This window comes from Pinus tabuliformis, chromosome 4_2, assembly GCF_031772625.1.
Source record: "Pinus tabuliformis cultivar Carrire ecotype Pingquan chromosome 4_2, CPIR1, whole genome shotgun sequence".
NCBI lineage: Eukaryota > Viridiplantae > Streptophyta > Pinopsida > Pinales > Pinaceae > Pinus > Pinus tabuliformis.
Genome location: NC_142304.1, coordinates 583598439 through 583670527, shown reverse-complemented (window position 1 = coordinate 583670527; position 72089 = coordinate 583598439). Strand labels below are relative to the sequence as shown.

Here is a 72089-nt window from a genome sequence, read left to right as displayed (position 1 = left end):
CATTTGAGTTTGCTGGGAGGGAAAAGGCTCTTTAAGTACAGCAGGAGTTCTCGAAGTCCCCTTAAGCAAATGACTAACCTCAGACCGTCTAGGATAGTCTTTAGTGTAGTGATCCTTGTCATAGATAAGACAAGGATACTTAGGTTTGCGTTTAGAACCATCATCGACAAGGGTCTTAGGGGGATCTTGCTTTGGTGGATCGACCTTATTTTTACCTTTCCCCTTCTTTGTTATGAAACCAGCTCACAAAAAGATAGAAAAGAGAGATCCACGCCTTAGAATTCAGCATCTTCGAGGGGGCAACCTCCTTTACATTACATAAATGAACAATTCTTGGATGATACAAATGACAAAACCTCCTTTCTATATATAGGAGTCTAAGGAGTCACAATATAATCCAGCCGACCTAACAATAATAATATAAAGCCACAAAAATAACAATAGAGGGATTCTATGGGGCACAGAAATAACAATATGGGGGTAATAAGGGCACAACAATATAAATAAGGGGTATAACTACAATAGTAATGGGGTAATCACTAGTATTATAGGGACCCAACATGCCCCTCTCCTTCAAAAAAGTGTTGTCCTCAACGCTTGAGTAGTTATGGATACTTCTGCATAAAATTCTCATCCTCCCATGTGGAATCTTCAGCGGATAAGTTCTTCCACTTGATAAGATACTCTGAAATTGACCGATTTCGTAGTTGTCGAGTTCTTGTTTCTGTGACTGCTTCTGGTTCCAATATAATTTTTCCTTCCTCATCAAGTTCTGGCAATATTGTCTGAATTGGGAGCTTGTCACCTATAACCTTCTTTAAACATGAAACATGGAAGACTGGGTGCAATCGAGAAGCTGCAGGAAGCTCCAATTTGTATGCCATAGTACCAATCTTTTGCAACACCTTGTACGGACCATAATACTTTGGTGATAATTTATTATCCTTCTTAGCTTGCTTTAGGGACATTTGCTTATATGGTTGTAGCCATAGGAATACCCAATCACCTACATCAAAACTTCTTTCATTGCGATGTCGATCTACCTATTGTTTCATTCTATTTTGTGCCAACACGAGGTTATCCTTTAAGAGTTGGAGGACTTGTTATTGATGTTCGATGTGATGTTCCACTGCCTGAACCTTAGAATTTTCTCTTAAATATGATGTGATGGATGGTGGTTGATACCCATAAAGTGACATAAATGGGGTCATTTTTGTTGCTGTATGGAAGGAAGTGTTATACCACCATTCAGCCGGAGGCAACCATTTGACCCATTGTGTCTGTTTATCAGATACAAAGCGACGAAGATATCCTTCCAAACATTTGTTTACTATCTCAGTTTGCCCATCAGATTGAGGATGATAAGATGAGCTATGAGCTAACTGAGTACCAAGACAAGAAAATAATTCTGTCCAAAAATTTCCAGTGAAAATGGGATCTCTGTCACTTACAATAATCTTTGGGTTTCCATGTAGCTTTTGAATTGTTTCCATAAATGCAGTAGAAACTGTACTGGCTTTAAATGGATGTGATAATGCACAAAAGTGTGCATACTTGGTAAGTCTGTCAACTACCACCATGATGACACTCTTTCCCTCAGACTTGGGTAAACCTGTGATAAAATCAATTGAAACCTCCTCCCAACGTTGGCTTGGAATGGATAAAGGTTGTAATAGACCCAGTGTCTTAATTGTTTCAACTTTATTTTGCTGGCAAACCAAACATTCCGCCACAAACTTTTGAATATCTGATTTAAGGCCATCCCAAAAAAATTCCTTCTTAACCCTGTGGTAAGTTTTTAAAAATCCTAAGTGCCCTCCTAAGGGAGAAGTGTGCAATTCCATAAGAATCTTTTGTTTTAGCTGGGAATTCTTACAGAGGTATAAGTGATCTTTGTACCATAACGAATCAGTTTGCCAGCTAAATGTATCAGAAGTACTGGAATCTAGTTGTAGCTTTCGAATAAGTGCCCACACTTCTTCATCATTCTTCCATTCCTCCCTTGCTTCGTTTATCCAATCTGGTTGGATAATAGAAATGGCACACAACAATGCTTCCACATCCTCATCCTTTTTTGAGAGTGCATCTGCCACAACATTTTGCTTCCCTTTTTTGTAGATGATTTCAAAGTCATAACCCAACATCTTTGTGACCCACTTTTGTTGCTCTTCAGAGGATAATCTTTGTTCTAAAAAGTATTTAAGGCTATCATGATCCGTTTTTACCTTGAAGTGTCTTCCCATTAGGTAGGGTCGCCATTTCTTAAGTGCATGGAGTATTGCCAACATTTCCTTCTCATAAATAGCTTTGCTTAAAAACTTTCCCTTGATTGGACGACTTTCAAAAGCAATGGGTCTTTCATCTTGCATTAGAACAGCACCAATTCCATTTCCTGAAGCATCACATTCCATAATAAAGGTTTTTGTGAAGTCCGGTGTAGCTAAGACCGGTGCTTGGCACATTGCCTCTTTAAGATGTTCAAAGGCCTTTGTTGCTTCCGGAGTCCATGAAAATGAATCTTTCTTCAATAATGTTGTTAGAGGTGCTGCTATTCTCCCATAATTCTTAACAAACTTGCGATAATACCCTGTCAACCCAAGAAATCCTCGCAAATGCTTTATGGATGTGGGGATTTTCCATTCCTTAATGGCTTTAATTTTGCTAGGGTCTACCTTAACTCCTTCATGAGATACAATATGACCCAAATATTCCACCTCCTGGACTCCAAAGAAACATTTGGATCTTTTTGCATATAATTGTTTTTCCTCCAATAGTTGTAGCACCTTGTCAACATGTTCAACATGATCCTTCCAAGACTTGATGTAGATTAGTATATCATCAAAAAATACTAACACAAATTTTCTAAGGAATGGCTTGAAAATTGAATTCATCAAACCTTGAAATGTTGAAGGTGCATTGGTAAGGCCAAAAGGCATGACCAAAAATTCATAATGACCCTCATGAGTTCTAAATGCCGTTTTTGGAATGTCTTCGATCTTCATTCTGATTTGATGATATCCCGAACGAAGATCCAACTTGGTGAAGTAAATTGATCCATGAGAGCTAATTATCTTTCTTGGTTTCCCTACAATACCCCTTAATTCAACTTCCTTTCCTTCCGAAGAAAATTTTATGAAAAGTTCTTGAAAATTAAAAGCTATTGTACCCAAGGATTGTAGCCATTGGACTCCTAGTACAACATCCGCACCTCCCATTGGAATGGAAAGCATTGGGCTAGTCAATACATATTCTCCCATGGATAGCTTGATATTATGGCACTTTCCAGAGCAATTTATTGTTCCTCCATTTGCAAGATTCATCACTTGACACTCTGGTGCTGGATATAGGAAGCAATTCAATTCTTTTGCTACCCTACAATTAATAAAATTGTGGGTGCTTCCTGAATCAATCAACACTATTACCTTTTTCTTCTTGATTTGTCCTTCTATCTTGATGGTTTGAGGAGTGGTAATTCCTGCCAATGCATTACAAGATATGGTCGGATTTATTTGTTCTTCATCTAGGCTTTGTTCCTGGAGTATATCTTCTTCTTTTGACCTTTCTTGCTCCTTTTCTTCTTCCTCTTCACAATCTATGTAGAATAATTTCTTCTCAGCACACTTATGACCTTTAGTGTATTTGCTATCACAATTGTAACAAAGCCCTTTTTCTCTTTTTTCTTCCAATTGTTGTGGTGTCAACCTTATAGGTTGTGGAAGACTAGGGGCAACAACACTTCCGTCTTTATAGTTGTGAGTGGTATGCTTCCTGGTTGCCATAATTTTGCTTTCCATTTTTCTTGCTAACCTGAATGCCTTCTCTAATGAATCCGGTTCCCAAAGGCGAACATCATGTTGGATATTATCCTTTAAAGACCCTATGAACACATCAATCCTATGCTCCTCTGGAATATCTTTTACCCTTATGTTCAATTTTTGGAACTCCTCAATGTGCTCCATTACTGAACCCTTTTGTTTGAGACTTATCAATTGGCTAAAAAAAGTGTTGCTTTTTGTATCTTCATAATGTGCTATCGATTCTTCCGTAAAAATTGCCCAAGTGATAAATTGTTTACGAGAGAAAAGCCATTGATACCATACAAACTGATTTGGTTCCAAATATACAGTTGCCATACGTACCTTTTGTGCATTTTACACATTATTAAGATCGAAGAATTGCTCCATCTGTAATATCCATGTAGCGGGATCCTTGCCATCAAACTTCCTCATATCAATTTTTGGAATATGGTGATTCTTCAATCCAACATTAGCGTCTATGGTATCATGATTAACATTTCTTTTGTTCTCATCATGAGTTTCCTTTACTACCTTTTCACCATTAGTGACCCTTTCTTGTAGCAACTTCTTCAATTCTTCCATATCTGTCTTCAAATCTGCCATGTCTCTCTTCAAATCTGTCTTCGAATCATCCATCTTAGCTTCCATGCCCTTTATCTTAGATTCCACGCCACTTATCTTAGCGTCTGTTAGCTTTTGTGAGCGTGACATTTGTTGCACTTGTTCTTGTAATTTTGATATATCATGTAGCATTTCTTCTTCTTCTTCATGAGTCATGCTAGAGCTTTCAGGTTCCTTACTAGGTGTTTGCATTTTCTTTCCTCGGGGCATCAGTTACTGATAATAATGATTTACTATGCCCTTTGAATTCCGTTAAACCAAGCTTACACAAAAATTTAAAAAAAAACTACACACCTTTTTTTCACTTTATAGAAGCCTGATATTGAATCTGATGTATCTCTGTAATTTCGGATCATCCAGTTCTGAAATTGCTACCTGTAGTAGCCTTCTATGTCCTCTTTCCAATGCCACAAGTCTGAGCCAAATTGGATTCTCCAAGGAAGAATTATGTGAAATCTCCCACAGTGACTTGCTTTTAGACTGGTTCAGTAGAGCGAACTTGTACGATGTGCCACGAGTCATTATTTCAACCTTTGAATCTGAAACAAACACACAAGAAACTACAGTCTGTCCTCTTTCTGTAACTTTTTACGAAATTTCAATCCGATCCTCAGAGAGAGAGTTATGACGATTTCCCCAGGTCACCTGTTTTGAATGCAATTCAGGAATCTGCAAAAAGGCCAACTTCCTCAGATCATATATCCGAAAATATCGCGCTAAAAGCTCTGAAATTCGGACCCAAGGTTCACCGCCAATTCTTCTCAAATGGGTTTTTTTTGCGACTTCTGAAACGTCACAGAAAAAAAAAATTATAGCGAAAATGCCACGATGACCTATTTGGAGCAGCGAAACCCTAGAATCCAAAGCTCTGATACCAAATGTTATGAAACCAACTCACAAAAAGATAGAAAAGAGAGATCCACGCCTTAGAATTCAGCCTCTTTGAGGGGGCAACCTCCTTTACATTACATAAATGAACAATTCTTGGATGATACAAATGACAAAACCTCCTTTCTATATATAGGAGTCTAAGGAGTCACAATATAATCCAGCCGACCTAACAATAATAATATAAAGCCACAAAAATAACAATAGAGGGATTTTATGGGGCACAGAAATAACAATATGGGGGTAATAAGGGCACAACAATATAAATAAGGGGTATAACTACAATAGTAATGGGGTAATCACTAGTATTATAGGGACCCAACATTCTTCTTACCTTTCGAAGTTTTCTCTGTTGCAGTGGACTGAACAGCATTGACTTTGGAGGTTTTTCCAGTATTAGATGTGTACTAAGATGTTGAAAAGTGTGCAACAAGAAATGCTTGTTGAGAATGCAACAAGATGGTGGAGCTTAGTGAAAAGAGTCGCCTTCACTAAGTGGACCCGGAGGCAAATTATGGCGCAAGTTCTATTTTTGGTCACAGTGTGAATGATCACAGTGTGGATGATCACAGTGTGGGTGACCACAGTGTGGATGATCACAGTGTGAGTGATCAAAGTCTATTTTTAGACTAGCAGTCAAAAATAGAAAAGTCAAATATTATTGTCTCATAATAATATTTGGACTATAAACTTGATCTTATTCTCTTGGAGCACTTCAGAATGAGCTACGGATGTGGTACATGCAGATCCCAGAAGGAAATACATGGTTACCTATGGGATGACTAATATTTGCATGCAGAACTTCAGTTAGAACTCAAGTGAATTGAGTTTAGTGGACTAGAGGTGCAGTTGACGGATTTGTGTTCAGTTTAGCCTTGTTAAACTAGTTGTATTTAGTCTAACTAATCAATAGACTAGAGATGAGTTGGGTGAATTAGTTATTAATTAATTCACAAGTTATTAAATCATAATGCAACTATAGAATACATCAGTTAACTCAGTTTCATGTCAGTGCATGTTCAGTTCAGCAGGGACAGGTGTTAGAGGATCAGATTGCTATCAGTTGTGACTATAGCTGTGCATGATATTTTGCACAATCAGAGGGATTGAGTATGCCAATGAATTGGCCAATATCAAGAATTGTATCCTGTGCTCACGTCCAACAGAGTGTGAGTGATTATTTGCAGGTCAAATACAAGTTTGGTAAGCCATTCTCATTAGTTCTTGAGTAGGTATTGAGCTGTGGAGGCAGGCAAGCAGTGGAATAGATTTGGAGATCAAATATGAGCTGTATTGTGTGTAATAGGTGGAGCTGGTACTGGATTGCTTGTGATAAGCATTGTACTTTGTAATGTTACATGATTCAATCAATATAATATACAGATAGTGTGGAGTTTTTAGCGAGATGCTTTCCCCGGGATACATACTGTGTTAATGAGTTTGATTGATGCTTCTATGTGTGCCTGTGAATGTTTCTGCTTCTGTAAATTGATGATCAACGTAGAGGAGATTATGTATTATACATATTCCGCTTATAATTGTATGATCAGGATAATCTCTGTGAATATGTGTTAAATTATTCAAACTTTCTACATGGTATCGAAGCTGCTTGATTTGTAGAAGATATTTTTACAGGATATCAAGCGAGGATTGATCATCGGATCTATTATTCAGAAAGTGTTTACATTTTATTTCTTCAGGCAGAATCTGTAATCGGGCCAGGTAGCCTCTGGATTCATCCTTCTTTTGGAAGGTGAGATATCCGGTGAATGCCCATACAGTCGATCTCTGTACAAGAAATACTTTGTTCTCACGAATTCTAGATCGGAAGTGGTTGAGTTTTTGAGCTGGTGGAATTCAAATTTATTCCAAAGCAAGAGCGAAACTCAGAAACATTTAGTGTGAGAATGGAGACAGTATTCCCCAGTATCTCACGAAGTTCAGCCAATGCCGGGATGAGCTGGGAAGTGTGGGGGTGACTGTCGGATGAGGATGGTGAGTCTAGCATTCCTTGGCCTTCCTAAGAGTTGGCATAGCTACCAGGACTCGGTGAATGGAAGGGAGAAACTGCCAGGATGGGAGAGACTTTGGTGGGATCTTGTGTGGGAGGAGATTAGACAGAGCACCAGAGATAGTTCTTCATCTATGCATGATGAGGAGAACTGTGCCTTAGCGAGTAAGGCGAAGAAGGGGAAGGGCAAGGTTTCTCTTTCTGAATCTAGTACTTCCAGTGATGGGAAGAAGGTTGACAAGTCGAAGGTGAGATGCTTTCGTTGTCATGAGATTGGTTCACGGGTCAGGAACCTGTATGCTCTTGAGGTTCAAGATGCATGCAAAGCCTTGAGTAGCGAGGCAACTGATGGAGACTTGGTGGTTGAGAGGGAGCGTATATTACCTATCAACATGCAGAGCCAGAAGAAGTCTCAGACGATTGTGGAGGAGCCACGATTGGTGCGGCAGCTTCAGGAGGTTGTGGAGCAGCCACAACAAGGTAAGCTGAGAGGAGATCGAGTAGAGACATCTACTCATCCAGAGACCTCTAGTAGGGAGAAACTCTGAGCCAAGTTGGTTGAGGGATCGCATGCAGCCATACCTCCAGGTAGGAGGTGGGGTGATGTGGATTGATCGTCCCAAGGAGGAGGGGCAGGATCCTTGGGGTACCCAACCTCTTGGATGAGACCTTGCTACGGGAGCCCCAAATGTGTAGTAGCAGGAACTGATTGATTGGGTAGAGACAGATGCGGATGGAGCGGCAGAGAGAGCGACAGTGCAGGGAATTCAAGGACAGCGCATAGCTAGCAGGCTGCAGCAATGCGAGAGGCACAAGTGTTTTGCACAGTGCTAGGTGGCACAGAGAGGTGTGCAATGGTGCGAGATGCATGGAGATGTTGCAGTAGCGCAGATGTCAGAGAGGGAGCACTTGTCAGCAGCAGGTAGAGCTTCAGCATCAGAGGGTGTTTCTAGCCAACAGGGAGGTCAGTTGGGAGGTGCAATGCGGATGCAATGCTGGGAGATAGAACCAGCAGCAGCACGGATGCAGTCAGAGATCAAAGTGACAGAGGCTAGAGCAGTCAGATACTGAAGAGCACAGAGATGCAGAGTTTCAGTCGACAGAGGCAATAGCAGTCAGAGACTTTGATGACAGAACAAGTGGACCAGCCAGATGTGTTGCATGGAGAACATTCCAGAGTTACAGGATCGGGTTTGAGAGGAAGCCTTTCTTGTTGAGAGGGAGTGTTGAAAAGTGTGCAACAAGAAATGCTTGTTGAGAATGCAACAAGATGATGGAGCTTAGTGAAGAGAGTCGCCTTCATTAAGTGGGCCCGCAGGCAAATTATGGCGCAAGTTCTATTTTTGATCACAGTGTGGATGATCATAGTGTGGATGATCACAGTGTGGGTGACCACAGTGTGAGTGATCACAGTGTGAGTGGTCAAAGTCTATTTTAGACTGGCTGTCAAAAATAGAAAAGTCAAATATTATTGTCTCATAATAATATTTGGACTATAAACTTGATCTTATTCTCTTGGAGCACTTCAGGATGAGCTACGGATGTGGTACATGCAGATCCCAGAAGGAAATACGTGGTTACCTATGGGATGACTAATATTTGCATGCAGGACTTCAGTCAGAACTCAAGTGAGTTGAGTTTAGTGGACTGGAGGTGCAGTTGATGGAGTTGTGTTCAGTTTAGCCTTGTTAAAATAGTTGTATTTAGTCTAACTGATCAATAGACTAGAGATGAGTTGGGTGAATTAGTTATTAATAAATTCACAAGTTATTAACTCATAATGCAACTATAGAATACATTAGTTAACTCAGTTGCATGTCAGTGCATGTTCAGTTTAGCATGGACAGGTGTTAGAGGATCAGATTGCTATCAGTTGTGACTATAGTTGTGCATGATGATTTGCACAATAAGAGGGATTGAGTATGCCAATGAATTGGCCAATATCAAGAATTGTAGCCTGTGCTCACGTCCAACAGAGTATGAGTGATTATTTGCAAGTCAAATACGAGTTTGGTAAGCCATTCTCATCAGTTCTTGAGCAGGTATTGAGTTGTGGAGGCAGGCAAGCAGTGGAATAGATTTGGAGATCAAATCTGAGCTATATTGTGTGTAACAGGTGGAACTGGTACTGGATTGCTTGTGATAAGCATTGTACTTTGTAATGTTACATGATTCAATCAATATAATATACAGATGGTGTGGGGTTTTTAGCGAGATGCTTTCCCCCGGATACATACTGTGTTAATGAGTTTGATTGATGCTTCTATGTGTGCCTGTGAATGTTTCTGCTTCTGTAAATTGATGATCAACGTAGAGGAGATTATGTATTATACATGTTCCGCTTATAATTGTATGATCAGGATAATCTCTGTGAATATGTGTTAAATTATTCAAAATTTCTACATAAGAAGCATTTTCACTAGGAGCAGTAGGTTTTTGCTTCGCAGGAGTCGTGGAAGAATTTTGGGAAGATTGAGCAACAGAACCAATAACACCATTGACGGAAGGCGTTGACGAGGCTTTAGAAGTTTTAGGTTGCGGAGCATCAAGTAAGACATCATAAAGCGTGCCAGATTGGGAATAAACCAAGTCAAGATACTGAGCACGCGCGATAGCTTTCTCTTCAATAACACATGCCCCCATAGCAATATCTTGGGCTATCAGACCGACAAAAGAGTTAGTAAACCAGTCAGTCAAAAGCTGATCAGGGATCCAAAACTTAATCAAACAGCGCCACCTTCTTCATTCATGAATATGATCGGAGATTTGAGTAGCAATGTCCTGTTTCAAAGAAGTAAGGAGATGTGTTCCTGTTTCATAACAAATCGGTAACTGAAAATGGGTAATAAATGCCATCATAAGCGAAATAAAGTCTTGAAAAGTTCCACGAGTGAGTTCAATATACCATTTCATAGCAGAACCAATAAGAGTCCTTTGGAAAAGACGGAGACGCATAGAATCATCAAGCCATGAGTTAGATGAGCACCAAAGGTGATAAGTCATAACGTGCGCTTGGGGATCCTCTCCAAACTTACTGTAGAATTTAAGACAATCACTGGGAATCTTGGTCGGAACTGGTGGCCAATATGGATTATGAAGGATAGGGTCGTTTGTTAGCTTGGATACATCAGGCAGTTCCAAAGTTGCAAGAAAAGGTAATTGACAGTTAAAGGACATCATAGGCCTTTGATAAGGGCCAACATTAGGGTTCCAACTAGAGCCTTGTTGCCCCCATGGATTTTTCCCATAAGGGTTGTAGTTGGGAGGATTAACCTCATAACCTGGTTGTTGACTCGGATTTTGACCGCTAGCAAACCATTAGTTACCAGCTTGACCAATAGGGACAACATATGGCTGCTGAAAATTCTGATAAGGACTAACTTGAGGTTGCTGATAATTCTGATACGGAGCACCCTGAGGTTGCCCTTGGGGTTGTCGAGGTACTTGGAGACCGTATTGTGGCTAAGGTCCAAACTGTGCCTGGGGCCCAGGTTGCATTTGATAAACATTTTGGGCTTGGAATCCAACTTGAGTTTGGGGACCGGGTTGACTTGGAGTCCAGCCTGAGTCTGGAATCCGGGTGGAGCTTGGGAATCAGCTGGCGTCTGAGTGCACGGTTGACCAAGAGTTGGATTGATTTGACTAGACTGATGTCTTGTTGTGTGTGGATCATGATTGTTCATAGGTCTTTGTGTTCAATCGGTTTTATACCCCAAGAAGTTTGTACACCCCTCCATGCAGGGGGGTGCGGGGGGGGACTTGTCCCCCCCGCGGGGTCCAGGGGCCAGCGGTCCCCCGGTGGGGGCTCGAGGGCAACGCCCACGAAGCTAAAAATAGATGTAAAATTGCCTTGTAAAAGTATAGTAATTTCTAGTCAATCTGGGTCGTTCATTAGGCGGATGATCTGACAGTAGAACTTATGTTTAGTTTAGGGTTTTTTACCCTAGAAGGCAACCCCTCTCTTTGTATGAGGGTATTGTATTTGAGGCTGTGTAATAGAAGTGTGTTCTCTGAGCGAGAAACAGAGAGGTGAGACTGTGAGAGAAAATAGAGGATATTACAATGGATATGTTGTAGGTTGTGTCTCTTCATTTTGCTGGATAATAGAAAGGAAGGGCTGGCTATTCGAGGTGGACGTAGCCCAAACTGGGTGAACCACGTATATCTATGTCTCTCTTGTTTTATGCATTTTCTGTGTTTATATTTCTGAAATATTTTATGTGTTCCATTGCTCAATAATATATAATTCTCTAACAACTGGTATCAGAGCTGAAGGTCTATTTGGCTGATAAACTCGCAGGAAAGAATGGTTCCTCGTTCGAGTGGGAGCAATGGTGGAAGATGGTAAGTTTAGGGTCGAGAAATTTAATGGCCAAAACTTCTCACTGTGGAAGATGGAGATAGGAGATTATCTGTATCAAAAATATCTATACCTACCATTGGGGGGAAAAACAAAGATGTCGACTGGCATGACGGATGAAGAATGGAATCTTCTTGATAGAAAGGCACTCGGAACAATACGATTGTGCCTCGCAGTGTCGGTCACCTTCAACATTTCGAAGGAAACAATGATAGAGGGCTTGATTAAGGCGTTGGAGAAACTCTTCAAGAGCTTGTATGGCTTAAAACAGGCTCCAAGGCAGTGGTATCTAAAATTTGACAAGTTTATGTCTGAACAAGGTTATACTAGATGTCACTTTGATCATTATCTTTATATGAAAAAGCAAAATGATGGCAGCTATATTATATTGTTATTGTATGTGTATTACATGCTTGTTGCAGGGTCTAACATGCAGGAAATAAATGTGCTCAAAAGAAAATTGGCAAATTCATTTGCAATGAAGAATTTGGGAGCTGCAAAACAAATCCTTGGTATGAGAATCACTAGAGACAGGAAAAATCGCAAATTAACATTGTCTCAGAATGAGTACATACAAAAGGTGTTGAAAAGATTTAATATGCACAATGCAAAACCAGTTAGTACACCTTTTGCTAGCCATTTCAAACTTAGTAAGGAAATGTGCCCAAAGACCCAAGAAGGCATGGACTATATGTCTAAAGTTCCATATGCATCAGCAGTTGGAAGCTTAATGTATGCAATGGTCTGCACAAGGCCTGATAATTCACATGTAGTAGGAGTTGTAAGCAGGTACATGAACAATCTAGGATAGGAACATTGGATGGCAGTGAAATGGATTCTCAGATATTTGAAAGGTACCACAAATCAAGCATTATGCTTTGGTGGTTCAAACATTTCTCTACAGAGATATGTTGATGCAGATATGGCAGGGGATAGAAATAACAGAAGGAGCACTACAGGATATGTATTTACTGTAGGTGGAACAGCTGTCAGTTGGGTTTCAAAAATCCAAAGTTTTGTTGCGCTTTCAACAACAGAAGCAGAGTATGTTGCTGCTACAGAGGCTAGTAAAGAAATGATTTGGTTACAAAGGTTTATGGGTGAATTGGGTAATGAGCATGATATGGGCACGTTATACAGTGATAGCCAAAGTACCATTCATCTTGCAAAGAACTCGGCATTTCATTCCAGGACTAAACACATACAGCTCAAGTACCATTTCATACGATCAGTGTTGGAAGATGGAGAGTTGAAGCTGGAAAAGATACACACTAGCCAGAATCTTGCAGATATGCTAACAAAAGTTGTAACCAGGGAGAAACTGAGAACATGCTCAGTTTCAATTGGTCTTCAAGGATGACGATGAAGATGAGAAATAGCCAAATCCAAAGAGGAGTCATTGTCCAGCAAATGAAGCAGCGATGGAGTTGCTACAATCATTCTCCAAGTGAGAGATTGTTGTGTGTGGAGCATGATTGTTCAGAGGTCTTTGTTTCAGCCGGTTGTATACCCTAGGAATTTTTTACACCCCTCCACGCGGGGGGGTGTGAGGGGGACTTCCCCCCCCTCCCCCCCCACAGGGGTCCGGTGGCCAGCGGTCCCCCGGCAGGGGCTCGCGGGCAGCGCCCCCAAAGCTAAAAACAAATGTAAAATTACCTTGTAAAAGTATAGTAATTTCTAGTCAATCTGTGCCGTTCATTAGTTGGATGATCTGACCGTAGAACTTATGTTTAGTTTAGGGTTTTTGCCCTAGAAGGCAACCCCTCTCTTTGTATGAGGTTATTGTATTTGAGGCTATGTAATAGAAGTGTATTCTCTGAGCGAGAAACAGAGAGGCGAGACTGTGAGAGAAAATAGAGGATATTACAGTGGATCTGTTGTAGGTTGTGTCTCTTCATTTTGTTGGATAATAGAAAGGAAGGACTAGTTGTTCGGGGTGGACGTAGCCCAAACTGGGTGAACCACATATATCTGTGTCTCTCTTGTTTTATGCATTTTCTGTGTTTATATTTCTACAATATTTTATGTGTTCCATTTCTCTATAATATATAATTTTCTAACATGTTCTTGTTGGAACTTGGGCTGACCCAACTGGCTAGAAGGTTGGCCTTGTTTGAACTGAGGTTGACCTATTTGTCCAGAAGGTTTACCTTGTTGGATGATAGGTTGACCTTGCTGAAACTGAGTTTGTCCCACTTGACTAGAGGGTTTTCCTTGCTGGGCAATAGGTTGGCCTTGTTGAAACTGAGGTTGACCTCGCTGACCTGAAGGTTGACCTTACTGGGCAACAGGTTGGCCTAGCTGGAATTGAGGCTGACCTGGATGACTAGAAGGTTTCCCTAAATAAACAAAAGAGGAACCTATGGAGGCCGAAGGTTGTCCTTGAAAGGGTTGTCCTTGAAAAAGTTTCCCTTGTAAACCCGAAGGTTGCCCTTGTAAAGGTTGTCCTTGTGGGCCATGATAGGTAGTATGATTCCAGGCAACTAAAAGCGGAACGTAATTCTCAACTGGGACCCCCGAAGGAAGAGACCCAGTGTAATAAATATGAGCTCCACGGTGATCATAGTAGTGCAGAGGGTTATGCAGAACGGACAGCGGTTGAGAACCTAAAGGGTTATGAGTCAGATTTTGGAGAGAAAACAGGTATTGCTCATATGACAATCCCACCGGAATGGAATTCGAAGAGATTGGTACACTACCCGTAGGTTGACCGACTCCAAAAACCAAAGGTGAAGGACTGCCGCCAACAGGTCTAGATGATATCCCAGTAACAGTAGTAATTACCGAAGATGCGGTAACCACACTAACAGAAGGAGCTGTGGATGCCACACACATAGTGGGCATTGATGGAACGGACGTAACTGACGTAACCTGCGTCTGAGGTATGGAAGTTAGGGCCGACTGAGTAGACATGAAAGGTCTGGAAGATGGAATGGTAGTACGAGACCACATAGAGCTCTGATGCAGAGAGGTAGAACCAAGTATGTTGGCCAGAGCGCGATAGTGAAGTGGCAACGACACATTTGGAGCAGTGTGGAAAGGAAAACCTTCCAGGGGAAACTGAGGTTCCCCGGTCGACCCAAGGCTCTCTTGACTACTAATAGGACTTGACTCATCCATGTCAGAAGTGGCCATCGGAATCGAAGCACCAGGAGGAGTAGACGGGAGTTCCGCATCTAAAAATTCCCAAACATTGGGAGGAGTCCAATCAAAATGGTCCTCACCCGGAGCTTGAGAATCAAGAGGCTAAACACTTGGGACAATAGGAGGAGTACCAATAACAGATGATACCTCAGAAGAGATAGGAGGAAGGGGCTCTCCGTCACCTGGTAGGGACGATGGATTTGATGAGTCCGCCAGGATGGCCTAACTCAAAAGTCTGGGAGAAAATATATAATCAATAGGATTGCAAAAAATCTTCCAAGACGAGATCATAATGCAACCAAGATTAATAGGTAAAATGTTATCACGGACAAATAAATTTTAGGACAAAGTGAACGAAACACTGCCTTTTTATGTTTAAACAGTAGAGAAAAAGGACAAAATATGACTCTAGTCACCTTTGACGTTTAATGAGCCTGAAAGGACAAGTGCTCAGATGATCCTTTTACTTTTAAAGAGTCGAAAAGGAATGAAAGTGACTGCTCTGGAATTCTAGGCAAGAGGTTTACCAGACAAATCGTAAAACTGCATATACACCTTGGTAATAAAATGAAAGAGAAATGACCAAGGACTTCCCGTACAGCAGTCAATCTTCCCGAATGTTGTGTTCGGTGCATTACGACTCGTAAGGTAGTAGACTTGGCTTCCTATGGATAATAGGATGATAACCTAGTGGGGTCTCCCAATATATACACGACGGTACGGGGAGCACAAATCCGTACTAGCATCTATTGTATCACAAAAGGAGGAATCACCCAACCTTAGTGAGAATAATAGGAACTAGGTTTAACGACGTCAGAACACGTCTCTAGCCTAGACCTCTAGATATGTGAGCATTAGGTTCCAATGCATTTTTAAGTTCATTCAATAAATTTTAACAGTTAATCTTGAATTAAGTCTCGATTTTAAGGCCCTATCGAATGTATCTTTAACACTCCTAGAGTGCAACTAAATGAGCAAAAAGACTATTTTCGTTGGATGAACAACTAGCTAAGGAAGAGTGAGAGGTTCAATGCATAACAGCTGAATGGAAAACATTCAAACCAATCAAAGAAAAAGGAAACTTTCTACCATCTAGTCAAACTTGCAAGCAATCTAAGAAAGAATGAGAAACACACTTTTTGCTTTTCAATGTCTTAATCTCAAGAATCTACTAATGCAAAAATCGTCTTTCAAACCTTAATACAAGATGAATGCACTTTTTTTATTTTCTTGAATAAATGATAAGCAACTACATGCACAAATGAATCAAAGACTCAAAACTAAAGAAATAATCCTTTTTACAAAACTGGAAAACTATCTCATTGACTGGGAAGCAAAGCGATTTATGCCAAGCGAAAGAAAGGGACCGAATGAACAAGACAAGGAAGTTTGGTGACCAAACACACACACCAATCAAGAGGATGACAAACAACAAAAAAGAAGAAGCCTCAAACAACGAGAGAGATTTTACCAAGCAGAGTCTAAAGATCTCAATGAATGAGTGACCCAAGCAAACCAAGCAGTGGAGAAACCCTAGGGTATTTAGGTCACACGGTTCAAGAGAGAGGATTTGAAAATACTTGAAAACCGAAATCAAAAACCTTAAAAACCAACACTTTTGCCACAACAAAGAGGAGCAAAACAAGCTCTGAGGACAAAACACAATTGCTGATCAACCAAACAAACCTCAAAATTTGAAACTTACAGGAATCATCGCAAGTAAAACACTATCAACATGCGCCGACAGTAAATCGTCGTACCTCCCTAACCAAGCACTTTGCAACGTCGTCGCGAAAGTACATCAGTTAGTTGTGCTGAGCCAATTTCAAGCCTCAGCATGACTGTTAGACCATATATCCGCACTGTACAGTAAAATATGAAACCTAGAAGACAACGCAGACACGACTACTTTGCGATTGTTAGGAAATATACAGCAATGACCCAAAATCAAAAGCAAAAAATGAAATTTGGACTGGAGCAGGGCCAAATCTATCACTCAGAAGGGTGGGAAGGCTGTAGAAGTAGTCCAACAGCTTCCAGAATGAAGTATGCTACCCAAACAATAAGGAAGACAATAAACGAACTAAGCCAATCAACGCAAAAGACAAAAGACAAGTCCCTAATGGAGTCGCCAACTTGTGAAATAGGTAAGTTCCGTCTATGGACAGAGGCAACCCCTCTAGCCCTAGAGTGGGTCTAGTCACTGCACAGATAATACCAAAGCAAATTTCCTTAGAAAGTTGGTGTTATTAAGACCTACCTTCAATCTGACATTCGATGAAGTCCTCATCGTGTTGCTCCAGCTCTTGTTCTTCTAGTCACTCATACCTGAAAACATTGACATGTAGATAAACACCACAAACACAATAGAAAACAACCAAACAATCTACTTGAAGAGTCAAGGAACCTCAAGCTATCAACATCTAATTTAACGCACAATATAGGAAAGAATATATTGATTTGTATTAATAGAAATCAAAGTAAAACTTACAACCAAGCCTTGACGTCATAAGCCTCCTTAAAGGGTCTTGTCAGTACGTCTCTGTAAGCATTTACTTGTGAACCGTCTCCCAAGGGAACATATGACTCTCTCGTATGTCCAAAAGGGTTGATACTAGAAAGCTCCCAAGCCAACTCTACTCAAACATCTCTCAAATCAAAATACAAATGAGGCTACTTCCACACTCCAATAACGCTCTCTACCTCTACTCCTCTCATAGAAACTTGAAACTATCAAATGACATCTAGCTATCATCCAGTTACATCCAAGCTAGCTGATGTTATTCATGGAGGAGATATTTATAGGAGGGAGAGGTCCCATAAGAGAAGGAAGAGCTTTTCTCTTAGGGAGGTTGCACAAAAGGAGGAACAACTATCCCAAAGGAGAAAGGCAAGCTCAACTGACCCGACAACCAACCCTAGGATCGACCATGTAGCAATTTCATTTCAAATTTTCGACGAGTTGTTGAAAAGCATGCCAAATCTAGCTCATCGCAGGTGCAACATAGGGATAGAGTGAAGACTTTGCTAGGGCTAGTGTTAACTTGACCATCTTCATGAGGGGGATAACTTCTGACTTGCGACGACCCAGAAATTTAGGTAAAAAGGGTCTTCTTCAGGGATAATGAAATGAGACAATCTTGTTGAGATTGCAAGGAAGTTAATGACACATAATTGGCAACATGACATAGCACAGATGTCAGTAACATGGACTGGCAGTATCTGAGATCAGGGAATGCAGAGTCGATGACAAATTACTGTGTAACAAGGACCTTATAAAATCTCAGCCTATCGAGGACAGAATGCATTTTTATTAAAGGAAATGGATGTTCAAGAATGCTTAGGAGGACTAGTGAATGGTAGCCTCCTAAAACACTATTATTTCTGATGCAGCTTGTTGAAGTTGTTTCATTTCCATTATATATACCGGTTTTCTTTCCTTGCAAGATTTGAAGTACAATGTCATTTGAGCTTGGGGCCCGAAGTGAAGGATGTAAAGTTTAAATGCGTTGTGTTGTGTTTAGTTGGTTTTTGAGTCAGTCTAGAGTCGGTTGTCAGTCAGTTTTCCCTTTGTATCGAGTCATTTTTCAAAAATTTCAACAAGTTTTCAGTCTTTCATTTGTTTGACCGTATTGGCCCAATAAGCTAGGCACTTGGTCTACGGTGTTCTTGAAACCTCCAAGAAGTTTCCATCCCCAATAAGGCCAATGTTAGTGTCAATATATGCATACTCCCATCAGGGATCAAATCTACTCTTTGCATTTTCATTTTATGTGTCTCATACTGAATTTTTTATCATTCCACTAGGTCATGCCAAAACGGTCCACTGATGGTTGTCTTCTTCTCAGAAAATCAAACTTCCCCTCATGAGGTACATTTTCTGACCCATCTCCATGTTGCATTTAGTTATGGTTTCAATTATGTTATTTTTATATTCAAGGCAGTTATGTTTCCATTAGGTCTTAGGGTTCATTTCCAAGGTCTTTTCATTAGGTCTTAGGGTTCATTTCCAAGGTCAAAAGCATAGTTTCAAGTGTAAATAAAGGGCAGTAAAGGTATGAGGAACACCAATAAATAATGAGTGACTGGTAGTAAGTCATGGTTATTGTACAAAGATCTTATTTCACTGATGTAATTTTCATCTCAAAAACATGTTTTTGAGATGAAAACAGAGTATTTTAGTTGATTCATATTTTTCTATGTAACTCAAGTCATTTCATGTAATAAGTGTTCCCATAAGCTGCCCAAGCATTTCTCCTTGCTGCAAGAAAATGAAACCATTGAAGAAATCAGTTCAACCAAAGCATCATCCACCTGAAAAGAGAGAAAGAAAGAAAAGCATTAAACAAAGATTTGAAGACAAAGTAAAAGTTCCAAAAAACATTAAAAAGTGGGGTTTTCCTAAGGAAAAATCAAAATCACCCTCTATATAATGTTTCAAAATCCTTTTTCAAAATTCATCATACTCATTTGACAAAGGGAGAGAAGAGAGTTGAAGGAGAAAACGGAGTTGAAGCGAATTGGTGGCTGAGCAAAGCGGAGGCACTGCGCATAGAGCAAGGAGTGCTGCACACAGGCTAGATTGTGGAGGCATTGTGATAAAGAAAGGAGTGTTGCGCATACAGATAGATGCTACGCATAGAGCCTGTGTGCCAGTGCATTTTTGCACGGCACTGTGCATACAACCAGAGCGTTATGCACCTGTACAAGGCGTTGTGCATAGGGCCAGCAAACACCAAGACTACCCTAACAACCATCTAAATTGCTCTTTTGCTACCTAGAGCCTCTAAGCAAGTAAGTACACTCCTTAAACCATCCTCCCAACACTCATTTCACGATTTTGAAGTTTGTTTTCTATTTAAATTTTCAAACCCTAGGTTGTCTAAAAACCCTCCCTGCTTACCATATCCCTTATTCCCACATTCTGTTGTCAAATCCCTACACCTATCCCCTATACCTTAATCCCACAAACAAAATTCCTACACCTATCCCCTATACCCTAATCCCCCAAACAAAATCCCTACACCTATCCCCTATACCCTAATCCCCAAAACAAAATCCTTAAACCCCTATTTACTAAATAGTCCCTACCAAAAAATATCCTCCTTATCACTCTCACATCATACATATCTCATCCTACATTACACAAACTCCTCTCCCCTTCCCCTATCCTTATTCACCATAACTCACTTCTTGATTACCTTCTCTGGGGTTTCTAAAGTTTTAAATTCGAAAGACATGGATAAAGAGGATAAAGATTATGAGGAGAAGGAAAACAGTGGCAGTGAAAGCATGGGAGATGAACCTCAGCATCAGAGAAAACCACATAAGGGAGTCAGAATTATCAGAGAGGAACCATCAAACATCAGAGAGTTATAGGCTTCTCATAGATCTGTCTCTTGTTTCAGGCATCTAAGGTATTATGAGTTTTGTGAGCAGGTACAAAAAGTTCAACGTCATCTTGAGCTGACCAGGCTTTTTGTAGCCAATCTTCGTGATAACAAGGTAACTCTTTTCGGGGTGACATTTACAGTTTCATCCTCCATCATTGTTGATGCTACAAGGATTCCGAATGTGGGGGAAAAATGGTATAAGGCACAAGATTTGGATGAGCACTACTATGAGCCATACATTAAACCCAGGTACAGGAATGAAAAGAAGAGGACCTTTCCTTTCAGGTTCCTTGACGACAAGTATGCCCCTATGATGAGGATCATTATGAAGTATTTTACATGTGAGGGTGGATTTTCCAGATTGTTCACCTATCATATTAGGCTTCTTATGCACTTCGCAAGAGTGAAAATAATGAACATCCCATATTTCTTATTCAGGAACATTGAAAAAATGGCCTAAATTGTACAGAAAAAGCCATACCCCCAGCAGATGAATAGTATTTATCACTATTCCTTGATTAAGATGATTGTGCTACATCATCTCAACCTCCTCAACATCTCCTGGGATACATTTATTGCCAATGACATCTTCAATGGTCCTCAGATTCCTCCATCGGTGCCTCAAGAAGTAGAAAGGCCTTCCAGTAGTGCCAAAGTAAAGAAAAGTAAGAAGGCTAAAGAGACTAAAGTTGTTGAGAAGCCAGAAACCTACAAAACATATCAAAGAGGGGCTAGAAAGTTGTTTGCAGTGGATAGGCAAGTGTTTACTCCACCTGATGTGGAAGAGGCCTTGCCTTCTTCATCAGCTCATAGGAAAATGCTTGCTCCACAAACTATGGAAGGGGCTTTGCCTTCTTCATCAACACAACATGTACAACAGTTTCAGCAGGTGCATAGAGGGAAAGAAAAGATGTTGGAGGAAAGGCTCAATGATGAAGAGGAAAGGGAATTTTATTTGATGGAACATGATGGATCAGAACAGCCACACATTCATCATGGCATTGAGATAGTCGACTTGGAGGCTCAAGATGAGGTAACAAATGAAAATATAACCATAAGGGAAAAAGATGCACATATCCAAGCACTGATGGACAACTTGGTGAGAGCTAAGTATGTCATTTCATACCTTGAGCAAGAGAACAAGCAGCTAAGTGACAAACAAGTCCTCATGGAGCTGGAACTTCTCAAAGCAAAGAGGCAAGGTGACAAAGGCAAATCAGTAATGCAAGAGGAAGAAACCCCAGCCACCTTGACTACAAAACAAAGGCTTGAAAAGGAGATTGAGGAGGATAGAGAAACATGGCTTGACAGGGTCAATTTTCATTTGGAGAAGTTGCTACAAAGGGCCAACAGGGACAATCAAATCATTAGGCACATGGCTCGCCATTACAGGACCCGGAACAAGATTTGTAACATAAGAGTCAAGCAAATGAAGACAAGGCTAAAACAAGCACTCAAAGGCAAAAAGGAGGGTGATAGGCTTAGGTTTCTTGTTGAAGCTTCCTTGGCTAACCTAGACACTTGATGGTGGTGTTCTCCACAAATTTTGAGTAAGTTTTGAGAATTTTTTCCTTTTTGAAGAATTTTGCAATTTTTGACTCAGAAAAATTGGCTCTATGCGCAGTGCCACTGGCGTTGTGCTTTTCCTAGGGGCATCCAAACAGGAAATGGTTAGCATTTTTGGATTCACAATGATGATTACATGCACCCTATGCATTTGCTAAGCTTTTGGAGCAAAAATGGTCAACCAAAAGGTCAAAAAACACCCAAAAAATGACCTTTCTGCCCTCTTTTTGACCATGGTGCTGCGCATAGAAGAAGTCTTGGGAGAATCAGTTTTTGAGGGGTAAAATCAACTCAAAATGGGAAACTAAATGAATATTTGGAAAGTAGATAGGACAGGCCTTCTAATGAGCTATCATGAGCTCAATTTGGACACTCGGAAGACCTCCAAAATGGTCTTGCAAAAAGTGTTGTGCATAGAGCTTGACTGCTGCGCATAGGACACTTTTGTGCTGAATTTTCACTTTACTGTGCCATGACTGTGATTTTGGATTTTCTCTCATGAATGATGTTTTTACTAATTTAAATGGTTACTAGGCATGCAAATAGGATGGAGAGTATTTACTGGAAGGTAGATTCATTAGATCAAAAGTTATCTTGAGGGCAAATGAATCAGTTTCCTCCCTTTCAGAGGCAAGTTGTTAGGTTGCCTAGATTCCAGTTTCTTGTTCAGTTTTTAATGTATTAGGTCGTCATCTTATGGATTCAACCCCTGAGGATGGGAGGAGGCTGAATTAATGTCTATATCTTCATTTTCTTTCTCATTGTAAAAGGTTGGACTCAGTTGGATGCTTTTGCTTTGAGTAGACATCATTTTGTATTAGTTTTCAACAGGAGATTAATGAAAAGTTGCAGCTATTTCTTTGGGATCCATGTGGTATGATGTTCAGTTTAGTTTTGCCTATTGTGATCATATTTTAAATTGTTTTTTGTAATTCATCAGTCATTTCATTGCTTTTAAGTGGATTTTTTCAAGTTGATAGGTAGAACCCATCATTTTATGCTCTGTTTTGGGGATATATTCACAGTCTATGTTTTCTTTAGTTTAGGAAGAATCCATGTTGCTTACATGCTCTTTCTAGATCCTCACCTATCTTGAATCACCTCATCCATTAAACCCTAGAGTGCTGAGCCTTGTGCCTACCTTGCCCCATCAAACACCCTACAATTTTGACCTAATTTTCTTTCCTTAACTGTTTGGCTCCTCCTGATCCAACAAAACCCTTCAAAATCAAATCAAACCTTATGCTAATATACCTAGCCTAATATCATTTTATTGATCCAGCCATCTTGGCTGAGATCCTTATGGAGAGAGCCCTCTTCTGGCCTAGTATGGTTAGCTACTTGGCTAAGCGTGGTTTGTGGTTACCCTGGCATTGCCTTCCTTCAGTCAGAGGTTCAATCCAGATGATAACATAGTGGCGACCATACTAGGGAAGAAAGATTAGAAATTAATCACCCTAGTAAGATGTTTTATTTGAATTCTTAAGCTTGTGGATGATGAGTTTTATAATTTAATCATAGGATGAATTGGAAATTTGTAAAGCAATATCTTAATTTTCAAAATTAGACATACTGGCTTCCTGAAAGTACACCAGATCCAATCCAAATCTGAATCCTCCAACCATTGTCAGTGATCCTCATAAAATTGGGCGAAAACCTAAGAAATTTGCAGAGAAATCTAGTTTAGATGGAGAAAAATCTAGTGAGGATTTCATTCCTGGAGTTAATTCACTCCCGAGAAGGTTAGACACTTTGCAAGACATTGAGTTTGATATTAATTTTGAGCAGAGTTTGTTTCACAGTAAATATTTAAGTTGGATTGATCAGACAATTGTTGATTCCTCTATATCTATTTATAACCCCGTTGAAGAATTTTTTTCACACAATAAATCAGGGTCATAGCTTATTCACACTCTTGATCATTTGCAGAACCTCTCTTCAAACTTAAACACTTGGGTGCAAAATAAGACTCATAGGCCATCTTTTGATTTTCGAAATACTTCCATTACATCTACTACCACTCAAACTATCTCTCATCCTCTGCCTTCTTCTTCACAGATTGTTCACACCACTCAAGCTATCGTTAATCCCCCTTTGATTATACCGAATATCCCAATCCTTGTTTTAAATCCACCACCTCCCCCACCTCCAGTTATGGCTACCCGATATGCACCCCTTGTTTTTCCTCAAAATCCTGGTGCCATGCCCCCTGATTATCAAACCAAAATACCTTTCTTCGATGGCACCCAAACTATTACAGCTCAACAGCACGTAGACAAGATGAATGATTTCTTTGACCTCCATGAAGTTGAAATTGAAGATGTGATGATGAGGCTGTTTGTACAAAGTTTTGGAGGAGAAGTTTGGAAATGGTTTAGAGCCCTACTAGCAGCTTCTATCACTACTCTACCCATCCTCTAGAGGCAGTTTCTAGATTGGTGGGAGGTGAAGAAGAATCCCCTTCAGATTTTGTCCGAATATGAGAACATCAAAAGAAATGTTGGCGAAAGTGTGCAAGACTATTGTGTGAGATTTAATGCAGTATACAATGTTATCCCTGCAAATATCAAACCACCAGAGGGATTGGCTTTGCTTAAGTTTCCAAATGGATTTGATGCCAATATGGCATATCAGTTGCGTGAACGTGATCCTACAACTCTAGAAGACATGCAAAAGAATGTTGTGAGCATAGAAGCGAACTTGTTGGCCAAAAGAGCAAGAATGAGATCAGAGAAGAGAGTGACTGTGAAAGAAGAAGCATCTACATCAGATGTAAAAATGGATACATTGATTAGAACAATGGAAAGGATGGTTGATCGGTTGTCCATCACAGACAGACCTGAACCGCAGATTTAGAACCCAAACTTTAGAGGGCAACAGTAGCCCCAATTCTGAATCAAGCAAAGAGAACAAAAAGCACCGAAACAACCAACGCAACAACAACGGCATATCAGAACTCCCTTACAGCAGAATTATGTTCAAGAAGTGGAAGAAGAAGAGGAGGAATATCTGATAATTGAAACAAATCACTTCTTCACTACAGATGGTATGCCTATAATTTTGACCAAAGATGAGGAGTACGCAGAAGGTTCTGACATTCTAAAGGATGAGGACTACATCTTAGCAAATGATGTTGTTTTGGAGGTTGAATCTGATGATTACCAGCATCGTTACATGCATGCTTTGAGCGCACAGCAGAGACAATATCCTTTGAGGAGCAGAGATGTACCGAACAATCCAGTTCAAAAGAGGAAAGATGTTCAGTCAAAGAATGATCTATTAAACAATCATAAAAAAGGAAAGGCGCATGTCGATCAGAATCCTAATCAGGTAAATAATCCATCAACAAGTACAGCTGCAAAAGAGAAAGACAATCAGAAAAAGGATAGTGCAATGAAGGAGCAAACAGATAAGAGGGACATCGGTGTCAAAGAGGTAGAAAAAGTCACATATTTTAATTTAGAAAGTGAAATTGCTAAATTGAAAGTGTCCATTCTTCTGACTAAGCTTGTTAAGAATAGCCATTACAAACACCACGTGTTTAGAATGTTGCAAACTGATCCTTTGTCCGACATGGTGAATGTGTAGGATGATCATCCTAAACTTATTTTTGGTCCAGCTATAGAAGGTCAGCTAGAAGATAGCGAGGTCCCTCCCTTTTATTTGAGTCTTAGACTGCATGAGTATATTCTTCATAATGTTATGCTTGATTCCGAAGCTTCCCACAATTTTATGCCCAAGGCTATCATGGAAAAGTTGGGCCTGGATATCACCCGAAAATATCATGATTTGTGTTCATTTGATTCTGGTAGAGTTCATTGCATTGGTCTCAACAAAGATTTAGTGGTTTCCTTAGATAAAATCCCAGCCAAGAATATTTTGATGGACGTGGTAGTAGCTAATATACCACCTCGATTTGGTATGTTGTTTTCTACATTGTGGGGATCCAAACTCAAAGGCACTTTACAACTTGACTTCTCTTATGCTACAACCCCTGTTTTTGGTCAATTGAGGAAGTTGTACCAGGAAAAGAAGATGAAGTATATGATCACTAGTAAAGAGAAGCCCATAAATCATCTGATAAATGTTGTACATACAGATTTAGAGTCTTTTGTTTTGTACACTGATAGTGGATTGAATGATGTAGATATTCAGCTCGTAGAAGTAGATGATGTACCAGAAATTTTCGAAGGTTTTAGAGCAGTTCTTAATCAAGAAAAGAAAAAAGTGGCAATTTCTCTTGAGCAGTCTCCACAAGAGCAGAAAGTCAGTGAAGAACAGAAAAATGAAGCAACCAGCAAAGGTAAGATTGAAACAAAAGCAGAATTCCAACATTTGGAAGATGAAGATGGCCTTTGGAGCATGGACTTCGATGGTGCTTTGGGTAAAGATGGTGCAGGTATTGGAATTTGGATTCGAAGTCTTGTTTTTCATCCAGAAAAAGTTCCAAGTAATGTTAGAGTGTGTTCCTATAAATTAGCTTTCAATTGATCTAAAAATGAAGCGGAGTATGAGGCATTGATTACAGGTCTAAAGATTTTGAAGAAGTTGGGTGCAAAAAGGATTTTTGTTTATGGTGATTCAGAGCTAGTGATTAAACAAGTCAAAGGATAATATCAAGTGAAGCATCCATGGATGAGATATTATAGGAATGCAGTCCTAGATATTTGGAAAATTTTTCCAGAATACACATTGACAGTGGTGCCGAGAAGTCAAAACATCATTTCTGATTCACTTTCTACAGCAGCGAGCAATTTGAAAATTCCAATGAATTCTAGCAATAAATTTGAAATTCATGTTAAACATAGGCCTACTATTCCTGATAATTTGAGATATTGGCAAGTTTTCTGGGATGACTATGAAATTAATTCCTTTTTGCAGAATGAAGGGAATTTTAAGAATGCGTTCATTGATGATGTTTGTGATTTTGATGAACAAGACATTGAGGTAAATCAGATGTATGTTTTACAATTGAAGGATAATGTTATTCCTAGAGGTATTATACCTTTAGAGGAGTTGTTTGATCAAGATGATGTGGCAAGAAAACCAACCTTGGTTCCTACTAATAAAGGAGTTGAAGATGTAAACATTGGAACAGCGGACCAAGCCAAGCTTGTTAAGTTATCAAAAACATTATCTCCCTAGTCAAAGGCTAAGTATGTTAGTTTGCTTTCTGAATTTTTTGATGTTTTTGCACGGGATTACTGAGATTTGAAAGTGTATGACAAGAACATCATTTAGCATACCATTCCTATCAAGCCGGATCAAAAACCCTTTAGACAAAAGTTGAGGAGGATCAACCCAAAGCTATTGCCATCTATCGAGAAAGAGGTAAATAGATTGTTTAAAGTTGGTATCATAGTTCCAATTAGATTCTCTAATTAGGTTTCAAATTTGGTCCGGGTACGAAAAAAGACCAGGGAGATAAGGTTGTGCATTGATTTCCAGAACCTAAATAAAGTATCCCTGAAAGATAATTATCCTCTTCCTAAGATGGACCATATTCTGCAAAGAGTATTTGGAGCATCACAGATGTCACTACTAGATGGCTACTCAGGTTACAATCAAATTTTGGTGCACGAAAAATACCAAGACAAAACTGCCTTCACAACACCATGGGGGACTTTTGAGTATGCCAAGATACCATTTGGGCTGAAGAATGTTGGGGCCACTTTTCAGCGGGCTATGGATATAGCTTTCGCTAACGAGAAGGATGTTTTCTTAGTGGTTTAATTAGATGACTTGACAGTGTTTTCTGGTGCTGATAATGAGCATTTACACCACTTGAGGGTTGTTTTTCAGAAATGCAGGGATTTCGGGATTTCTTTAAATCCAAAGAAGAGTATTTTTTCCATGGAGGAAGGTAAACTCCTCAGTCACATAATTTCCAAATATGGTATTCACATTGATCCTTCTAGGGTGGAGGAAATTCAGCAAATAGACTTTCCCGGCAACAAAAAGGAGATCCAAGCCTTCAACGATAAGATGAACTTCTTACGCAGATTTATACCAAATTTGATTGAGCATTTGCGTGAGTTAACTAATATGTTGAAGAAGGACAGCACTATGAAATGGACCGAAGATACCATGAAATCTTTCAACTTGGTAAAGCTTTCTTTGACCACAGCCCCTATTTTGATCAGTCCCGAATATACTCATGACTTCATTATATTTTCATTTTCATGTAAGCACACTTTGGTTGTGGTGTTGATGCAAAAGAAGGATCGGGTGGAGCAGCCCATTGCATTTTTCAGTCGGACTATCAGAGATGTTGCTTTGGGCTATAACATCATTGAGAAACAAGCTTTGGCTCTTAAAAAGGCATTGAAGTATTTTCGAGTCTACATTCTGCATTTGCATACCATAGCATATGTTCCCAACGTGGCTGTCAAAGATTTCCTCATGCAAACTGATCTGGAAGGAAGAAGAGTTAAGTGGATAGTAGCGATGTTAGAGTATGATCTTGAGATCAAGCCCATGAAACTGATCAAAGGTCAAGGCTTGGAAAAACTCATGGCTGAGTTGAATCTTCATGCTCTACACATAAATCTTATTGCAGCAATTTTAGATGATGAAGATGGTGGCACACTCATTCAGGTATCTGAGATGTTTCTCAACTCACCTTGGTATTCTGATATAGTATATGTTCTTCAACATCTTTCTCCTCCTTCTGGAATGTCGAAAAGCAAAGGTAGATCACTAAAACTGAAGCCTGCAAAATTCTGCATTTTAGATAGTGCTCTCTATTGGAAAGATCTAAGAGCAATTCTTATTAATTGTTTGGTTGAAAATGAAGCTCAACAGGTAATGAATGATTTTCATAGAGGAGATTGTGGGGGTCACTTGTTTTCGAAAACAACGGCTAATACAATCTTGAGAGCAGGGTATTAGTGGCCATCTTTGTTTTCAAATTTATATAAAACAGTCATGAGCTACCACGAATGTCAATTTTTCAGGGAAAAAGGAAGTTGCTTCCTCTTTCTTTGAATCCATTTGTGGTCAATGTGCCTTTCCAGCAGTGGGGTCTTGATTTCATAGGAGAAATTCATCCTACATCATCAGCATAACACAAATGGATTTTGACAGCTATCGATTACTTCACCAAATGGATCGAAGCCATTCTGACAAGGCAAGCTATGGACACGATAATTATTCAGTTTTTAGAGTCCAATATCTTGTCTCATTTTGGTTTCCCTCACAAGATTATTACAGATAATGCAGCAGTGTTTAAGTCGAAGAAAATGGTTGATTTTTGTGATAAATATAACATCATGTTGGCTCATTCCACGGCATATGATCCGTAAGGCAATGGACTAGCTGAGTCTTCAAATAAATCCTTGGTAAACATTATTAAGAATATGTTGGAGGCAAACAAAAAGAATTGGCATCGAAATCTTGTCAATGCTTTGTGGTCTGACAGAGTAAGCAGTAAGAAATCAATAGGTATGTCGCCTTTTGAATTGGTTTATGGTACTTATACAGTGTTTCCTACATCCCTTGCAGTCCCGGTTATGAAATTATTGCAAGAGGTCGGCAGTGAAGAAGATGATATTCAGCACCGAATCAATAAAATGATTCACCTTCAACAAACAAGGGAAGATATTTCTCAAAACACTTTCCGGATGCAAGAGAAGATAAATAAAATTTATGACCGTAAAACCAAGGCAGAAAAGCTTCAACTGGAAGATGTAGTGCTGCGATGGGATGCACGAAATGAAGAAAAAGGGAAACATGGTAAGTTTGACAATCTGTGGAAAGGACCTTATAAAATCTCAGCCTATCAAGGACAGAATGCATTTTTATTAAATGACATGTATGGTCAAGAATGCTTAGGAGGACCAGTGAATGGTAGGCTCCTGAAACACTATTATTTCTGATGCAGCTTGCTGAAGTTGTTTCATTGTCATTGTATATACCAGTTTGGTTTCCTTGTAAGATTTGAAGTACAATGTCATTTGAGCTTGGGGCCCGAAGTGAAGGCTATAAATTTTACATGCTTTGTGCTATGTTTAGTTTCTTTTTAGTCAATCTAGAGTGAGTTGTCAATCAATTTTCAGTTTGTATTGAGTCATTTTTCAAAAATTTCAAAAAGTTTTCAGTATCTCATTTGTTTGACCATATTGGCCCAATCAGCTAGGCACTTGGTCTATGGTGTTCTTGACACCTCCAAGGAGTTTCCATCCCCAATAAGGCAAATGTTAGTGTAAGTATATGCATACTCCCATCAGGGATCAAATCTACTCTTTGCATTTTCATTTTAGGTGTCTCATACTAAATTTTTTATCATTCCACTAGGTCATGCCAAAATGGTCCATTGATGGTTGTCTTCTTCTCAGAAAATCAAATTTTCCCTCATGAGGTACATTTACTGACCCATCTCCATGTTGCATTTAGTTATGGTTTCAGTTATGCCATTTTTAGAGTGAAGGCAGTTATGTTTCCATTAGGTCTTAGGGTTCATTTCCAAGGTCTTTCCATTAGGTCTTAGGGTTCATTTCCAAGGTCTTTCCATTAGGTCTTAGGGTTCATTTCCAAGGTCAAAAGCATAGTTTCATGTGTAAATAAAGGGCAGCAAAGGTATAAGGAAGACCAATAAAAAAAGAGTGATTGGTAATAAGTCATGGTTATTGTACAAAGATCTTATTTAACTGATGTAATTTTCATCTCAAAAACATGTTTTTGAGATGAAAACAGAGTATTTTAGTTGATTCATATTTTTTTGATGTAATTCAAGTCATTTCATGTAATAAGTATTCCCATAAGCTACCCAATAATTTCTCCTTACTACAAGAAAATGAAGCCATTGAAGAAATCAGCTCAACCAAAGCATCATCCACTTGAAAAGAGACAAAGAAAGAAAAGCATTAAACAGATATTTGAAGACAAAGTAAAAGTTCCAAAAAACATTATAAAGTGGCTTTTTCCTAAGGAAAAAACAAAATTACCCTCTATATAAGATTTAAAAATCCTTTTTCAAAATGCATCATACTCATTTGACAAAGAGAGAGAAGAGAGTTGAAGGAGAGAAGGGAGTTGAAGCAAATTAGTGGCTGAGCAAAGCGGAGGCACTATGCATAGAGCAAGGAGCATTGCGCATGCAGACAGGCGTTGTGCATAGAGACTATGTAACAGTGAATTTTTGCATGGCACTATGCATACAACCAAAGCGTTGTGCACCTATACAAGGCGTTGCACATAGGGACAACAAACACCAATACTACACTAACAACCATCTAAATCGCTCTTTTTCTACCTAGAGACTCTAAGCAAGTAAGTACACTCCTTAAACCATCCTCCCGGCACTCATTTCATGATTTTGAAGTTTGTTTGCTATTTAAATTTTCAAACCCTAGGTTGTCTAAAAACCCTCCCTGCTTACCATATCCCTTATTCCCACATTCTGTTGTCAAATCCCTACACCTATCCCCTATACTCTAATCCCCCAAATAAAATTCCTACACCTCTCCCCTATACCCTAATCCCCCAAACAAAATCCCTACACCTATCCCCTATACCCTAATCCCCAAAACAAAATCCTTAAACCCCTATTTACTAAACAATCCCTACCAAAAAATACCCTCCTTCTCACTCTCACATCATACATATCTCATCCTACATCACACAAACTCCTCTCCCCTTACCCTATCCCTATTCACCATAACTCATTTCTTGATTACCTTCTCTGGGGTTTTCAAAGTTTCAAATTCAAAATACATGGATAAAGAGGATAGAGATTATGAGGAGGAGGAAAACAGTGGCAGTGAAAGCATGGGAGATAAACCTCAGCATCAGACAAAACCACATAAGGGAGGTAGAATTATCAGAGAGGAACCATCAAACATCAGAGAGTTACAAGCTTCTCATAGATCTGTCTCTTGTTTCAGGCATCTAGGGTGTTATGAGTTTTGTGAGCAGGTACAAAGAGTTCAACGTCATCCTGAGCTGACCAGGCTTTTTGTACCCAATCTTCATGATAACAAGGTAAATCTTTTCGGGGTGACATTTACAGTTTCATCCTCCATCATTTCTGATGCTACAAGGATTCTGAATGTGGGGGAAAAATGGTATAAAGCACAATATTTGGATGAACACTACTATGAGCCATACATTAAACCCAGGTACATGAATGAAAAGAAGAGGACCTTTCCTTTTAGGATCCTTGACAACAAGTATGCCCCTATGATGAGGATCATTATGAAGTATTTTACATGTGAGGATAGATTTTCCAGATTTTTCACCTATCATATTAGGCTTCTTACGCACTTCACAAGAGTGAAAATGATGAACATCCCATAATTCTTATTCAGGAACATTGAGAAGATGGCCTACATTGTACAGAAAAAGCCATACCCCCAGCAAATGAATAGTATTTATCACTATTCCTTTATTAGGATGATTGTGCTACATCATCTCAACCTCCTCAACATCTCCTCGGATACGTTTATTGCCAATGACATCTTCAATGGTCCTCAGATTCCTCCATTGGTGCCTCAAGAAGCAGAAAGGCCTTCCAGCAGTGCCAAAGTAAAGAAAAGTAAGAAGGCTAAAGAGACTAAAGTTGTTGAGAAGCCATAAACCTACAAAAGATATCAGAGAGGGACTAGAAAGTTGTTTGCAGTGGATAGGCAAGTGTTTACTCCACCTGATGTGGAAGGGGCCTTGCCTTCTTCGTCAACTCATAGGAAAATGCTTGCTCCACAAACTGTGGAAGGGGCTTTGCCTTCTTCATCAACACAACATGTACAACAGGTGCAGCAGGTGCATAGAGGGAAAGAGAAGATGCCGAAGGAAAGACTCAATGATGAAGAGGAAATTGAATTTGATTTGATGGAACATGATGGATCAGAACAGCCACACATTCATAATGGCATTGAGATAGTCGACTTGGAGGCTCAATATGAGGCAACAAATGAAAATATAACCATAAGGGAAAAAGATGCACAAATCCAAGCACTGATGGACAACTTGGCGATAGCTAAGTGTGTCATTTCATACCTTGAGCAAGAGAATAAGCAGCTAAGTGACAAATAAGTCCTCATGGAGCTGGAACTTCTCAAAGCAAAGAGGCAAGGTGACAAAGGCAAATGAGTAATGCAAGTGGAAGAAACCCCAGCCACCTTGACTACAAAACAAAAGCTTGAAAAGAAGATTGAGGAAGATATAATATGGCTTGACAGGGTCAATTTGCATTTTTAGAAGCTGCTACAAAGGGCCAACAGAGACAATTAAATCATTAGGCACATGGCTCGCCATTACAAGACCTGAAACAAGATTTGTAACATAAGAGTCAAGCAAAAGAAGACAAGGCTAAAACAAGCACTCAAAGGAAAAAAGGAAGGTGATAGGCTTAGGTTTCTTACTAAATATTCCTTGGCTAACCTAGACACTTGATGGTGGTGTTCTCCACAAATTTTGAGTAAGTTTTGAGAATTTTTTCCTTTTTGAAGAATTTTGCAATTTTTGACTCAGAAAAATTGGCTCCAGTGGCGTTGTGATTTTCCTAGGGGCATCCAAACAGGAAATGGTCAGTATTTTTGGATTCACAGTGATGATTACATGCACCCTGTGCATTTTCTAAGCTTTTGGAGCAAAACTGGTCAACCAAAAGGTCAAAAAACACCCAAAAAATGACCTTTGTACCCTCTTTTTGACCATGGCATTGTGCATAGAAACATTCTTGGTAGAATCCGTTTTTGAGGGAACAAATCAAGTGCAAATGGGAAAATAAAGGAATATTTTGAAAGTAGACAGGACAGGCTTTCTAATGAGCTATCATGAGCTCAATTTGGACACCGGGAAGACCTCAAAAATGGTCCTTCAAAAAGTGTTGCGCATAGAGCTTGAGCGCTGCGCATAGGACTATTTTGTGCTGAATTTTCACTTTACTGTGCCATGACTGTGATTTTGGATTTTCTCTCATGAATGATGTTTTTACTAATGTAAATGGTGACTAGGCATGTAAGTAGGATGCATAGTAGTTACTAGAAGGTAGATTCATTAGATCAAAGGTTATCTTGAGGAATAATGAATCAGTATCCTCCCTTTTAGAGGCAAGTTGTTAGGTTGCCTAGATTCCAATTTCTTGTTCAATTTTTGATCTATTTGTTCCTCATCTTAGGGATTCGACCCCTGAGGATGGGAGGAGGTTGAATTAATTTCTATATATTCCTTTTCTTTCTCATTGTAAAAGGTTGGACTCAATTGGATGCTTATGCTTTGAGTAGACATCATTTTGTATCAATTTTCAGCAGGAGATTAATGAAAAGTTGCAGCTATTGCTTTGGGATCCATGTGGTATGATGTTCAGTTTAGTTTTCTCTATTGTGATCATATGTTAAAAAAAAATTTGTAATTCATCAATCATTTCATTGCTTTTAAGTAGATGTTTTCAAGTTGATAGGCAGAACCCATCATTTTATGCTCTGTTTTGGGAATATATTCATAGTCTATGTTTTCTTCAGTTTAGGAAGAATCCATGTTGCTTACATGCTCTTTCTAACTCCTCACCTATATTGAATCACCTCACCCATCAAACCCTAGAGTGTTGAGCCTTGTGCCTACCTTGCCCCATCGAACACTGTTGGCTTATATAGGCCTGACCCAGGTTCGGAAGAATTATTTAGCTAAGCAAATCCCACAGCTACCGGCCCTTTTGGCAACAGTTCGTGGAGCGCGAACTGAGGTCTCACCTGAGGTAGCAAAGGAGGGTGCTGGAACCAGGTTTCTGCACCCTAGGGATGTTTGGATGTGGTCTGGAGGTATCGCACATCGTTTTGCAGCTTCGCGCTGACTCGGTATTCGCGCAGATCCAGAATACCCCTTACTGCCTATTAGCGCGTTGTCTACAGATCTAATCTATGAGATGAAGTATTGCAAATCGGGTCTACTTAGATGGGTCTTTAAGTAAACATTTATCATATTTATTCAGTTCGCGTATTAAGATGACACCCAGATTCACAAGTATTCAAGAAACAAGCATATGCGCATAGATTAAAATAGTCTTATTAACCATATAAACGGGAAGATTCACGATAATTTAGATTTGACACAGAATTATCAGAAGAAACTTATCTTTATTTCCACTTTATCCCCAATACATCCAGATCCACCCTACGCACTCAGCTGCAGGGGTCCGTGCACACAGCTGCGGACTCTTTAGGCCTCTACACACATAATTGCAGAGCCTCTATCCACTACCCGACTCGGACTCACAGACGCTTTCATTTCTTAAGAATCCATTACCATTCAGATCCAAAAACATACTCAAAAAGAATTGTCTTTCCCATAGAGTCGCACTCTATTTATACCTACCTATGGTCCGTGGACCGACTTACTTCCTATTATTTTATATTATTTTTCGGGCGGACAACCCTTTGACTCGACCTTTTACACTTCACGTTGCGCATATTTCAAAGGTTTACAATATTTTTATCCTATTTTCTAGGTTATCAGACCCAAAACTGTTATGCGGGACCTCCGCTACCCAACAGTCCCGCAACACAATCATCGTGGCTCGTCCCGAGTCACCCGTTGGTGCGGCAAGATGCGTTGTCATGGCTTCGCAGTTCACATCCCTCTGAGTGATGCTCGTCGTCCTACTACTTCTTTTTTGTCTCCTACAATGCTTCGTCTGGCTCCCGCTCAAGGTTAATTTTAGGGGCGAATAATAGCCCAAAGGCGAAATTTAAGACTTTTTATATTTTAATAGGGCGAATTTTTAAATAAAATAATAAATTTTTTTTTTATATAATTAGCCCATATTTTATTTAAAAATTAATTTATTTTTTTATTTTAGCCCAGGGCGGATAAACTAACCGAATCGAATTTGATCAAAATCGCCCCATTTTGATATTTGCGGAATCGTATTTGATCAAAATCGCCCCCATTTTGATATTTGCTCCTGGTTTGGGAGAGCAAAATCGCCATTTTTGATTTACAGTTTGGGTTTTCTGGTTTGGGAGTGGTTTGTGAGGGTCGATTTAGTCCCGGGAGTGGTTTGTGAGGGTCGATTTGGTCCTGGGATGTTAGATTTGTTTTGAAATGGAGGGCGGAGCTTAATTTGTTTTCAAATGGAGGGCGGCTCCCTGTTTTGACGGATTCAGCCCGCTGTTTTGGTGTAACGGATTCAGCCCGCTGTTTTGGTGTATATGGCTCCAGCGGCTCTGTTTCTGTGGATGTCGAAATGATTCCTTGGGGTGGGCAGGTAAATGCACTGTGCAGGTTTTTCATTGAGATAAAAATGCCCTGCTAATTGGATCTCAGTTTGCATTCACCTTCATATTTGGTTCTGTAGAGATTATGTACAGGCATTGAGGAAAATTGCGAGACATTGTGCTGGGTGTCCTAAATTTTGTCTGTGAATGCCTTTTATGGGTTTGGCTTTGTTGTGTGTCAGACCAGCATTGCCACTTGGGGGTTTCTTTTAACTTTTGAACCGTTTTGCCTGCAAATGTGTCTTGGCTTACATTATTGTAATGGTGTGACTTTGAATGCAGGAGCATGTTGTGCAGACTAGCCATGGGCCAATCTCTGTTTTTGTATGCGGAGACCAGGAGAAGCCTGCCCTTGTTACTTATTCGGATGTTGCCTTGAACTGTGAGTTTCATCTCTGTATCTTATTGACATGATTCTTAGCGTCTTGCAGATTGATTACGTCAGTCATTTCATGCAAAGGCAATGTTTGCGCAATTTGCATGATGGTTGTGCTTTGCTGGTAGCCCTGTATAAGTTATTGAGCCCACCGTGGGCATTTGTCATGGTAGCTTCTATTCTATTATTTGAGATAATCTGAAGCAATGATGAAATTTCCATATGTTCTGTTGCATTCGAAAAAATGACTCTGTAAACAGGGATCATCATTTGTATATTGGTGATCAACTTACGATCTCGATACATTTCCATGCCCACCATCTCTATGCCGATTTCAGGTTTGATTAATTCCTCAAATTTCCTATCATGGTGGACATGGAGTGAATCTTAGACTATATTGTATTTGTTCAATCAGCATGCTCAAAATCACTTTGTAGTTTGCCCTGATAGCATCCTGGTGTAGCAAACTCTTGATGACACCTCATTTTCGCAAGTGTCTCTTGCATTTTTTTCCATTTATGAAATCATTTGCTTTTATTGATTGCCGCCCTCTTGGTGTTTCCTTTTCTCTTCAACGATACTGTTAATGCATTCAGACATGCAATGTGCATTCTGGGCTAATGAGTGAAATTATTGAACTTACTTCTTTAAAGCAGTATTTCACACCAACAAGTTTTTGTGCATTCTGGGCTAATGAGTGAAATTATTGAACTTACTTCTTTAAAGCAGTATTTCACACCAACAAGTTTTTGCTAATCTGGCAAGCAATGAGTAGAAATATGTTGATGGGTTGATGCCATTTCTGTGGTTATTGTAACATCTTCTTTTTCTTCCACAGCAATACATTACATTGATGGAATAAGAATTTTGAAGTTTTGTAAATTAATAAAATCAATTGATTGACAGAACCTTGTGATTAACCGTGTAATTTGTATACTAAATTATTTGTCGTTACTAACTGGTCCGGCATCTATTTGTTTCTTGAACAGACATGTCATGCTTTCAAGGGTTGTTCTTCTTCCCTGAGGCTGCTTCGTTATTCTTTCACAATTTCTGTATCTATCATATTGATGCACCTGGACATTAGCCTCATGATAGATATTAGCCTCATGCTGATCGTGTTTTTGCAGGTGATGATGAATTTGCTTTAATTTTATGGCATGTGTGGAATTCCAATACATCTCTATGCCGATTTCAGGTTTGATTAATTCCTCAAATTTCCTATCATGGTGGACATGGAGTGAATCTTAGACTATATTGTATTTGTTCAATCAGCATGCTCAAAATCACTTTGTAGTTTGCCCTGATAGCATCCTGGTGTAGCAAACTCTTGATGACACCTCATTTTCGCAAGTGTCTCTTGCATTTTTTTCCATTTATGAAATCATTTGCTTTTATTGATTGCCGCCCTCTTGGTGTTTCCTTTTCTCTTCAACGATACTGTTAATGCATTCAGACATGCAATGTGCATTCTGGGCTAATGAGTGAAATTATTGAACTTACTTCTTTAAAGCAGTATTTCACACCAACAAGTTTTTGCTAATCTGGCAAGCAATGAGTGGAAATATGTTGATGGGCTGATGCCATTTCTGTGGTTATTGTAACATCTTCTTTTTCTTCCACAGCAATACATTACATTGATGGAATAAGAATTTTGAAGTTTTGTAAATTAATAAAATCAATTGATTGACAGAACCTTGTGATTAACCGTGTAATTTGTATACTAAATTATTTGTCGTTACTAACTGGTCCGGCATCTATTTGTTTCTTGAACAGACATGTCATGCTTTCAAGGGTTGTTCTTCTTCCCTGAGGCTGCTTCGTTATTCTTTCACAATTTCTGTATCTATCATATTGATGCACCTGGACATTAGCCTCATGATAGATATTAGCCTCATGCTGATCGTGTTTTTGCAGGTGATGATGAATTTGCTTTACTTTTATGGCATGTGTGGAATTCCAATACATCTCTATGCCGATTTCAGGTTTGATTAATTCCTCAAATTTCCTATCATGGTGGACATGGAGTGAATCTTAGACTATATTGTATTTGTTCAATCAGCATGCTCAAAATCACTTTGTAGTTTGCCCTGATAGCATCCTGGTGTAGCAAACTCTTGATGACACCTCATTTTCGCAAGTGTCTCTTGCATTTTTTTCCATTTATGAAATCATTTGCTTTTATTGATTGCCGCCCTCTTGGTGTTTCCTTTTCTCTTCAACGATACTGTTAATGCATTCAGACATGCAATGTGCATTCTGGGCTAATGAGTGAAATTATTGAACTTACTTCTTTAAAGCAGTATTTCACACCAACAAGTTTTTGCTAATCTGGCAAGCAATGAGTGGAAATATGTTGATGGGCTGATGTCATTTCTGTGGTTATTGTAACATCTTCTTTTTCTTCCACAGCAATACATTACATTGATGGAATAAGAATTTTGAAGTTTTGTAAATTAATAAAATCAATTGATTGACAAAACCTTGTGATTAACCGTGTAATTTGTATACTAAATTATTTGTCGTTACTAACTGGTCCAGCATCTATTTGTTTCTTGAACAGACATGTCATGCTTTCAAGGGTTGTTCTTCTTCCCTGAGGCTGCTTCGTTATTCTTTCACAATTTCTGTATCTATCATATTGATGCACCTGGACATTAGCCTCATGATAGATATTAGCCTCATGCTGATCGTGTTTTTGCAGGTGATGATGAATTTGCTTTACTTTTATGGCATGTGTGGAATTCCAATACATCTCTATGCCGATTTCAGGTTTGATTAATTCCTCAAATTTCCTATCATGGTGGACATGGAGTGAATCTTAGACTATATTGTATTTGTTCAATCAGCATGCTCAAAATCACTTTGTAGTTTGCCCTGATAGCATCCTGGTGTAGCAAACTCTTGATGACACCTCATTTTCGCAAGTGTCTCTTGCATTTTTTTCCATTTATGAAATCATTTGCTTTTATTGATTGCCGCCCTCTTGGTGTTTCCTTTTCTCTTCAACGATACTGTTAATGCATTCAGACATGCAATGTGCATTCTAGGCTAATGAGTGAAATTATTGAACTTACTTCTTTAAAGCAGTATTTCACACCAACAAGTTTTTGCTAATCTGGCAAGCAATGAGTGGAAATATGTTGATGGGCTGATGCCATTTCTGTGGTTATTGTAACATCTTCTTTTTCTTCCACAGCAATACATTACATTGATGGAATAAGAATTTTGAAGTTTTGTAAATTAATAAAATCAATTGATTGACAGAACCTTGTGATTAACCGTGTAATTTGTATACTAAATTATTTGTCGTTACTAACTGGTCCGGCATCTATTTGTTTCTTGAACAGACATGTCATGCTTTCAAGGGTTGTTCTTCTTCCCTGAGGCTGCTTCGTTATTCTTTCACAATTTCTGTATCTATCATATTGATGCACCTGGACATTAGCCTCATGATAGATATTAGCCTCATGCTGATCTTGTTTTTGCAGGTGATGATGAATTTGCTTTACTTTTATGGCATGTGTGGAATTCCAATACATCTCTATGCCGATTTCAGGTTTGATTAATTCCTCAAATTTCCTATCATGGTGGACATGGAGTGAATCTTAGACTATATTGTATTTGTTCAATCAGCATGCTCAAAATCACTTTGTAGTTTGCCCTGATAGCATCCTGGTGTAGCAAACTCTTGATGACACCTCATTTTCGCAAGTGTCTCTTGCATTTTTTTCCATTTATGAAATCATTTGCTTTTATTGATTGCCGCCCTCTTGGTGTTTCCTTTTCTCTTCAACGATACTGTTAATGCATTCAGACATGCAATGTGCATTCTGGGCTAATGAGTGAAATTATTGAACTTACTTCTTTAAAGCAGTATTTCACACCAACAAGTTTTTGCTAATCTGGCAAGCAATGAGTGGAAATATGTTGATGGGCTGATGCCATTTCTGTGGTTATTGTAACATCTTCTTTTTCTTCCACAGCAATACATTACATTGATGGAATAAGAATTTTGAAGTTTTGTAAATTAATAAAATCAATTGATTGACAGAACCTTGTGATTAACCGTGTAATTTGTATACTAAATTATTTGTCGTTACTAACTGGTCCGGCATCTATTTGTTTCTTGAACAGACATGTCATGCTTTCAAGGGTTGTTCTTCTTCCCTGAGGCTGCTTCGTTATTCTTTCACAATTTCTGTATCTATCATATTGATGCACCTGGACATTAGCCTCATGATAGATATTAGCCTCATGCTGATCGTGTTTTTGCAGGTGATGATGAATTTGCTTTACTTTTATGGCATGTGTGGAATTGTCAAAGAAAGTTTACTTCAACGGTATTTTAGCCAGGTAATTTAAATAATCCACTGCTTTCGTTTCTTTTTTCATGGGGTTTCCAACCCTGTTTTCATTCTGATTATTCTGTTTACACTGTTGGAACCATTGTGGGTATGGCAGGAAGTGCGCTGCAATATACAAGGCTTGGAGTCTGATATTGTGCAGGCTTGCAGAAGGGTAAGCATCCTTTGCACTGAAATATGTACTTTATGGAATTGGGGTTCAAGGTATCTGACTGTGTGGATTTCATCTTATTTACCCTTTGTTGTGGAATACTCTCTAAATTCCGATGGTTGTGTACACAGCCGCTGGATGAGAGGCAGAGCAGTAATGTTATGCGCTTTATGCAAGTGATGAGTCAGTAAGTTTCAAATTTGTGAAATAATTTCTTATGTTTTGAGAAGCAGTTTTAGGTTTGAAATTGCTGATCGAATTCCCATTGGAGATTTCTCCATATTCTACGAACTTCCTGTAGAAGAGGCTTGAGAATTTTCTGTCAATTCATTGATGGTTTGCCTTCAGTGAATGCTAGGTGTCCCTGTGAATAACGTGTGTTTTGTTTTTTCATTTTTCTTCTAAGAAAACTGATATTTTTTTGCCTTAGAAGAAAATCATCTACTTTTTCATATTGAAAATAAAAAAATATACATTACATATATTTCACCTGAAGTTTATAAAAAAACAACATCATATAAGCTGTCCATTGGTCTGAATAAAACTAGTAAAAGATATGTCTCCAAGGTAGCACCTTCCATCAAAAAGTTGATACCATGAGCTCCCTGGCCCATCACACCTGTTTTTTGATAGACAATCTGCAACTTGGTTCTAATCCCTCGTCGCATGCTGGCAGGAGCAAGACTGAAAGTGAGTCTTGAGGCCCGTATCAATCCAGCATTCCAGTGTTTCAATGAGATAATACGCCATAATCAAAGAGAAGATCCACAAGGAGAGGCGGTTAAGAAATCATGGCTTCAACTAGACACAATGTTGTGAAAAGTCAAAGACTTGTGGAGGGTAAGAAGACAAATTGCACTGTTGCTAAAGAATTAGTAAAGCTTTTGGCGCACAATGAAGATGTGCAGTGCATTATAAGTTTTACTATTGCAGATCATATTGGTCCTCAAATTAGAAGTTTGATTAGTTCTTGTAAGATTTGGACTAGGATTCTCTAACAGAACAAGGATTCTCTATTCTAGGAAATGACTGTATGCATTTTAAATGATTGGTTGTGTATATCACTGTTTATACGATACGTATTCAGGATGTGCAAGATCAATTTGGAGCAGTTGATGATAGAATTGATCCTAAAGTTCGTAGTGCCACTGTTCCAATGGTTGAAAAAAATGTTTCAGCCATTTGTGACCAGTGTGAATGCCACTGATAAATTGGCTAACTTTCTTGGTGGAATGTTACTGCAGAAAGAACATTGCTGGAACAGATTCACTTAAAAGAGTGTATACCGAGCACTTACACTGAAATCACTAAGAAGAAAGGGAAGAAGTCTGCATAGAAAAGTTTAAAGGAAACTTCACAAAAAACCCTTGAAAAATGATGTTGTATCAAGCAGGGCCATTATTGCAGAGATTGTGTCAAGGCCCATTACCACAGTAAATATATATTATTTAGAACTATGTTGTAATTTTTGTCAGGGTTCATGTTTAGGTTCAACTATCACTGGCTACCCTATTCTGGAAGAGCTTTTGCTCTCCTGAAGACATCTTGATCTAACTCTTCATTCTTTGTTTTCACCTCCATAAAAAATCTCTAGTGGATTCATAAATTTTCCTTTTATTGTGACAGACTATTTTATGTGGTATTGTTGGCATACCTCCTTCAAATGGTGTTATTCCTGAATCTCCAATGCACATGAAAGGCTTAGCTACCCTCAAACATCAGGTACTAATATATTGGAATTATCAATTGCAGCTTCTCAGGGAAAAGACACAATTCAGACATTTTATAGACGAGTAACTTACAAGTACTTTTGTTACAGTTGGTGCTTAGCAAGTTAGTGACAACAATCTGGAAAAGTATGCAGAAAAATTCAACCTTAGGGCAATTATACAGAAACATGCAAGAAGCCTATGAGCAAATGCAGACCCCAATGGTTTATCAGCCTCCACCTGCCTTGGTAATGGTCTTATTTTTGAGTTTGGGTGTTTCATTTTATCTAATTTTCCTCTCCCTTTATTTATTTGTCTTGTCATGTCCCAACCATTTATGCAGGCACTTAAGGAATTGAAAGAGACCACAATTCAGTTGGCCGCAAGTACTGGGAATATGGATGCCCAGTTGATGAATCAATTTTTAATGTTGACAAGGACGTGGATGGCCTGCTTCCTGTTGAGGTGAAAGAACAACAATTGAGTAATTTGTTGCAATCTCTGATGGCGGTTGGCTGCCTTGCAGTAATGCCCATGATTAGAAAGATCCCAACTTCTATGCTTTGGGGTTACTTTGCCTTCATAAACTTGTGTTATTGGTCTGTTTTCCCATCGGGAAAATCAATAATGCAAGGTCAAATCAGTTGTGAATGATTGATGGCATAATGAAAAGGCGAACCTTTACTCAAAAAAATAATAATAGATCATTTTTTATAAATGTAGCTTTAGAATGATCTTGCTTTGAAGTAGAGACTAAAATCAAGGAAATGATAGGAAGCCTACAATGCTGGATTAGTGCTTAGTTCAAATAAGCATGACAATGAGAGGCCTTTTGAACATGATTGTGAGGTTATTGTTGATTCAAATATTTTTTCAGCAGAAAAATAAAGCATGGAGTGAACATTTAGTGCACAAATATCCCCTGTTTTAATGGATGACTAAAACCAGGAGGCCTTACAACCATATATGTAAAGTCAAGTCAATGGTTCTACATGGTTCAGTCATTTAATATACTCAAAACTTTAGCCCAAAAATTAATACAATATAAGTCTGCTCTAGAATACAACAGAAGCAAAATAGATCACATATATGCCCTTCCCACACTCATTTCTTCTGCTAATTTTGGACACTGACTACCATTTCAGTTCTGGGCATTTTTGTAGTATTGATGTTTGGCCCAACGGATACCAGCCGAAGTCCCTTCCTTCACCATTTTGGCCCCAGCAGACGCCGCACATTTCATCTTCTTGTTAGTTGTTATAATCTGCTAATCTGGTCAAGACCACAAACTTGTTTTTCTGTGCTGTGTCCTGGTCGTTGTATGAATAATCCCACTGCTTAGGCCCATGTAAGCCCAAATGAATTTCTACGCTCATTGGAAGCCATTAATGCAATCAAATACTGTTCACACAGCGCTTCAATATTTCTAAAATAGTTAAATTGATGTTCACTAGAAGTGTAACAGAGGAACTGAAACTATGAACAGGTTGGACAATCATTGTTGATTCAAATATAACAAAAGATATAATTAATGTTTCTAGAGTAGAAGATACATTTGAGTGGAATTGTCCTTAGCTCAATTGTAATCGCAGCGCTATGTCTTTATTTAAATTCAGTGACTGCAAAAAAATATAATGGGTGTGGATGGTTTCTAAGGTTGAAAAGGAGATGTCAATATGGTGTAATAGATGGTTATCATCAAGGGGGATAAGTTAGTGCTGGTGAAATCCCTACTTGAAGCCATCCCTGTGAGCAAATGCAGACCCCAATGGTTTATCATCCTCCACCTGCCTTGGTAATGGTCTTATTTTTGAGTTTGGGTGTTTCATTTTATCTAATTTTCCTCTCCCTTTATTTATTTGTCTTGTCATGTCCCAACCATTTATGCATGCACTTAAGGAATTGAAAGAGAGTACTTTGAGACATTTGAGAAGGAAAGGGCCAGTGAACTAGGTTTCTTTGGTTTTTAGTGCATTTGTTTGCATTCTATATTTGTAGAGATTACATCTCAGATTAAACTTTGAGTTGGGCTCATGCTCTGGCCATCAAAGCATTTGAATGCTGGGGGTTTTACACCCCTTTAAAGTTTTGCAGCGATCTTTTGATTAGATCTTCAATGTAAGACTTCACGGAAGTCAAAAACTGGCAGGCAGAAAAAGTCCTGCATGCTGTACTGACAATGAGATGTCTAGGGTAGTTTAAAATAACTTCTTGTTTCTTTTGAATAAATCTTCTTGTAATACTAGATAGGCCACTCAGTTTTGGTGATATTTTCAGTGCTTTGTTTAGTTATGTGAATTCGTTAGATGCAAAACAAGTATTGGTTAATTTCATGAAAACCAATCTGCAGAATTGGGAATGTAAGCATATGTGCATGAATGTAGTAGAGAAAGGGGTATTGTTCTAATTGAAGTGGGAGTGAAAGAGACCTTTTGAAAATGTTATTGTTTCAAGCAGTTGGAACGGTATCAGTAGGAATCAGTATGTAGAAATTAAACAAAATAAATGGGAATCAAGGCGAATCAAGCATTGTATTGCATATCAAATCTAATAAATTACCAATGATTCTACATCTCTGGTTAAGTACTCAATAGTGCTTCCAAGGTTGCAGAACTTCAATCTACAGTCATAGATATTGAATGGGTGTTTGCAGTTATATTGTTCCTCTGCCAAGAACTCTGCTCTTTTGGACCTCAATTCCCCTCAAATAAAAAAGTTCTGTTTAATTGGAACTTATTTACATCCTAACATGCAGGTCGATTGCCCACGGGGCTTTGGATTGACGGTGAATGGGTGCGATGTTAAGGCACTCCTTGCGATAGGTCATCGGTTCAAATCCCCCGTGGGTACTTAGGTTAGTCTAAACTAGAAAAAAAACATGCAGGTCGATTTCTCCAAGAGAATGTACCTGGGCAACAAATGATATCCAAGTTGAAATCTTAACAATGGAATTAACTAATTATTTTCAATCGATTTCCTTCATTGTTGCTAGTTGATTTTTCCTGGGATTATCGACATCTCATTTATTGGGTTCACCTCACCCTGATTTGAACTTCTTTCATTTGAATCAACTTCATCTCTGGTTAGAACATTTTTTGATTGATTTCATTTTCCAACAAATGTGGTATTTAAGTTACTTTCTTCTTGCAAGTCGATTTTACCGTTATTAGTACACTGCTAGTAGATTTGTTTGACATGATCATTTTCTTCAATTTCAGGGTCGACTAGCTTAATGATAGTGTCCTTTTGCTTCAGCTCATGTTCATTCATCAGTTCTCAATTGATTCTCTCTGTGTTCAAAATGGATTCAAGTAGCTTAGGAATTACATCGATTTCCATGTTCATTCATCAGTTCTCAACTGATTCTCTTTGTGTTCAATGGATTCAAGTAGCTTGGAAATCACATCAATTTCCTTTTATATTGTATTAAAATGTACAGGAATGTCATAGTGGAATTGCTTTCCACAACAATACTTCTTTGTAACTATGGACTTTATCTCAACTCAACTGGATTTCATTTCTAACAAGAGATTTCCTTAATAAATTCCTCTTGACAAATTTTTCTGTTATAAAACTTTGCAAAAGCATACCCTTGGTATAGCTCACTACACAAGAAAATTCATATTTGAAGCATAATTCTTATACTTGCAACTTTCATTTCTCTGTATAGACTTTCTAGAAAATAAATTGCGTGTAAAGAGTCTATATTCCACTCTTGGATTCATTTTGTTCGAGAGTTATGTGAAGGACTAACGAACCTAGTAGTCACAGGACGAAACAAACCCTGAGGCATTAAAAATTTGTACATGGGTCCACATTTGCTCCCGTTATGGTCCTTACAGAGAGTGCATTGAAGGTAGGTATGTTGCAGTTGGTAGAATATGACGAATGTGCTCCCTTCATGTTCTCTAAGACGACAACTTACAATTATTTGACAATTTCCTCATCCAAATGATTTTGAATGAGTAATTTCATCTAAATTTAACTGATTTTCAAACTGGGATTTAGTCTTCTTAATTTAACAGATTTTCAAACTGAGATTTAGTCAGTGTTATTGAGGAGTGAAATAGAAACTGATTTTCTCTTGCAGAGAATAACAAGGATTGGTGTGAGCTTATACTCTGCCTTATAGACCTTCAAATACAAATAAGCTCTTGTATCCCTATTTCAATCACATAATTTAAATGAATATAATGTCATTTTATTAGAAAAATGCAATGAGTATGAAATAGATCATCAGAATGGCCACTGTAGCCCAGGCTGGTGAGAACTTGAGTATTTTATATCTGACTAAACACATGCACATGAAAAGAAACATCACCTGACACAGACATGAACAGGACAGAATCTAGATATTAGAATTTTGGGGAAAAACAATTGCGCCTTAACAGAGAGCTTCTTATCCTACACCACACATTTCACTCTTTCAAGGTGGAGTTACAAACTGAACATGCAATGACTGAGCTGCATGGTCACCAAAGTTGTAACACACCCAAAAAAACAATGCTTCATATCGGCTTCTCAATTATGTGTGTTTAGCATTAGTGATATAGTCTCTTCTGAACTTTTATTTCAAGTAGAAATTTGATTAAATTTCAGAAGTGCAAGAAATCACAGAAAACCCTCCGGCAGTAAATTGATAGGAGAAATGAGAAATCTTCAAAAAAACCTGGAAGCTGTCTTGTTCATATTGTCCTGGACTTTTCAGCCAAGTTAATATATCTGTAAAGAATACTATTTTATCCTAAGAAAAGATTGACACTTTGTTTATCACCAGATGAAAATAAATTAGAAGCAAAACATCAGGTTGGTGACAAATCCAAAACAAGTTGCAACACTGTAACCCAATCTGCAAAACATCAAAAAACTGATTGTCCCAGAGTGGGATGCACTATGGGAAGCTGTGCTGTCCCATCTTTTACTAGTGTCAGCTTCATAGCACCTGCTTCCATTTCCAGCAGCTCTGTCTTTAAGAGAGCATCGACCTCTATCTTGATAGTGTTGTCATCAAGAGATTTGTAGCTGACTTCCATTTTTAATCTTTATGGCAGCTGTTTATAGTCCTGTAGGACTGAAAGTATGGATGTTGCAAAGCTTCATTAGCTGTTATTCTTTTGTTTCCATCCACTTGTAACATTTGTTTCAGCAAATCCACACCTTCTAGACACCCAACATTTTTAACAAATCTTGTGAGGGATGGGAAAGGCTTTCCCGGATTTGGAAATATGATATCCAACTGCTCCTTTACAGATTGCCCACGAAATAGCGGCTCACCGATGAACAATTCTGCCGACATGTTATTTGTTTCTTTTTTCTAGACTAGCTCTCACAAAGCATTTGAGTTGTTCCTGTTCCTGGTTGGTTTTTTTATAATTTTATAGACAAGTTCCATGTCGTGGAAATGTGAAAAAAGATAGTGATATTGCCACCATGTGGCTCTTATCATATATGGTTTTATACTTCTTCAAAAAATTCTCTAAGAGTTCACAATGCTAAAATTCACTAGGACTTTACAAAGTTTTATTATTTAGTGAAAGACTTGCCAAGTTCTTACAAGATTTTATAATTGAGTAAAATATTCGCCATGCCTGGTGAGAGATTCGCCAGAAAATTATATATACATATTATATTATTGATAAAATCGCCTTCCATTTTTCCTATATACCATGGAGATTCGCCCAATTATTATATTTATAAATTTGGGGGGGGTTCTTAAAATTTTCCCTGCTCCCGCTTCAGTGTTTTTACCACTTCTTGTGACCGATGATGCTCATTCTGCTCTGCTCGGTTAACACAGGACACCCCCTCATAGGGTTTGAGCTCAAGCGGGGGAGCCGCATACGAGACCTCCTTGTACCACCGCAGCCACTTCCAACCTTCATATCTGCTCTTCGCACTATCTGTTGCATCTTGTGTTGCAATTTTACAATACTGTTGCTGCTATCCGTGAGATCCCACTCCTTAAGGTCTTTTAGAGACGCCTTAGTAACTTCATTCCTACCCGTGGTCTCTGTTTTTCCCTCCTTTTGCTGAACTATTGTAGTTTGCCGACCTGCCCGTGAGCGGGGCGATGGCATCCAGACCAATTCTACTTCGTGTCTCCCCTTTTCCGGTACATCCGCTATTGTTGAGGCTGCAGGCTATGGAACGCCCGTGGCTGTCAACACCATGCTCCTTAGATAGTCCTACTGCTCCATCGGCCATATCACCACCCTCGGGCTTACTCCTTGTGCAAAGATAATAAATGGCTCCATATCAATACTCAGCATACGCTTTACGAAATTGTAAATTGCCCGATGGATGCCCCTTGGTGATCTATAAGCAATTCGAATTTCAAATTCCCTGATTCCCGCCTGTTCCAGCGTCCTCGTGTAACTTCTGTGGCAGCTCGTGCCATATCTAGCTTGTATTCCTTCTCTTAATTTCCCGCCGCCCGCTCCCTTTCGCCAAAATGTAGACATCTTATCATGAATAGTGACATGAATGGTCACCTTTGCTTGGAGTAACGCAGCAGCATACTTCCGACTACGTGACTGCAATCTTGATGATGGGCCAGATCGACATGTATCCTGGCATTCGCGCCTCTTTCTTCCAGACTGCTTTACCGTCCTGTGCTCTCTTTCAATTGGCTGGAGCGGTGAGACTGTCCCTTGAACGATTAGTCAAGCAACTAACCCGCCCGTATAGAGCTTTAGGCGACTGCCATTCACTTGGCCTAAGAAGGGGTCCCCGTGGAGTTTGGCAAGCTGAACCGCGCCCCCATTGGTAACTTCTTTAACGACATAGGGTCCCAACCAATGCATTCAGAGTTTGCCAGGGAATTTCTCGAATTTACTGTCGTATAGCAATACTAGATCATTCTCCTTGAACATGCGCACCTTGATATGGCGATCATGCCACGCTTTTTCGAGCTGTGTCTGTACTTGCTGATGGAAAACAGCCAAAAATCGTTCCTCCTCCAGTTCTTCAAGTTGCGCAAGCCTTTCCTCCAAAGCCCCGCAGTCTACCATACTTGTGATTGTTATGATCCACAGACTAGGCACAATATATTCCATAGGCATAACGACCTCCTTGCCATAGACTAACCGAAAAGGTGTCTAGCCTGTCAACTTCTTGCACATGGTTCGGTATGCCTATAGCACAGCAGGGATGCGCAAGTCCCAGTCATTTCGTTACGCATTATAGACCTTGGTCAACGTTGTCTCCAAGATTTTGTTGAATGCCTCAAAGGTCCCATTCGCTTGCGGGTGGTACGGTGTACTCTGTTGGTGATATATTTGGAATTCCTCAGTGAAGGCGCTGATTGATTCATTAAGAAAACGCATTCCCTAATCACTCATGAGAATTTTGGGACTTCCAAACCTTGTCAGTACGTTCTCGAACAAAAACTTCGCAGCTGTTGCAGCTGTGGAATCCTTAACCGACTGCCTCAGCCCATCGGGTCAAATAATCTGTCGCGGTGATGATATAGCACGCACCCATTTTCCCTTGCGGCTCGATAGGTCATACGAAGTCAAATTCCCACTTTTTGAAGGGTTTTAGCGTCATCTATGGCTGGAGCGTCATTTCATCTCTCCGTGATGGTTTCCCCGTCTGTTGACATACATCGCAGGCTCGACAGTATGCTTTCGAATCCTGATGCAAAGTAGGCCACCATAATCTAGCATGAAGAACCTTCTGGGTTGTAGTGTGACCCACATAATGTCTGCAAGCAACCCCCCCCCCATGTTCTTCAGCTAGGATCTGCCCTCGCTCAAACTTCGGGACATATCTACGCAATATTTCATCGTTGCCCATTTTGTAGAGGTGTCCTGCAATCACGGTGAATTCTGTTGCGTGTATCACTAATTCCTTCTTCTGCTGAATAGAATATCCCTGTGGCATGGTTCTTGTAGTTAATAAGTGGATTATATCCTCAAAGTGACCATCCGCTACACACACCGCATATAGCTGTGCATCCGGGAGTCCATCCTCTAGATTTGTGGGTTCTTCGTCGGTCTCAATTCGGGACATGTGATCGGGACTTGCGTTTAGACGTCTTAGCTTTACGACAACCTCAAAATCATACTCCTGGAATAACAGTGACCATCTACAAATGCACCCCCCCAACACAGGTTTGTTCACTAGGTATTTTAACGCTGAGTGATCAATATACATCTTAAAGTGACCTTCAAGCAGATAGTGGTGGAATTTTTGAAGCGCGTATACCATCGCTAATCCCTCACGCTCAGTAATGGAGTAATTCTTCTCAGCTTTTAAAAATCGGTGACTTGCAAATGCAATCGAGTGGTCAATTCCCTCCGCTCCTGGTTGAGTAAGTACCACCCCCAATGCGATACATGACGCGTCAACATGCACATGAAATTCGACGTCCCATTTTGAAAAGACCAATATAGGGGCTGATGCCATCTTCTCCTTAAGCGTCTCCAGAATTTTGTTGCATTCCTCATTCTAGCAATAAGTAGCATCCTTCTTCAACAATTGTTCCATCGGAGCCGTGATCTGAGCATAGCTTTTGATGAACTTCTGATAGTAACCAGTGTGTCCCAGTGTGGCATGTAATTGTTTGACACTTCGCGGTGCTTGCAAGTTGAGTATGACAGTGATCTTTGCTGGATCCACCATTAGGCCTTGCTTACAGACCACATGGCCCAGCAGGTTCCCGAATGGGACAAGGAAAGTACATTTCTTTAGGTTTAGTGCTATCTAGTGTCGACGGCAAGTATCTAGCATCAACCATAAGCTTGCTACGTGCTTCTTAACTAGTCCAAACACGGTCCAATCATCAAGATAAACTTCTAAGAACTTGTGGATAAATTCTTTGAATGTCGCGACTATTATTCGTGAAAATATTATTGGTGCATTCTTCAGTCTGAAGGGAATCACTGTGTACTAAAAGCAACCCCATTCAGTGGTGAACGTTGTCTTACTCCTGTCCTCTGGCGCGATCTTGATCTGGTGGTATCCTGAGAACCCATCCGTGAAGGAGTAGGCTTCATGCCCCCCCACATTTTCCAGCACCTCCTCTGTAAACAGTGTTGGAAACGGATCGTTGATGTAGGTATCATTGAGATTCCTGAGATCCACGCAGATGCAAACCTCGCCCTTCTTTTTCTTATCCTGCACAACCATTGGACTTACCTAGTCAGACTCCTCGATTGGTTCAATGATTCCTGCTGCCAACATCTTGTCCAATTCTCCGCGGAACTTTGCTTTATATTTTGGATTCAATTGGTAGGGTCGCTGCTTCACCGGTTTCACGTCTGGCTTCAACGTTATCTTCATCATTCCTAAGTCTCCTAGGATCCCTTTTAGCTCCATGATCTTCATTGGGAACAAATCTCAATATTCCCGAAGCAATTTGACAACCTTCTCCACCGTGGCGTCATCCCAATAGTCCCCAAGCATTGCATACTTCGTCTCTTCTTCTGTTCCAATATTAACTTGTTTCATTTTCAATGGCGCCATGATATCTGGATCTTTGATTTCAGGTCTGCACACCTCCCGGCTCCCCTCTGATTCCAAAATATTGACATTTCGTGGATCATCCTCATCATCTTCTACTTGGAAATTATAGCATTCGAGGGCCTGGCTCAGGTGCCGCGACCAGTCGAGCTGCACAGTTTCCTCTGGCTCTAGAGGTGTCTTGAATATGGCGGCCTTTCTTACACAGTAATTTGTCACTGTCTCCCTGTCAGTCTCCCTACTGTGTCAGGGGTTCAAAATAATCAAGCCCATGCTCTCAAAATTGGCCAAATGACCCACTTTGCCAAAGTTTATTTCATCAGCGCGACTGTTATTAAAATATCTGCGCTGACTGGCGGCTGATAGTGCAACTGATGCGCTGCCAGCGCGGAAGCACACGGGTTTTCCGCGCTGGTCAAATTTCATGAGCCAGCGCATCCTATGCTTGTATTAAGTCGTGCTGACACATCCTGCTCCGTTATTAAGGTGCGATGTCAGCGCTCCAGTCCAGTTATGCACCCGCGCTGATCCTGTTTGGGCGAATTTGTTCTAACAGCCAACCTTCCAGATGACTCCAGACCTGGTTGTTGGCCTTGTTAGTATAGCCCTCCCTTCTATGGCATGTATGTTCGTCATTTGAGCCACCTTCCTTGGAGATAAGCTCATCCTCTTACCCTCTATGGAGACTCCTTCTCCTATTTATGCCTCTACCATTGCCATGAGCAGCTAGTTTTTAGTTTGGATTGTGTGGAGTTGATAGTGCTTGGATTGCTGCTAGTGTGCATTTGATAGGTAGTTGGTGTGACAAGTGTGGGATTGTTGTAAAGCTTAAGGAAGGTTGTAAAGTGTGGCTTGTGTGAGAGAGAGTTTGTCTTGGAAAATCTATCTCTAAAGGTGAATGCTTAAGAGACTTGCTGGCTGGACCCTCTTGAGAAGGATTCGACGTCAGAACATTGGTTGTACTCTTCTCTGTTATTGATGATTAATAATAGATGACTACTATTATGGTTCCATTCTCATTTGTCCTTATGATGATTAATGTGAATTATGTCCTTTCTGACTGATGTATAATTGCTTTTATTAGATTTCACGCTTGTATTTGTATCTCTCTTCGTGTGTGCACGTATCTATTCACAAGGATCGTGAAGGATCGTGACCGGCCAAAGCGAAGGAGCGAGGACAGGGCTTCTTCATCAAACATAAGCATTGGAATTCAAGTAGGTCTTCTTTGCCTACCGTTTACTTGCAATTAGGAACTTGCATAGTAGCATTGTGTGATTGTTACTAGACCCGGTCTGGGCTAGTAGGGATCGTCTCTGTCCGCAGAGAGGATTTACCTCCGTAACAATTTGGCGACTCCGCTGGGGAGCTGGCCTTGGTCCCTTGTCATTCATTCTTTTCTTGAGTCTGTTTGATTGCTCTCTCTTTGAAGTTTGGGGATTAGTCTGTTGTTTTTGGATTTCCTGGTTCAATCTGGGAAGTGCTTTAATTGTTTGAAGAACCCTTGCCCTGGTTTGGGAGTTTTTAGCTTGATTCTCCTTGTTTTTTAGCCTCAGCGTGTTTTTAATTGAAACAGTCGCGCTGACATCGCTTGCCTGTTTCTTGAGTCTCGCGGTCATCGCGCTTTCTCATTAAACAGTCGCGACGGTTCTGAAATCGAACCAGCGCGGATAACCCGTGTCCTTCCGCGCTGACAGCGCATTGTTGCTACGCGTGGTCTCTGATCAGCACACAGTTGCTGTGTACCACCCGCGCTGACACCTGTAGAATTGAATTTTTTCAATTCTTCCTCCTGGGCCTGTTGGTTTGACTATTCCTTGTTCTTCTCACCTGGTTTATCACTTGTTTTTCATTGTCTGAATATTGAAGAACTTGCTTTGGGAAGTCTTGTTGGGCAGACCTCGTTTTTGTGTCTTGTGACCTGGTATTACCATCCCGTTTTCGTTGGATTGGCTTTGTTTAGTTGCTTGTTCACAAAGATCCGTTTGTTACTTGACTTTGCTTTTGCGAGAACTTTCCTTCTTGCTTGGTTTTCATTCCACCTTGTTAGGCTTAGATCACATAGCCTCTTCAAGCCTTTGTTTTCCTTTGATTTGGAGAACTGTTGTAGTGTTTTGGGACTTTTGTCGTGTTTTTCATTGAGTGATTTTATTCCTTTTTACTCGGTGTTGCTGTCTCTCAAAATTCATTGTAGGTGCATTGTGTCATTGGAAAAGAAATCAAACTAGTACCTTTTGCGTTCAATAGTTAATGGGAAAAAGAGCATTTTATTGATTTGTGTTCTCAAAAGGAAAAGTTTTATTTCGTTGCCATTAGCTGCATTAGGTTGTTTGGTTGATTGTGTTCATTTTGTTTGATTGAAAACTCTTAACCCTCTCATAGTTAGAATTCATCGAACGAAATGGTATCCTTTGGCATGTAGTTTGCATCTAGGCAATTGTGAGAGATCATATGGTAGGACCTGAAACTGAAACTTAACTCAAGATCAACCATAAAATAAACTGAATGAACTTAAAAATGCATTGGAACATAATGCTCATATTTCAGAGGTCTAGGCTAGAGACGTGCTCCGGCGTCGTTAAACCTAGTCACTGTTGTTTCACATTACGGTTGGGTGATTCCTCCTCTTGTGACTCGATAGTGGTCTAGCACGGATTTCAGCTCCCAAGTACCGTCGCGTATATAGGGGAGACCCCACTAGGTTATCGACCTTGATCCCTAGGAAGCCGAGTCTGCCGCCTTGCGAACCGTAACGCACCGAACACAGCATTCGGGAAGATTGACTGCAGTACATAAAGTCCTTGGTTCTCATATGATTGCCAAGGTGTATAAGCAGTTTTACGGATTGCCTGGTAAACCCTTTGCCTAGAGTCTCCAGAGTAGTCACTTTTGATCCTTTTCAGACTCCCTAAAAGAAAAGGTGCCAGTGAGTGTCTTGTCACTTCGTGCTCATTAAACATTCGAAGGAGACTAGAGTCATCTTTTGTCCTTTTCTTGACTCTTAAAACAAGAAAAGGTCAAGTTGTGTTTGTGCGTCTTAAAATTCATTTGGCTACGATAACATTTCCTGGTTAGATCTTGTGTGCGTTAGCTTGAGTAGGTTTCTTTTCGTTTGCAATGGCAACTTTTCCGAGGTTCACTAACCCAGGTTCCCCTCCTGATGGGAATCCAGGTCATTTCCCTCCTCTTGGGAACGTTGGTGCTCCGTATATGGCAACGTTGTCCCTACCAGGGTTAACTGTTGGGTTGCCTGTTTGGTTGTTTTCAACCTCTTTGGTCCCTACCGTATCGGCTGTTAGTCCATCAGTCCCTCCACCTGAACAACATCATGTTGATCCTAAGGTGGATCTCTCCCCTTCGACGCCTACTTCTACGTCTTCCTCTTGTACTTCGCCTGGTGAAACTCTCGATGCGAGTAACCAGGTGGCTAAGAAGAAGAAGAAGAAGACCAAGAAGAAGAAGTCCCCTAAGGGAGAGCTTACACGCGCTGTCCCCCCCTCAAATCCAGCTATCCCCTCCACTACACCTGAGGTAGGGCCACCTTCTGCTCCTCCGCGGAAGGTTAAGTTTCCTTGTCGATTATGCAAGGAAGACCATCTTCTTCGTGATTGTCCTGGCATTCCCCGGGTATTAGAAGTCTGGTCACACGATCCGGCCCGCCCTTCATCATCCGCTGAAGATCATGGCGATGCTACCTCATCAGTTGGGAATGGTAAGGAGACAGGGAAGATTCGAATCCCCTGTAAACTTTGTGAAGGCAATCATCCCCTTCACCTTTGTCCACTAATGGATAAAGCCTCCGTTGTCTTGGAAAGTCTTACAGCTCCTTCAAACCAATTTCCCGCTGGTTATCAACGTCTTTCTGCAACTGCAGATCGCGTCCCTGCTGACAAAGAGATTGCTTCAGATTCCTCTCTTGTCCAGGCCCCTCTTCCCGAACCCGGCTGTCCCCAGCCTGTTCCAGACCCGTCGTCGGTCGGAAAGGGTGTTGATTCGAGTTCACCTCCTCTCGATCACTCTGTTTCGGAAGAGCAAAATTCCCATGTTCTTCTCGTCTCATCAAATTCTCCGGAGCCTGATAATGGTTTTCCCATCCCAACCTCTCCAGAGAATTCAGATTCGGTTCTTTCTGAACAAGGGGGCGACCATATGGTTCCCCCACCAAGTAGTTCGGTCATTTCCTTTGATTGGAGTCGTTTGACTACCCCTCCCCTTCCATCCCATGTGCCTTTCTGGGTCACCGCCTATGCCTGCAATAAGGCGCTGCCTGGCACTGTGTTAGATGAAGGAGCATCGGTTAGTCTTATGCCCGTTACTACTTGGCGAGCTTTGGGTTCCCCATCGCTTGTACCTGTCGCACCGCATCTCACCGCATTTGACGAAGGAACGAGTCAGCCATTAGGGATCCTTCCAAAGTTTCCTATTACTTTGGGGGGCAAGACTGTCTATATAGACATCTCAGTTACCCAAGGTTCTTTGGACTTCAGTCTTCTCCTTGGTCGTGATTATGTGTATGCCATGGGAGCCCTTGTCTATTCACTTTTCCGTGTGGTTTGTTTTCCACACGATGGAAGAATAGTGATGTTCGATCAATTATCGTTCGTTCGTCCACAAGCCCCTCCGACGCACTCGTCCTTCCCTCCTGGCTTTCATCCACCAGTTGCGTCTGCCTCACCGCAAATCAACTACGTGGCCACCTACCCCGTGCCCGTACCCAGTGATGACACCATCGTGCATAGTTTCCTGGGGGCATTAGGTCCTGATTTCCAAGATGTCGGCCTTCCCTCCAGAGCCACTTTCTTGGAGGCCTCCGCTTCCCGTTCATTATGATGAAGTCTGGATGGAGCATAGTTCCTTGTCTTGTGTCAAGCTCGCTAAAAAATGAAACAAGACGTCCCGAGGATAGTTTTGATCTTGTGGCAACCTCGCTAAAAAATGAAACAAGACGTCCCGAGGATAGTTTTGATCTTGTGGCAACCTCGTTAAAAAATGAAACAAGGGTTATGAGGATAGTTCTTTTACTGTGTCAACCTCATTAAAAAATAAAACAACCCCTTTTCCCAATCGCGTCTTTGATTAAGATCTCGTAAAATACAAAGTCGAGTCTTTCATCGATCTCGAAAGTGAACCTTCATTCCATCCACTTTGTTGAATGCAATGAAGCTTGGGGGGCATGTACCTCGATTTGCGTCATTATGCTAGGGGGCATGCGAACTTATAACAAGCATAGTTTTTCGTTTCAAGCTTGTGTAAAAATGAAACCGAATCCAAGCAGAGTTCTCCATGGTTCAAGCTTGTGTAAAAATGAACCCATACCCGATTTACATCTCGTGATTGCTATCTTTATCCGCTAAATTCTGCTAGATGAGCCTTGGTTGTTTTCATTCCATCGCCACCATCTCTTTGGCCGATCATATGGTTTCACTTGGTTGTTTTACCTTTCCTAAGGGACCGCATTTATGAGTGGTTTTGATTAGCCAGCTTCTTGACCATTACATGTCTTGAGCAGTTCCACCATTGTCGGAACCAATTGCTACCCTTTATACCACTCGTTCCTCTAGGACGAGTCGCCTTTAAGCTCTTTTCTGACTTGTAAAATATGAAAAGATTGCCGAGTATTTTTCCCTTTTTGACTCGTTAGATAGAATAAAAATGGAGTTCTGCTTTCAGCTCTTTTTCGACCGTTTAAAGATGAAAAGATTGCCGAGTCCCCCTCTCGACTCGTTAAAGAAATGAGAGGCGGTCGCCTTTAAAGCTCTTTTTTCGACCGTTTAAACTAAAAAGATTGCCGGGTGTTTGTCGTTTCGAACTCGTTATTGGCTCCAAAACGACGTACTTCTGACCATTTTTTTACTTTTTCGGGTCAAAGTCACTACTTGCGAAAAGTACTCCTCGATCATAATGGTCGGGCGGTTCTTTCGAGCATTGTTTTATACTTTTTCGGGCTCGAGAGACACAACTCTACGAAAAAGGACCCCCCTGGAGTTTTCTTTTCTGTTGTCTTTTCAGACTCTCTAAACAGGAAAAGATGCCAAGTTCTTCCTTTGTCAGACTCATTAAAATTTAATGACATCGGACATCGTCGAAATGACACTCTCCAAGCATATGCTATCCCCGTCAAGCTTGTCATCCAAAAATAATCGGGGTACCTGCCAGAAGTGGTGGGGAAAATGGAACTGTAATAATTGTCGTGTCGGCAGTATGTCGCTCTTGAACATGGCACTGGTCTGCATTCGTGTCTGGGTGAGGATTTCTCATCTTGTTTCACACTAGCCTCCGTGGGTTCAGGTTATCCTATTTGGCCTCTCATCTGCTCATTGCCTTGTCACCATGACTGTCAGGCAGAAAGATTCGATTGTGCAGACACAACCAACCTCCCTAGGAGCCTAAGACTCTCTAGTGACAAACAAGACAAACAAGAGCAATCCTTCTCTAAACATGCATTTACTATACGGGAAATCAAGTGTTTAGATCCTACCTGTAATCCAACGCTGTTGTAGCAGTCCAGCTCCACCGATCCGGATGAGCTCCTCCTTCACTTTGAAACCTGCATACACTAACAATCAAACGATTAAATAGCACTTGATAATCTCATAGAATAAAACATATTTAACACGTAGACCAAGGAGTACATGAAACAACTCATAAATAACAAGTTATTGAGAAGAATGGACTCATTTGCATTAATAGGTAACAAAAGGAACAAATACAACCTGAGCCTTGGTGTTGTGCAAGTCCCTCCCAGGGTCCATCAAGAGTTCTCCTTTACTTTGACAAAGCTCACCCACTTCCAAATAGAACAAGCAAAGATGTCAATCTCTCCTCACAAGCTTCTAAATGGGAGTCCTAATTCCTGCAGAATTTACCCTTAGAAATGTATAGATTTCAACCTTTTCTCCTTCTGGCCCAATGCCTGTATTTATAGTGCTCAAGAGGAAGTTAATCAGGTCCACCATCAATGGGATAATCCCCTCTTTGGATGGGATAGCTCCCCTATTGATGGGATAAGTTCCTCTTTGGTAGGAGTGCATGAACCATCTGGAGGCGCTCAATACACGTCGAACAACCTTCTAGAATGCTCTAGAAATGACCACAAGTGACTTTTTAAAGATGAAACTTGCGCATTTTAACCTTTTCAGGGGGACGCACCTGCACCTTTACATACAGGGCGTCCAAAGACGCAGTTTTTGTGAACATTGGGTGCGTCCCCGCAGGTAAGGTTGAGAGAACCTGCGTCCCCAGAGATAAATACATTTAGAAAGACTTTCTCTCTTTTTTGGAGTTTGACATGGAGAGCAGACGCATAAGACTTGCCTAAGAGGGTAGCATGACTGTTGATAGAGTCATCCTAACTGTAAATAGTCATGGTGACATTTTTTAGTGTAACAGATTGCCCCCTAAAGTGCGAAGCCTGAAGTAGATTAGGGTTTTGTATTATCTAGGAAGGGTGAAGCGCTTTATCATTTCAAGGATTATCTCGTGGAGAGCCTGGTTAGAACCTGCAATTTTCAACACAAAATACATGTATAAGATTATATCATCACTGAGGTAGGCATTCCCATACTCAGATTAAAATTTTAACTAACAGACTAACTACTCTGATACAGGAATGATCTTGCAGTACATCATAATCATAGACTTTTGTAGACACAGTATGGGCGCAGCCATCTGTTTATGATTAGTCTACTTAGATAATGAATACAAAACTCCTCGCAGCCTGGATGGTGGAAACTAGATCCAGGGTCTTCATTTCTACTTCTCGAATTGGTACGATTCTAGCCATGCGAATAAATGAGTTGATGTCGAACATGGTAGAAACCACTTGATTACCAGTCGATGATGAAAACTGTTAACAAGCGTGAGAGAGACCACCAGTAATGTCAATGGTTCTCAAAGTACTCAGTACAATCCATGAGATGTGAATGAATGAGTTGATGTCGAACATTTCACGGAATCCTTCGATCGAAAGTCAATGATGTAAACTGACGTCAAAGGCGAGAAACCTGCCATTGATGCATGCAGACTTCAAGGTACTGACGATTTCTAAGTCATCTCTCTAGATAATGTGCTGATGTCGATAGAAAGTGACCCGTTGCAGGCAAGCCCGCAACACGAAATCATTGTTCAAGTTGAAGAAATGTTGCTGTAAGGACTGACTCAGGGATGGTCAAATGGATGACAAGTATTTTGCAGATGAAAGTTTTGCTTGCAGACCTCTTGAACACATAACGACACGACAGATGGCTTGGTGCTGAATAACTCAAAGTTAATCCCCGGAACCCGGCTGAAGACTTTCAAAGTGGTTTGATCAACTGTGAGGTAAAGGATTTCCCAACCCAGGTGAATGAAAAGTGTCGTGTTCAAGAGTGGTAATAAAGTTTCTTCTGAGACAAAAGATAACAAATAGGTTCATTCTTCTCTCTTTTCCCCCACCATTTCTGGCAAGTACCTCTTTATTTTTAACAAGCTTGAGGAGGATAACATATGCTTGATTATAAGCTCATCCTTCGGACGAGTCCAACCTAGTTTTGATTCGAACCCTAGGAAGGAGTGGTTCGTTCCTGTTTGTAATTGAACAGGTCCTTTACTGTGAAATGTTTAACGAGCCCAGTATAGGAGAAACTCGGCGTTTTTCAATTTTAGAGAGTCTGAAAAACTTAAGAAGACTCCAAGTTGAACTTTTTCGTAGATTTGTGTCCCTCAAGCCCGAAAAAAGTTTAAAATAATACCTGGGGGAACCGCTTGATCTTGCGACCAAGGAGTACTTTCATAATTAGTGTCACTGACCTGAAAAGTAAAAAGCGATCAAGGACACGTCGTTTTATTTCCGTATCGAGTTTGAAACGACAAAAACCCGGCAATCTTTTCCTGATTCTACGGTCAGAAAAGAGCTATAAGGGGACCGTCTTTTAATTCTGTTTTAACGAGTGTAAAACAAACGCTCGGCAATCTTTTCATTTTTTAGGAGTCAGAAAAGGGCTTAAAAGATGACTCTGATATTTTGGTTCGTGAAAAATGACAATTTTCCCTCTAAGTCCCTTTGTCCTGCACAAAAGCAACACATTACTCATACCTGTTTAAGATAGGCAAAAATACATCGAAAAACATCTTTCCATGGTGAAAAATGAACAAATTCATCCAAAAAACCTATAAAAAGACTTTTTACAATATCATTTTGACCATTTTACTGTTGAGGTTGAAAAAAGAGCTTTTGGCAAGAAACTTCCCGTGGTCGCTGCAGAAAATCTGACCGTCAGAATCGAACGCCGTCTCTTCCAGGTATTTTACAAAATCGTACTCTTCAATTTCATCTGATTAAAGTTGATTTTTAGGTTTTAGTTTTGTTTTTTGGGGGGGTTTAGGTTTCAAAATGCGCCCCTCGGTGGACGCAGGTGCCCTTCGGGTGACCTGCGTCCCCCGACTTTTTCCTATACAGGAAAATGGTCGGTGGACGCAGCCCACCTTCAGGCCAGCTGCGTCCGGACGCCCTGTGTTGTAAACGCGGGGTGCGTCCTCCATGAAAGGCGGATTTTAAAACCCCAATCTCCACAAATAACCATTCAAATTTCCCAAAATCAGTTCTAATCATTGTTTCTTGGTGTGTAGGGCACTCACCATGTTGGATTGGAGAGAAAGAGAGCACGAGGACGTTGATTTAGCTGCAATTGAACATCAACCTTCCATTGATGCCCTAAAAGAATGCGGGCTATATAAATACTGGGCCATACCTGGCATGAGGGCTCAGGTGAGATTCTTAGAATGGCTGGTTGAGAGATGGAACGTTCAAGAGCAATGCTTTTACATAGGAGGGCACCAGCTGAGATAGAGCCCTCTGATGTATACTTTCTCACTGGCTTGCCAAATAGAGGCGAGCAACTCAATCTAGCCGGGACTAGGCCGGGTGGCCAATCCATTGTTAGTCTCCGGGAAGATTGGTGCACACCCGGTGCACACCATTCGAAAGGTGTGGAAATCAAACACATCTCTCTGCGTGAACTCAAAGTTATAGCGTTCACGGTTACCAGAATTTGCGGCGCAGCTGCTTTACACATTGCTTCCGGGTCCCAAATGCGGATGGCAATTGACTGTTACCAAGGCACCATTTTCAACTGGTGTGATGCTGTGTCGGCTAATGTGAAGAGCCAACTAACTAAGGCAAAGAACGGATGACTGAAAACTTTTGGATATGGGCCTTTAGTCGTGAGCTTTGCCTTAGAGAGAGTTCTGATGCTGATCCCTCAGCAACTCACTGTTGATATCTTGGGTCCTCGGGAGCCAAAGCTGGTACGATGGGTTGCGGTGATGGCCCGGCATCCTGACGAGGGCGCGGCAGTTGTTCGATTTTCTGATAGTTACTTTCACTGGTTAGAGGACCAGGTTTTCTCGATCCAGGACTTTCCGTATGCCGGAGTAGATTTTCGAGGTGATCCGGACATGGTTCTTCCACAGGGAGAACAATGGGATGACAGAGGTACTTTATTTTTCACAAGTTTTCAAATTATGTATTTTTTTGTTTTTTATATATATCGTCTCAAAACTGACAGTAAAATTTTCAAAATGCAGATGTTGGTCCACAGCGGCCAGCCAACCTCCGGCCTTTTGAGAGGAGACATCCAGTTGCACCGGTACCGGCCCCACAGGACGCAGCGGCTGCAGAGGTACTAGCTGAGTTGGAGCATGATCTAGAGCGTCTGACGGCGGATATGCCTGAGACTACTATGGATGATATTCCTATCAGGCTTCAGCGCTATGTAGTCGCAGTCCCTGGACCGTTTAGGAGATTTTTGCGTAAGGTAGCCCGTGCAGTGGTGTCGTATAGGGAGCACCACCAGTGATTGGCTAGTCACTTTGTAGACACATGTGACATTTTTGACTTTTTGTACTTTATCATTTTTGCCGATCATAAGGTGTTTTTCAACCTATGATCGAAGACGATGTATATTTTTTGACACACTCCTATCTATATATATATCACTATTACCGGCTTATCTTGTTTAACATATGTGATGAAATGCTTTTAAATTTACTTGCATGATTTATCGTAAATGTCTGTCCAACATTCGAGAAGCAATTGCATCTGCTATGCTGATATTCAATGTAATCAAATTCACGTTCCAAGAGACGCACTCTCAAAAACAACCTTAATAACACAGGATTTCTAATGGCATAAACTCTATTAAGCTGTAATACAACAAGTTCAGAATCTAACCTCACTATCAAACGTCGAATTCCAAATGAAATAGATTCGGATAATAATTCAACCACTGCACTGTATTCTGCAATGTTGTTCGTTGTTTGACCGAGGCTTACCCCATGCATAGAAACTAACTCGTCAGAGAGTGAATAGATAACCCAAGCTGCGGAAGAGATATTCCGTGTACTACGACAAGCACCATCAGCAAATCCAATGTATGTTTGGAGAGGCGTCGACATCTGCAATATCAAGAGTAAAACCAAGATAAGCCAGAATAACGACGAAAAACACACTCGCTAAGCTAAGCACACTGACTAACTAACAAACATACTAGCTAGAAAGAAAACCTAACCTAACTAAAACTTCTCCATACCCACCATTTAAGCATAATACCTCTTTAGGTAAAGTCCATTTCTGGGTTTACCCAAAGAGTCCCCATCAAAATCTACCAGCTCATAAGCCCCTTTTGCTAGCTTTCGCTTTACAATATAGGGTCCATGCCACATAGGAACGAATTTTCCAGCACCTAGCTTATCGTTAGCTTGATCATATAATAGCACTAGGTCTCCCTCCGAAAAACTTCGAGGGGTCACATTTCTATCATACTGAGCTTTCATTCGCTTCGCGTGAGTCTCGATTGCCAATGCAGCGTCACGTCGAGTCTCATCTAATTTAGCTAAGTACAATAAATGTTTCTCCTCTTCGGAAGTAGCTGGGAGTAATTCGACAGCCATTTGAAGTGATGGGATTTCGCATTCAATGGGTAACACAGCTTCCAAGCCATAAACTAGCTGGAAAGGAGTGAACCCTGTTGAAGTTTTCACTGAGGTTCGGTATGCCCATAGCGCCGAAAATAACATGTTGTGCCAATTCGACCGATGAATACCAATGGTTCGTCGGATCATGATAACCAGAACTTTGTTGATAGACTCAACCAAACCGTTGGCTTGCGGATAATAAGGAGTAGAGCTATCGTGGCGCAAACCAAGCTGGCTTGTAAGCTCAGTCATCATGATGTTTCGAAAATGGCTCCCATGGTCAGTAATGATTGCTTGTGGGACACCAAACCTAGTTATAATATGATTGAATACGAAAACTGCAGCTGTTTTGCCGCTTGCGTCGAATGTAGGCATCGCCTCGGCCCATTTAGTGAAATAATCAACCGCGAGGATGATATACGCATGCCCCCCGGCCGAGTGAGGGTTACAAGTAATAAAGTCGATACCCCATTTGGCGAATGGACCAACGGCAATTATAGGGTGGAGAGGAGCAGGTGGTGCGCGCATCTTTCGATCAAACACTTGGCAGTTGTGGCACTTCCGGACTGCAATGATACAATCTTTAAACATAGATGGCCAGAAGTAACCAGCGCGCAACACCTTCTGAGCTGTGGCATACCCAGACATATGACCGCCACATGCTCCAGAGTGACAATCATTCAAAACCCTCTCAGCCTCTTCGTGAGTTAAACAACGTCGAAAAACTAAGTCTGCCCCCCGGCGATAAAGTGTATCTCCAATAATTTTGTATTGCTGGGATTGAAACCGAATTTTTCGACGTTCCGCTTTTGAAGCTTCAGGCCGAAAGGTTTGGGTTTGGAGATAGATGATTATATCCCCGTACCACGGATCTAAAGTACTGATAAGAAACAAAGATTCGTCCGCAATGGACTCCTCTGCCACAGTCTCTGTGTCAGTACGCGGGAAATCACACATCAATTCCGCAAAAACTAAGGATTTCTTAGACTTGGACTTCTCGAACTCCAAGTCGAACTCTTGCAGGATAACGATCCATTTAGAGTACTTGCCCCCTAGCAGTTGTTTTGTCAAAATGTAAATCATAGGGTTGCAATCCGAAATAACTGTAGTTTTACGGAGAAGAATGTAGTGACGAAAACGCTGGACAGCTTGAACGGCTGCCAGGGCCAATTTCTCCACATGCGAATATTTTAGCTCAGTGGGATTTAAGGTCCTACTGAGATAATATATCACATGTTCCGCTCCGAATTCATCTTCTTGAACTAACACCATTCCAATGGTGGAATGCGAAGCTGCGAGGTATAAGAAGTAGTCCTGGTTGTAGTTGGGAGGATGCAACAACGGTGCATGGGTCAACGCGTGTTTAAGTGCATCAAAAGATTGTTGGGCAATCTCGTCCCAAAAGAATTGAACGTTCTGTTTCAACAACCGTGTAAAACCTTTAGTGACCTCGGCGTAGTTTGGGATGAATCGGCGTAAAAAGTTCGCTTTCCCTTGCAAACTTTGGAGTTGGCGCAAACTCGAAGGAGGAGGCAATTTGATGATAGCTTCGACTTTCGAGGGATCGACGCGAATGCCGGCTTTTGAAACAACAAATCCCAGCAATCGACCTGTTTCTATACAGAAAACACATTTGTGGGGATTCAACCGAATTCGATAATGCCTACACCTCATAAAGATTGCTCGTAAGTGGACAAGGTGATCAGCTCGATGTAATGAATGAGCAGGCAAATCATCGAGATACGGTTGCACAATGTGCTTGATGTCATGAAATGCGTAAGACATCGCCCGTTGAAAAGTGGCCCCGGCATTCTTAAGCCCAAAAGGTAATTTGCAATAAGCAAATGTCCCCCATGGACAAATGAATGTCGTTTTTGGTTGGTCGGCAGGTAGAATATTGATTTGATTATAGCCCGAAAAACCATCCATGAAGGAAAACATTTCACTTCCGGCACAATCATCAATAATTTGATCGATATAAGGCGTAGGATAGTTGTCTTTTGGACAAGCTCGATTGATATCCCTATAGTCGATACAGATTCTTATTGTTCCTTGTTTCTTGTTGACCGGAACAATATTCGATACCCAATCCGTTAACGGGATCGGATAAATGAAACCTGCTTTCAACAGCTTTTCGACTTCTGCTTTAATCGCAGCCGCTTTTCGAGGGTGAATCTGACGCAACCGTTGCCGGACGGGTTTAGCATCCGGGTAGGTTTTTATTTCATGAACAACAATGGCAGGATCGATTCCCGGCATTTCCTCGTAAGACCAGGCAAACACATCGCGGAATTCTTGGAATAGGGCCTTGTAAGTTTGGATTTCATCTTCTGTACATGCGGCACCTATATGAATGTTCTCCTCAATTCCGGGCTTCACTGAAATATCAATGGGAATAGTACGAGAAATATTCCCTAAATTCAACTCTGAATCAGAATGTTTCGTTGGATCCTGAGCGTCTTTGACATATTCAGCGGTAAAGATAGATGAAAAATCATTTTCAAATGCATCATCCTTAGGTAAAAACGAAGATCTGTGATGGAGATCCTCCCATGGTAGATCGTCTACACTTAGGATTTCGCGAAGTTGTTCGTCAGATGACACGACTTCGGGAAACGCTATCCGTTCTAAGGTTGAGGTGAAAAGTGATTCTTCACTGACCACATTCATTTGGTCGATCTTGGTTGAATGAGAGTCGGTAAAAGACATGACGGCTTCATAAGCAATTTCATATGGACTCAAAGGCATAGCATCACCGAATGAGTCTATCTCAGAGTCAGATGGGACAATCCAAGGATCATCATAAATAATGTTTTCTGATGTAATCATATGAATTGTTGCAAATGAAGGTTCTACGCTGAGTGGAGGGAGAGGAAAAGTTCCCAGTAAACGGAATCCTTAACTAAACCTACACCAACGTCCCTATAAGGGATTGTCGTCTTACCGACATGCTGGATACTCTCTGAAGAGGCTGGGTCGGATGAAAAGTATGTCAGCTGATCAATAGTCACGATCTTACCGTTATGTGGAAACTTAATTACTCTGAAGACCGATGAAACGACCGCCGTCATAGCATATGACCAACTTCGACCCAAAAGAAGGTTGTAGTCTAGAGGGGCATCAACCACTTCCACATCCAGACTAACGGTTTTACCTTCTACCCCTATAGGCAATTCCTGTAGAATACCAAACGGACGGAACCCACGGCCATCAAAGGCCTTAAGGATGGTGGGGGATTGGTTCAACGAAGGAGAACCAAGGGATCTCCAACATTGAATCGACATAATACACGTAGAAGCTCCCTCATCAATCACAGTCCTATGAATAGGCCTGTTTTTTACTATCACTGGAATTTGGAAAGCCATCTGATGGGGGAGATGCGGTGTACTATTTTCTAGATCGAACATTATTAGATTCGGTACAGCTCCTATAGCCGATAAAAGTAATTTTCGTTGTGCTGGGCATGATTGCAGCACTTCTAACGCCAACATTGCTGAGGGTGAAACAGCTAAGTCCTCAACAATGTTGTAATTCTGGGCTGCTCTCGCATGTGGATTGAAAGCAGACCTTCGAAGTACACCCTTGGCGGGCGGTTTAATTACTAAGTCTGGGTTAGGTTTTTCGATCTGTAGTGGATCGGAACCAGGAGCTGAGGTTGATGGGTTAGAGTGAGAAGATTCTGCTTCTTTACCATCAACAGGATTCTTACTACCATAATCTTGCGATCGAGTCGCAATCCTCACATGAGACATCATCAAAATGGGTTCTTCACTGGCATTCGAGGAAGAACCTATCATCTTATTCTCCTGCTCCGGAAATGGATTTTTTAACACAGCAGGAGTGGGAGAACCTTTGACTATTTTCACAACCTCGGCCCGATGAGGGAAATCTCTCGTAAAATGATCCTCTTCACAAATAAGACAAGGATATCGAGGTTTGCGCTTTTCGTCATTGGTTTCCGACTTTTCCGTTTTCTCCTTCGGAGCCTTGTCTGCTTTAGCCTTCTTCTTTCCTTTCTTCTTTCCGTCGTTTTTTTATTTGGCCGTAGATGACTCTACAGCGTGAATATCGGCGGTAAGTTCAGGAGAAGACTCTCCTATCGGGGAATGGGGCAAAGTGATTATAGGAGTAGTTGAGGCCTTGGAAGACTTCTTCTTGCTCTTTGTATTCACGATACCAATCATACCATCAGCGGCATGAGATCCCGAAGGAGCAGCAGCGATTTGATTCGACTTTGGAAGATCCAGAATCTTCTCGTGTAATGTACCCGACTGAGTGTAAACTAAGTCAAGGTATTGCGCCTGAGCAATGACTTGCTCCTCAGTAACTACTCCGGCCTTAGCTACATCTTCAGTAATCTTCGGTAATAATGATTTAACAAACCATTCAGCTAAGATTTGGTCCGGGATAAAAACTTTCACTAGCCTTCTTCGACGTCTCCACTCATGAATGTGATCAGAAATATACGTGGATGTTGATTGTTTTAGTGAAGTTAATAACTCCGTGTCGTTATCGTATCTGACCGGCAACTGAAAGTGAGTTAAGAACGAGGTAGCTAACTGGCTAAAATTGTAAAAAGAGGCCCGTGGTAACTCAATGTACCACTTGGCCGCGAGACCAATGAGTGTACGCTGGAAAAGACGTAAGCGGATCGAATCATCCGAGATAGAATTTGAAGCACACCAGAGGTGGTAAGTCATCACGTGATTGGACGGATCCTCTCCAGACTTACCTTCGAACTTGGGTATATCGCTGGGCAACTTATTTGGCATTGGCGGCCAGAATGGAAGATATTGAATTGGATCGTTCGTTAGGCGCGTCAAGTCTGGTAAATCCAAAGTTGCGATAAACGGTAACTGCCGGTTAGGATCTCTAAAACTCTGGGTCACAATACCGGCCCCAGGAGGAGGATAACTAGGAACAGGAGTTGCATTTGGGATATTATATCCTCCTGGAAAACCAGGATTAACCGGACCGTACTGGGGTTGTTGAGGTTGTTGATAAGTGTACCCAGGATACGGTTGATACTGGTAAACCGGCTGTTGGACAGCTTGCCCAGGTTGGTACTGTCCCTGGTACGGTTGGTGAACAAATTGAGGTTGAGTAGTGACAACCGTACTTATACCAGGCTGGCCTGCAGGCATCTGGACCGTGGTTTGAATCGTAGATCCAGACAACGGTAAAGATGTCTGAGGAGTGGTTACAGAGACAGTAGAAACTGGAGCTGTCGATACTCCAGAAGTAAGTATGGTAGATGTGGCGGTAGTTGCAGCAGCCGTTTGAGATGGAGTACTAGGTGCAATTGGCGGCTGAGTAACTACCGAAGTTACAGAAGTTTGAACACTTGACTGGACAGGTTGCGGTTGCTGGGGTGGACCAGAAACTACGGGTTGTCCAGCTTGAGGTACCAACTGTATACTTGGCTGCAACACCTGTTGACCCTGTGACGGATCCCACACTAACATTCCAGGGTATTGACCCGTAACAGGTTGAGGATACTGAGATCCATAGCCAGATTGAGGATAGGATTGATAATTGTAAGGTGCAGTTCCCATACCTTGACCATATGATTGACCTTGAGGTGGTTGATAACCTTGACCTGAGTATTGACCTTGAGGTTGATAACCTTGAGGTAAATACGGATACTGGGGTTGACCTTGACCTTGAGGTTGGTACCCTTGAGGTTGATACCCTTGGGGTTGATACCCTTGGGGTCGCCATCCTTGAGGTCGCCATCCTTGAGGTTGATATTGATACTGAGGTTGACCTTGGGGTACATACTGAGGCTGGGGTTGACCTTGAGGTATGTATTGCCCCATAGGCGCGTACTGACCTTGAGGTTGCCCCCCAGACACAAATGATGTACCTTGAGGTTGCCCCCCGGGCATTAACTGAGGCTGCCCCCCAGGCGGTAATTGGCCACCTTGAGGTTGGGAAATGGGAACTAAGCCTGACATCATGTAAATGTCTCCTACACCCAATGGTACATTACCACTGTTTCCAACTAATAACCCATGATCAACGGGTTGAGGAGATGCCCCCGCAAAGGTACCAGAAAGAGATTGATACCCAGTGGGAACAGAAGGACCGCCATGTAAGAAAGATTCAGGACTTTGAGTAAACACGGACGACGGACCAGCCATATTGACAAGAGTATGAATACCTCTAGGTGGAAAAGGAGTACGAGGTGTAGAAAAACCTAGCCCAAAGTTGTCTAAATAATTGGTTAACGAAAGGTACCAAGTAGTACTTCTAGGAGGACTGTAAAAGATAGATTCACGCTCCCTTAGATCAATAGTAAGTTGATCTTCAAGATTAGAGACGCCTATTTCTTCCTCTGGAGCAAGTTCTTCGATAGCAATCAAACCAGTAGGAAGATTTTCGGTGATAATTCTTTCTATTCTCGGTGAATCAGGAACACTAGAAGTCGGAGTAACAGGTTCAGATATTTCTGGTTCTTCGCCTGTATCACTAGCAGACGAAAAACTACCAACAAGCTCAGAAACTGTAACAGCTTCGGGATTATAACCTGTCTCTAAGCCTTGGTAATCTGAATGGACTACCAAGGAAGATTCTCCTTCTTCAGGTGAACCTACTCTACTGCCACTAGGAGGAGTTACAAGGACCTTCAAACCTTCTAGATGACTGGGGTCGTCTCGAGGAGGTTCAACCCTAAGTCTACGGGATCTTCTCAACAATTCGGCCACAGAAACAACTTCAGGAGACTGGCCCCGAAGTCTACGGGACTGTCTCGGTAATTCCGCCACAGCTAAAAACTTTTAACTACTACACACGAAAACAAAATAAAATTTCAAATCAAACCACCTAAAGTCTCTAAAGAACCAAACAAATTTGAATCACACGCCTAAAGAATCTAGGGCGTCAAACCAAGCACAAACAGTAGCCTTCCAGACCGAAAGCGCTAGTTGGTGATGAAGCCCAACATCGCTGGATTCAGTACAGAAGTGGCGGGTGGAACAGTTACCCCGGCAACCTGCTTAATGAATAGACTGGACCAAGTTCCTCCACTTTAACCGTCTCGAGTGAAGTGAACCCCCCAGAAAATCCAAGTGAGTCTAGCCGACGTCTGCTCCAAGTACAGTGGGACCTTCCCTCCACCGTCACCTCGGTAGAATCCTAAAGATAATGGTCACTAAGGTTACCAATCGCAACAAATGCACCTGGGGGAACAGTCTAAACTCCGACAGCACGCAAGGGCAGAGTAGCAAGCTCAATCCCCTTGCCGGCTCCTTGACAATAATCCAAGGTTTACCGACAAGTGACCCCTGGCTCCTCGACAATGGTTAATCCGAGGTTTACCGTTTGTAATACGTGCGTGTCTAGCGTCGTTCCCAACGAGGGGGGATTGATCCCCTCACTGGTTCGGACACGAGCTCGTGCTTCTCCTTTAAGAGGAGCTTTCCCAGAGTACAAGTGAGACAATTGGATTTATTCTATCACAAGATAAGCTACTTGTTTGGTTTTGTTGTCTTGGAGAGTTAATTACTCACCTACTCCAAGACACTAGCCTGATCTAAATTGGTGTTTCAGAGCCCTAGTAAATAAAAGTTACTACGTCGATTTTACTTTAAGCGTTAATTTTAAGGTTTTTCTTTAAAGACAAAAGGTAGCGGAAGTGAAACCAATGGTGTGTAGACTCGACTCAAACCACTACAAAGATGCACCTAAGATGATTTACGCTACTTTCCTTTTTCAATGAAATTCTTAACTAAGAGAGTTGAGAGATGCAAATTTTATAGAAAACCACTTCCTTAGAAAAGACAATCAAAGAAACAATTCTCTTTATCTTTCCAAACATACAAACATGACCACTCCTTACGTGCACGAAAAAACTCTTTTTCTTTCACAACTTTTCAAAGCTACTTGAAACAAAACTTTTCGAAGGAGATGTTTTTTGTATTTTCTCTTTTTAATAAAGCATATAAACCTATCTTAACAAAAAAAACAATCTCAAAAGCTATAAAATCTATGAAAACTTGACTCACAAGCAAATCAAAAGGGAAATTACTCTAAGAAAACCTAACAAGGAAAAAGCTCACAAAGATGATTCTAGGT

At 40.7% G+C, this 72089-nt stretch overlaps 2 protein-coding genes across 3 annotated transcripts; both read left to right on the top strand.

Moving 5' to 3' along the window:
* Window positions 1–35640: 35640 nt before the first annotated feature.
* Window positions 35641–38728, top strand: LOC149170644 (protein NDL3-like). 2 transcript variants are annotated; one of them, XM_089423957.1, is made up of 3 exons: window positions 35641–35983; window positions 36276–36375; window positions 38287–38728. In XM_089423957.1, the coding sequence occupies exons 1-3, from the start codon at window positions 35963–35965 to the stop codon at window positions 38358–38360; spliced, it is 195 nt and encodes a 64-aa protein (XP_089280083.1). In that variant the 5' UTR covers window positions 35641–35962; the 3' UTR covers window positions 38361–38728. The 2 variants fall into 2 exon arrangements, with proteins under 2 accessions (XP_089280083.1, XP_089280082.1); XM_089423956.1 differs by lacking the exon at window positions 38287–38728 and adding an exon at window positions 37359–37475 and having other exon boundaries at window positions 35690–35983.
* A 400-nt stretch (window positions 38729–39128) lies between these two features.
* LOC149170643 (protein NDL1-like) lies at window positions 39129–43681 on the top strand. The gene is made up of 10 exons (XM_089425668.1): window positions 39129–39141; window positions 39861–39928; window positions 40648–40725; window positions 40834–40890; window positions 41019–41074; window positions 41564–41727; window positions 42132–42320; window positions 42514–42609; window positions 42707–42844; window positions 42940–43681. The coding sequence occupies exons 1-6, from the start codon at window positions 39129–39131 to the stop codon at window positions 41586–41588; spliced, it is 297 nt and encodes a 98-aa protein (XP_089281794.1). The 3' UTR covers window positions 41589–41727; window positions 42132–42320; window positions 42514–42609; window positions 42707–42844; window positions 42940–43681.
* The last annotated feature ends 28408 nt before the right edge of the window (window positions 43682–72089 follow it).

Bases quoted from the DNA above. Each gene is read 5' to 3' on its own strand.
- LOC149170644 (XM_089423956.1), top strand. From the start codon at position 35,963: ATGATTCCTTGGGGTGGGCAG. The intron at 35,984-36,275 runs GTAAATGCACTG...CTTTGAATGCAG, and splicing joins TGATTCCTTGGGGTGGGCAG to GAGCATGTTGTGCAGACTAG. The intron at 36,376-37,358 runs GTGAGTTTCATC...TTTCTTGAACAG, and splicing joins TTCGGATGTTGCCTTGAACT to ACATGTCATGCTTTCAAGGG.
- LOC149170643 (XM_089425668.1), top strand. The intron at 39,929-40,647 runs GTTTGATTAATT...GTGTTTTTGCAG, and splicing joins CATCTCTATGCCGATTTCAG to GTGATGATGAATTTGCTTTA. The intron at 41,075-41,563 runs GTAAGTTTCAAA...GCATGCTGGCAG, and splicing joins TTTATGCAAGTGATGAGTCA to GAGCAAGACTGAAAGTGAGT.